At 46.2% G+C, this 71,211-nt stretch overlaps 1 protein-coding gene across 8 annotated transcripts; it reads left to right on the forward strand.

The window, feature by feature from the left end:
- The first annotated feature begins 4,390 nt into the window (after nt 1-4,390).
- DZIP1L (DAZ interacting zinc finger protein 1 like) lies at nt 4,391-50,967 on the forward strand. Of its 8 annotated transcripts, XM_060149778.1 has the most exons (17): nt 4,391-4,678; nt 7,226-7,304; nt 16,820-17,401; nt 20,047-20,131; nt 23,223-23,344; nt 24,023-24,184; nt 27,040-27,168; nt 33,392-33,454; nt 34,700-34,840; nt 37,135-37,165; nt 38,279-38,332; nt 41,513-41,646; nt 43,562-43,757; nt 46,472-46,688; nt 47,114-47,286; nt 48,353-48,492; nt 50,043-50,967. In XM_060149778.1, the coding sequence occupies exons 2-17, from the start codon at nt 7,290-7,292 to the stop codon at nt 50,202-50,204; spliced, it is 2,406 nt and encodes an 801-aa protein (XP_060005761.1). In that variant the 5' UTR covers nt 4,391-4,678; nt 7,226-7,289; the 3' UTR covers nt 50,205-50,967. The 8 variants fall into 8 exon arrangements, with proteins under 8 accessions (XP_060005761.1, XP_060005762.1, XP_060005758.1 ...); XM_060149779.1 differs by lacking the exon at nt 7,226-7,304; XM_060149775.1 differs by lacking the exons at nt 4,391-4,678; nt 7,226-7,304 and adding an exon at nt 14,696-14,812.
- The last annotated feature ends 20,244 nt before the right edge of the window (nt 50,968-71,211 follow it).

Below are 71,211 nucleotides of genomic sequence, written 5' to 3' on the forward strand. Positions count from 1 at the left end.
TGCTAGCTGAATCTAACGTGGTTGTCATTTCACAATATGTGTAAATCATGCTGTATACCTTAAACTTATACAGTGATGTATGACAATCATTTCTCAGTAAAGCTGGAAAGAAAACATGGTGGTGAGGGGGGTATTGGGCAAAGTAAAAAGAGTAGTGAGTGGTAAGAAGCGTGGGATTCCAGATGATCCTGGATTCCTTCTGGCCTTCGGTGAGTCCAAGCCACACGTTTACATCATGATACATTTTGAATATAGGCCATTCTGGGGTTTTCCCCTATGTTAATTTTTTTCCAAATCCGACACTCGTTCTTAGAATTTCAAACAGTAAGATTGTACAGAGGAAAAGGTGAAAGTCTCTCTTGTACCACTGTCAAGTTTGGTATGTCTCTCACTTTTCTCTGCATATATATCCACGCTATTTGTAAAAAGTCTTGGCCACAGGCTTCCAAGTATCCACCACTATGGCCTCATCTGCCCTAGCTCTTTCCCGCCAGGACCCCCATAATACAGCAACTAAAGGGTGAAGATGGGGACTTCCCTGGCAGTCCAGTGGTTACAACTCCACACTCCCAATGCAGGGGGCACGGGTTCAATCCCTGGCTGGGGAAGATCCTGCATGCCGCACAGCCAAAAAAAAAAGAGTATGTTAACGCGTGAAGGCCAGCCCCAGCGTGCTAGTCCCTGTGTCAGCCTAGTGGTTAAATATTTTGAATATCACCCCTGAATTTCTCATATGTATAGTTTAAGAAAACATAAATGGATTCATGTAATACATATTATTATGTCAGTTGTTTTTAATTTAACAATACATTTGTCTTGGACACCTTTTTTTCATTAACATACCAAGATATATTCTTCGTAAGGGCTGCAGAGTGTTTCATTGTAGGATATATCATAATCTATTTACTTAAACCCCAACTGGTGAACATTTAAATTGATTCTAATTTTAATCGTACAAGAAATACTGTAGTCCTGATTACCACATTTTGGGGACTTTAAATTGTGATATGTGCTGCAAAATTGTTTTCAAAGCGCCTGTTTGAAATTGCTCATTTTCCCATCCTTTACCAGTGCCAAAACGCTACTTAATTTTAGCCAATATTATTGTTTAAAAATGTCTCTAATTGTTATGTTACTTTTGGTGAGGTTGAGTGTTTCACATGTTCAATTGATATATTTTTTTATTCTGTGTCTTGCCTAATCTTTTGTTCACTTTTCTATGGGATTGTTTTTCTATTTCTTAGTGACTTAACTAGTCTTTGTATATCAAGGACACAAACAGTTTACTATTTTGTCGCAATTCGTGCAGTCTGTCTCAGCCCTCCCCACCTAGTGTTTGTTTCAAGACTCAGAGAGTGGGTCCTGGTTAAAATGACCCTGCATTCTCATTTTGCAAAAGAGGAGGAAAGAGGTCTTTTTGTAAGTGCAGAGACATCCTCCAAAGTGATCTTTTTCAGAGAATGGGTTAGAGTGTAAGCTCTGCCTAGGGAAGAGGTTCCCCCTCAGTTCCAGCTGATTCTTGACATGTGAGAGTGCGGGCCTTTTGTTGCTAGATTCTCAGATTTTTCAAGAAGAAACTAGCAAACCAGGTTTTTATGTAAAATGCCCTTCGAACTATACGCCTGTCTGTCTATCTACACATCAATACTGTGAAAACTCAACAATACACCTTTGACCTAAAATCACCTCCAGGACCATTAGTGGCCAGCATCCCAGCACTGAGAGGCCTGTCCTCTATACCTCATATGCCCTTTAGGAAAGTGGGATCTGGAACAGGAGCTGACTTCCAAGGTGTGATGCCAGCAGTTGACAGCAGAGGGCACTACTACTATGGGCTCCCTAGAGTGTAAAGTAGACCCTCATTTAGCAGACATGTCCCACTGTTTCCTGACACATCCCTAAGTGTAAGAAGGAGACCAGTTGTGATGGTGTCTATGCTGGTCAGAGAGCTGGTATCTGGCACTGGCCTGAGGAAGAGGTGAGGAGCTACACGGCAAAATGGAAACCACAGATATCGAGAACCCACTCTTCTGTCCATCCAATAGTTACAGCTCAGCTGCTCAAGGTGAAAGGAATGTCCCCGGGAGTGGCCCACTAGGGCCAGTCTCCTTTGGCTTGTTCCTGTGTCTTGGATCATACACCTGTTCCCACTTGTGCCACCAAATCTTGTGTGTTGTGGCACAGGTGGCACAGCAGAAGGTGACAGTTTCCTAGTGCTAAGTGATCTAGTGCTCTATAAACTCTTGGTTTCCTCGGGTCTTAGAACAGAACCTGGCACGTAGCAGGCACTCAGTAACTCTTGGCTGTACTGAATGTCAAACTGTGGCCCAGTAAAGGGAGAGTGTGCGGGTTCCACGCACACGAGGTCTTGGTCAGCTGAGGAAGGAAACTAAATACCGTTGCTTTTGGCGTTACCGAAAAGGTGGTTCTGGGTGCACGTCAAGTTCCCTTGCTCACAGCAGTCCTGCAAAAGATGGCACCCGTTTCCACAGGGGGAAATTGAAGCTGGTGGGAATGACACATGCGTGCACGCGCGCGCGTGCGTGCACACACACACACACACACACACACACACACGCACGCACAGAGCTACTTTTTGTATACTTCAGGGAAGCGAGTTGAGAAGCAAAAGCTACCAACCCTGACACTTGACTGAACTTGGGAGGACACACCCGTGACTGCCAGGCCCTGGGCTGAGATGTTTTAACTAAGTTGGTTCTCATAATTACCTGCTAGGTAGAGTTTATTTTCCCCATTTTACAGAGAGGGTAAGTGACTTCCCAGGATTACACCGCCTGGGAAGGTGGAATTTAAATGCATCTTTGACTCCACAACCTGGATTCTTCTCTGCCCTCCTGCAGGAAGTCCTGGAGGGAAAGGGGTGCCCCAACCAGGAGAGCAGAGGATGAACAAGACTCCCCATCAAGAACTGGTGGCTGACAGTCATCCCTACTTGGGCCTGGCCCCTGTCCAACCTTTTTGTTTTTTTTTACATTTAAAAAATTGTGGTAAAATATACATTCCGTAAACTTTACAATTTTAACCATTTTCAAGTGTACCATTCAATGGCATTGAGTACATTCACATTGTTGTGCAACCAGCACCACCATCTGCCTCTAGAAGCTTTTCATTATCCCTGACTGAAAATCTGTACCCATTAGACAATAATTTCCATTCCCTCCTCCCCACAGCCCTGTCATCCACCATTCTACTTTCTGTCTCTATGAACCTGACTATATTAGGCACGTTGTGTAAGTGGAATCATATAATATATGTCCTTTTGTGTCTGGCTTATTTCATTTAGCATAACATTTTCAAGGTTGATTCATATTGTAGCATGTGTCAGAATTTCATTCCCTTTTAAGGGCTGAAATATATACGTATGTATATAATATATGCATAACATTTTGTTTATCCATTCATCTGTCAATGGACACTTGGGTTGTTTCCAACTTTTGGCTATCATGAATAATGCTGTTATGAACGTGGGTGTACAAATACCTGTTTGAGTCCCTGCTTTTAATTCTTTTGTGTATATACCCAGAAGTGGAATTGCCGGATCATATGGTAATTCCATGTTTAATCTTTTGAGGAGCCACTATTCTCTTTTCCACAGTGGCTGTACCGTTTTACATTCTCACAGCAGTGCATAAGGGTTCCAATTTCTTCACATTCTTGCCAACACTTGTTCCCATGAAATTTTGTTTTGAATACCCCGTGACACAGCTTGGCAGATTGAGGCTGGGGTGGGAGGAAGGCTTAAGGAAAAAAAGAATTCCCAGAAATCTGAGTCTCAGTAAAGCAACAGATGGTTATAGGAAGGGGTCAGAGACTGTTATCCAGAAAGAAAGAGTTCTTTGGTTCTGGGTTTCCCAGCTGGATCCACAAGGCTGGCCAGAAGGTTGGGAGTTGAGGGGAAAATGGTTGCCATCTGAACAGACCTGGGATTTACTCAAAGGACCAGTATGGGTTCGGATCAGAAACCAAGACGGTCCCTTTAGTTTAGGACGGGTGGGGCAGGGCTGTCTGCCCAGGAGGCTACAGCTGCTCCCAGCTTTCAGCAGGTCGGCAGCTGTACTGGATGGGGGGCGGGTGTGTGTGTGTGTGTGTGTGTGTGTGTGTGTGTGTGTGTGTGTGTGTGTGTGTGTGTGTGTGTGTGTGTGTGTGTGTGTGTGTGTGTGTGTGTGTGTCTATGTGTGTGTGTGTGTCTGTGTAGACGGGAGGACGTCCCCGCCTCTCAGCAAGGCCTGGGAGCCACTCACTAGGATGCCGGATTTTCCTGACGGATTAAACGTGGCATTCCCTCCTTCCCGCTTCCGTAACAGGCCTAAAAATAGCTCGTCCCAGAGGGGCTGGGGAGAGGCTCCGCCCCTCTTTGGGGTCGCGGGAGCGGGAGGCATCAGAGACCCCGGGCCTCCGGCTGCTGGCGCCAAAGGTTCTCTGTGTCCCCGGTCCCGCAGGTTGGCAGCACTGGGTGGGCGGGAGGCTTTGTCACGTGCCCTCGAGAGCCCGCGCTAGTCGGGGCCGAGGAAGCAGCCCAGGCCGGCGCGGCGGCGAGGATTCCGGGAACGGCCTCTGTCCGGGGCGGTGGAGCGAGTCGGGAGGCTGGGCCGGGGCGGAGGAGCGGAGCCGCCGGCTCGCGACCTCTGCCCGCTCCCCAGGCTCCGGGGACCCCCAGGTGAGCCGCGCCGCGTGGGAGAGCTATGCCAGGAATGCAGCCCGGGAGGGGCGCGGGTGGGGAGCGTCGTGCAGTCCGAGACCGGAGCCACGGGCCGCAGGGGGTTCAACAGCAGCGGCTCGGGCGCCCTAAGGGGTCCAGGCGGGGAGCTGCGCCTCGGGACCCGCGGCCTCTCCAGCCTGGCCGGCTCCGGACCAAGGTACCCAGAGGGGAGCAAGAATGACTGAACCCGCCGGACTGGCCTTCGCTGGGAGAATGGCCTCGGATTTTCAGTTTTTCAAAAAAGTAAAATGATTGGGGGCGGGGGTGGGGTTGCTGCTTTGCGTTCTGTAGGAAAAGGGGGATCTTTTAGCGATGAGATGAGTTATTGATAAAAACAAACAGATTAGCATCTCTGGTTCCTCCGCCTTGCACTCCGAGGCAGGAGTGTAGCAGGAGGCAGCCACCGTATTTTCCTTTTGAGGTGGCTGCAGATAAAAGGCCAGGGGAACTTGCTGGGTACGGGACAAGGGCCCGGAAGGCGGGTCAGAGGAGGGGTCTGCGGGGCCTGGGCAGGGGTTACCCAGGCCTGTACCTTAAGGCGCAGGGCCTGCCTGCTCCTGCACGGTCTCTTGAAATGTGGTATCTAACAGGACTTTGAAGAGAGGCCTGATGAGTGTGAGGTGCTCCGACTGTGGCCTCCTACACTTCCGTCCACAGACGGGGTGGGTGGTTTCTCTCCTTTGTCACAGCCCCTCACACCTGCCCCTAGAGCTGGGGACTGGCCAGTGAGAACAGCCCCACCTAGAGAAGGCCGGTTCTCCAATCAAGCAGCTGATAAGTGGTCTTCTGTCTGTCTCTGTCAGCACCAACGCTCTGGAGACCTCTCCCTCACGTGGGAATCTTTTTGGATACCATCCAACTTGATAAAATGGTCGCATGAAGTTACATGCTTCAGGTTGGGAACAGAAACCTGAACTCACTTGTGCAGAATACCTGGGTTCTGCCAGGGAGCTGGAATTTGGTCCAAAGGCTTCTTGCTCAACTGACACAGGAGGAGGGAAGGGGACAACTTGGTGGGCTGTTCTGAACCTCCCTGTGGGCCCCTTGCAGGGAGGGCCAGTCCTGGTCAACAGGGTTTACTGCTTGCAGTGCCATCTGTCACTAGGCCTCCTGCCTCTAGAGAGGATTTTGTGGGGTCTGATGTCCCAGGCTCTGAAGCTGGAGAAACACTACCAAGAAGCAATGGCTTCTCCATGGGAAAGAAAACACCAGTATGTTCTAAACTGCTGTTCTTTTAGATGTGAAAACTAGTGTTGGTTTTTCACAATTTTGCACTTGGGAAGATAGGTCTTGTCAGTATGTAGTCGTCTCTAAAATACTTTGAAGAGACGTCAGTCAAATCCCTACCTCCCATTTTTATTTTAAAGAAAATCCTTTTGTGGCAAAAACTTAAAATGGGCTTTTGACCAAACCAAGGACATCATCTCTTAAAAGTATCTCCAAAGTTTCTAGGGAGGAAATGGGAGACCTGGTGTAAGGGACAGCTGTGAGCCTGGTGGAGTGGATCTCTCTCTTGCTACTTTATGGGTAAGAAAGAGTGGAAAGGGGGACTCCTTTCTTTAGAAAACAGCAGAAACAGAGAGCAAAGCAGAACAAGGTCTGTAACGGTAGTGCTTCAGGAGAGCTCCTGGGTCACTCTTGTCTCCGTTGGGGTCTCTAGCGCTCCCTTGCCTACAGTGTGTGCACGGCCTGTTTGCAAACTGTGCGAGGGTTTCCTTGGCAGCCAGAACAATTAGCACTAATGACACACCTGAGCTCCTGGGACGGCACCACTGAAGTTAGCTGGGAGTCAGGGCAGGCTTGTAAATGATCGCCTGGCAGCTGCCTTGGAAGCTTGGCTCCTCCAAGTGCTCCTTGTAGCTTGGCAGCATTCTTGAGGAAGCAGAACAGACAGCAAGGTGGCAGCGGTGGTGGTGTAGTCTATCTGTTAATTTATGTTAAAAAAATCAGCCAGAATTTTGTTTAAAAAAATCAGCTCTTTGGTCATTTTTGTGGATGTTGTCTTTGACAGATTATAGGTGGACAGGTTTCAGAAGAATTGTAAAGTTTCCAGGAGTTGTTTCACTGTGGAATGGCTGCCTTGTGAGGTAGTGAGCATCCCGTCACTGGGAGTGTGCAAAGCTAGGTGGTAGACAGGCTTGTTTTCTTGGCCGTGGGATTGCCCCAGGTAGAAACTGTCTCTTCAATAATGAAGTGAGTTTGGAATGCTAGTGTAAATATTCTTTTGGGTCCCACTAATTCATGACAGTGGTCTAAGATTGGGAAGTTCCTGGAACCCATCAAAACATCTAGAGATGCTTAATAGTTCCAGATTTCCTAATGACGGTGAGTCATTTTATTTATTTATTTATTTATTTATTTATTTATTTAACTGCCTGTGGGATCTTAGTTCCCCAATCAGGGATTGAACCCGCGCCCCCTGCAGTGGAAGCACAGAGTCTTAACCACTGGTCTGCCAGGGAAGTCCCACAGTGAGTCATTTTTGCCTTGTGTTTCTATTCCCAGATGTGGGAAAAGAAGTCTGTTGATAATTCAGTCTGCAGAAAGTACGGCGTGCCTGCCCTCTGGGATGTGTAGTTTCCAGGTAACCAGCAGCATTCTCGTTTGGCTTTGTCTTCTGCCCATCCCAACCAGGACCCAAGCTGTGGAGCTGAGTTGTATTTGGCTAAGTTCTGCCAGGATACAGGGAGACTTTAGGGTCTCCAGCATAGACCCTGTTGTGATTTGCTGTAAACTCTTTCAGTCCTTACAGTTTGGTCAAGAAATCTCAGGTATTGTAAGTTACAAAATGGGAAGGGATTTATGTATCATCCTCATCATTGGGAGGTAGTTTGGCATAATTAGAAGTTTTGGAGTCAGAACTTGATTTGGATCTTGGCTTCCTTACTTAGTAACTGAAGGACTTGGGGCAGGGCCCTTAGCTTCTCTGAGCCTCAGTTTCTACATCTATCAGATGAGGCAAATCATAGCTACATACAAGGTTGTATGATGGCTAGAAATAGGAATATTAAAGGCTGGCAGAGTGCCTGGTGCACGGATACTTAATAAATTATAGCTGCTATCATCCTCATCAACTTCAATTCCCACAGTTCAGGGTATGTGCCCAGCAGTGGGATTGCTGGGTCATATGGTAGCTCTATTTTTAGTTTTTTAAGGAACCTCATACTGTTCTCCATAGTGGCTGTATCAATTTACATTCCCACGAACAGTGCAAAAGTGTTCCAAAAGGGAACCCTACACACCCTCTCCAGCATTTATTGTTTGTAGATTTTTTGATGATGGCCATTCTGACCGGTGTGAGGTGATACCTCATTGTAGTTTTGATTTGCATTTCTCTAATAATTAGTGATGTTGAGCATCTTTTCATGTGCCTCTTGGCCATCTGTATGTCTTCTTTGGTGAAATGCCTATTTGGGTCTTACACTTATTTTTTAATTGGGTTGTTTGTTTTTTTGATATTGAGCCCCATGAGCTGTGTTTGTATATTTTGGAGATTAATCCTTTGTCCGTTGCTTCATTTGCAAATATTTTCTACTATTCTGAGGGTTGTCTTTTCATCTTGTTTATGATTTCCTTTGCTATTTTAAGTTTAATTAGGTCCCATTATTTTTTAAGTTTTAAGTTTAATTAGTTCCCATTATTTTCATTACTCTAGGAGATGGGTCAAAAAAGATCTTACTGTGGTTTTTGTCAGAGAGTGTATCCCATTGTTCATTGCAGCACTATGACAATAGCCAGGACATAGAAACAACCTAAATGTCCAACGATAGATGAATGGATAAAGAAGATGTGGTACATATGTACGATTACAATGGAATATTACTCAGCCATAAAAAGGAATGAAATGGGGTCATATGTAGAGATGTGGATGGACCTAGAGTCTGTCATACAGAGTGAAGTGAGCCAGAAAGAGAAAAACAAATATCGTATATTAACGCATATATATGGAATCTAGAAAGATGGTACAGATGAACCTATTTGTAGGGTGGGAATAGAGATGTAGACGTAGAGAATGGACACGTGGACACGGTGGGGAAAGGGGAGGGTGAGACGAATTGGGAGATTAGGTTTGACATAAATGCACTACCATGTGTAAAATAGATAGCTAGTGGGAACCTGCTGTATAGCACAGGGAACTCAATTCGGTGCTCTGTGATGACCTAGATGGGTGGGATGGGGGGTGGGTGGGAGGGAGGTCCAAGAGGGAGGGGATATAGGTATACAGATAGCTGATTCACTTCATTGTACAGCAGAAACTAACACAACATTGTAAAGCAATTTTACTCCAATTAAAAAAAAATTCCCACAGTTCTGCTCACCATTTGATGTCAGAACCCTAGGACTTCTGAGAATTGGACTCTTGGGGTTCTAGTGACAAAAATGGGTGGTACTTTTGGGATTTAGTAAAAACTCAGGAACTCGGATCCCTGATTCAGAATTCTGTATAAGTGGGAGTGGGGCTGCCACCTTGCGTATTTACAGACTGTGCTCAGAGTGTAAACATGAGGGTTTATGGGCTGCTCAGGAAGCCAGCTAGAGCACTGCTGCCACCTCTTGACAGTCAGTGTGGGACACTTACTCACTGATGAGCCTGTGCCCACCCACGAGGGCTCCTGCCCTCTAAGCTTTCATGAGCGGCCTGGAGGATTAGGCTGTGGACACAGATGGTCAGCACATCAAGCATTTCACTAAGTCTAAATGGCGTTTCTCTCCAAGGAGTACAACTTAAGTGCCCCTAAGTCCATTCTTACTCTTTATCCTAATTCTTGTTGGTCCATAGCCTCAGTTCCCCAAGACCCCGAGAATATAGAATCTTGAAGCAGATATTCTAAGATTTTGACAGTTCCATTCAGGTCAATAGCAATCTGGGCTGCGGGTAATATGCTAAGGGCTGGAATCCAACAGATGTGAATAAGCCATGGTCTCAGCCCCTGTGGAGCTCACAGCTGGGGATGTGGTGGGACAGGGGTGGGGGGCAGAAAGGACACAGAAATGTCCTGTATGGCCCCTCCTTGGGGCTCCCTGTCCTAGCTCCTTCCCTGGCACTTAATGCTCTGGGGGGTAATTCGGTGTATTTTTCTGACTTTCTGGAGAACAAAATCTGGAGCCAGACCCCAACACTTAACTAGTCATGTGATTGTGGGAAAGTCATCTGCCCTCTGTATTCTCCTTGAAATTTCTTCATCTGTCCACTGGGTTGTTGTGGGAATCAAATGGGATAATTCATGCAAAGTCTTATAACTGTGTGTGAAGCACACAGTTCCAGAAGTGTTCACGATTTTTATTAACAATGGCAGGGGGGACGTCCCTGGTGGCGCAGTGCATAAGCATCTGCCTGCCAATGCAGGGGACATGGGTTCGAGCCCTGGTCCCCATGCCGCGGAGCAGCTAAGCCCGTACGCCACAACTACTGAGCCTGTGCTCTAGAGCCCGCAAGCCACAACTACTGAGCCCGTGCGCCACAACTAATGAAGCCCATGCACCTAGAGCCTGTGCTCCGCAACAAGAGAAGCCACCGCAACGAGAAGCCTGTGCGCCGCAACGAAGGGTAGACCCCGCTTGCCGCAGCTAGAGAAAGCCTGCATGCAGCAACGAAGACCCAATGCAGCCAAAAACAAGCAAACAAACAAACAAAAACAATGGCAGGGACCGTTGCCTGCGTCACCATCCGTCCCAAGGGCCAGTCACGGTGCCTGGCACTTAGTAGGGGCTCAGGAGCCATTTGTTGGTGGGATGGGTGAATGAATGTTGCACAGCCACCCAGCACAGACCACAGTGTGGTGAGGGCGACCAAAGGAGTGTACGCTCTGTGCTCTGGGAGCCCGGGGGAGAGGCCAGGGATTCTGCCTATGGGCCTGGGAGGTATTTATGGTGGCATTCATGTCTGAGCAAGGCCTTGAGCATGAGTTCACCTGCACGAGAAGCAGAAGGAACTGGCGGAGGGCCGTCTGTCCCAAGAGGCAGCATGGCATAGTGGCTCAGAGTGCAACTCTGTAACCAGGCTGCGTGGGATGGATCCTGCTTCCTGCACCTGGGGCAAGCTTCTTCACTTCTTTGTGGCTTAGATAATAATAGTACCTCCTTGAAGGGTTGTTGTGAAGATTACATGAGTTATTCTTTATAAAGCATTTAAAAACAGTGCCTATGAATAAATAGCCCATAGATATGAAAGTATGGACAGCAAGTAAATGGTAGGTGGGAGATGCAGCTAGAAAGGTAGTTTGGAAGCAGTTCATAGAGGTCTTTGACTATCTTATTTTTTATTGAATTATATTTGACTTACAATATTATATTAGTTTCAGGTATATAAAATAATGATTCAATATTTTTATACATTACAGAATGATCTCCACAATAAGTCTAGTAACCGTCTGTCACCATACAAAGTTATTACAATATTATTGACTACATTCCTTATGCTGTACATGACATCCCAGTGACTTATTTAATAACTAAAAGTTTGTACCTCTTAATCTCTCTCACCTATTGCACTCATCCCTCTGCCCCCTCCCCTTTGGCACTCACCAGTTTGTTCTCTGTATCTATGAGTCTGTTTCTGTTTTGTTATGTTTGTTCATTTGTTTTGTCTCTTAGATTCCACATGTAAATGAAATCATACAGTATTTGTCTTTCTCTGATTTATTTCACCTAGCATAATACCCTCCATGTCCATCGATGTTGTCACAAATGGCAAGATTTCATTCCTTTTTATGGCTGAGTAATTATCTATCTATCTATCTATATCTTCTTTATCCATTCATCTGTTGATGGACACTTAGGTTGCTTCCATATGTTGGCTATTGTAAGTAATGCTGCAATGAACATAGGGCTGCATTTATGTTTTTGAATTAGTGCTTTTGTTTTCTTCAGAAAAATACCCAGAAGTGGGATTTCTGGATTGTATGGTAGTTCTGTGTGTAATTTTTTGAGGACCCTCCATACCGTTTTCCATAAAGCTGTACTAATTTACAGTCCCACCAACAGTGCATGAGGGCTCACTTTTCTCCACATCCTCCAACACTTGTTACTTCTTGTCTTTTTGATAATAGCCATTCTGACAGGTGTGAGGTGATATCTCCCTGTGGTTTTGATTTGCATTTCCCTGATGATGAGTGATGTTGAGCAGCTTTTCATGTTGTGCCACTCCCTTCTGGCCTGCAAAGTTCTGCTGAAAAGTCAGGTCATCGTTTTAGGGGAGTTCCCTGTACACAACTAGTTGCTTTTCTCTTGCTGCATTTAAGATTCTCTCGTTAGCTTGAGTTTTTGCCATTTTTAATTATAATGTGTCTTGGTATGGAACTCTTTGGGTTCATCTTGTCTGGGACTCTCTGTGCTTCCTGGACCTGGATGTCTGTTTTCTTTTCCACATTAGGGAACTTTTCAGCTCTTATTTCTCCAGTTAAGTTCTCTTCCCCTTTGTCTCTCTTCTCCTTCTGGGACTCCTATGTTGTGAATGTTAGTACACTTGATCTTGTCCAAGAGGTCTCTTAAACGGTCCTCATTTTTTAAAATTATTTTTTAGTTTTCACCTTCGGTGATTTCCACTACTCTGTCTTCCAGTTCATTGATCCATTCCTCTGTATTATCTAATCTACTGTTGATTCCCTTCTAGTGTGTTTTTCTTTCAGTTATTGTATTCTTCAGGTCTGTTTGGTTCTCCTTTATATTTTCTGACTCTTTGTTGAACTTCTTACTGTGTTCATCCATTCTTCTCCTGAGTTTGTGGAGCATCTTTATGATCATGACCTTGAACTCTTTATTGGGTAGATTGCTTATCTCCACTCGTTTCTTTTGGAGTTTTGTCTTGTTCCTTCATTTGAAACATATTTCTCCGTCTCCTCATTTTGTCTAATTCTCTGTGTTTATTTCTATGTATTAGGTAGGTCAGTTTTGTTTCTAGATCTTGGAGAAGTGGCCTCATGTAGGGAACATCCTATGGAGCCTAGTACCACACTCCCTTCTGGTCCCCAGAGCTATATGCTCCATGGGTGCCAGCCATGTGGGCTGAGTGGGCCCTTCTGTGTGGCTGGGCTGGCTGCTGTGAGTGTGCTGGTAGGTGTGGCTGGCCCTGCCTCATGTAGTGGCTGCCAGCCCCCTGGTGATCGGGGTTGAGTCCTGGGGCAGCTGGCTGTGGGGGCCAGAGGGGCCCAGGGCTGGTGCCAGCTCTCGCATATGCAAGCCTTGCTGGCCTTCAAAGCCAGGTGTTCTGGGAACTCATCTTCACAGTGCAGGACCTCTGGGCTGGGGAGCCCTGAGGCGGGGCTCAGACCCCTCCCTCCTTGGGAAAAACCTCTGCAGTTGTAATTATCCTCTTGTTTGTGGGTTGCTCGCCGAGGGGTGTGGGTCTTGACTAATTTGCGTCCCCACTCCTTTTACCCATCTTGTGGTTCCTTCTTTATATCTTTAGTTGGGGAAAACCATTTCTGCTAGTCTCCAGGTCATTCTTATAGATAGCCAGTCTGTAAATAGTTGTAATTTTAGTGTGTCTGTGGGAGGAGGTGAGCTAGGGTCTTCCTACTTCACCATGTTGGCCATACTTGCTTGAATATCTACTTAGTGAATTTGGAATTAGCCCACGAGGAGCACAGAACATCACTTCCCATATGGCTGAAGCTCAGTGGTGGCTGCCCCTTGTAAACAGGGCACGCACTTCCCATTTTGCCACAGTCCTTAACGCTCCCTATGCCAACACTCCCTACTGCAATGGTTCTGAAGCAGTTCGTCTGGAGATCTGCATTTCTAACGAGTGTCCAGTTGATGCTGATGCTGCTGGTCAGTGACTACACTTTGAGAACCACTGCCCACGTGTATCTCGGACACTAAGATAGGGAATCAGTCGCCACTTAGCATCAAGCTTGTATTTGGTTTCTCTTACACCTGGCATGTTTCCTACCTTTAATAGTACCTTCGTGGTCCTGGTGGAATTTAGATTTGCGATTTCTGGTATAATCAGTATTGGAAGGCTAAGTCTAAAGGTCCCAAGAGACAGGCCTGTGAGAAGGAGATTTGGGAGTGGCTAAGGCTCAGCCTATAGCAGGCCTATGGTCGCTGAAGCTATGGTTACGTGTGAGCATCCCCAGGGAGAGTGTGCAGGGAGAGATGGGTGATGGGTGACCAGCAGGCTGTCACAGGGGCACTGGCACACCCTGCCTTAAAGGAAGGGTGCAAGGATAGTAGGCTCTTCCTTGTTCAAGGAAGAGGCTGGAAGGGGCGTTCGAAGAGGTGGGAGGAGAGCTGAGAGAGTGGCTGGTGGAACATTCTTGGCCTTATTATGAGAGAGGGGACTGTGGGCAGACATCTGAGGCCAGAGCTTAAATATTAAATAGTTAAACAGCGAGTTCTCAGGTGAGCTCCTGGTCTGTGGGAGGACAGGAAGCAGGTGTCCTGTTACCCTGGCCCACAGCCCACCTGGTAACGTGCTGCTGCTCCAAAGCACAGCTTGTTGTGGCAATTGTCTCTGAGGCTCCGGTGACACAGTTAGAGCCTGCAGCTGAGCATGGTGAGTGTCATGTCACCTGTCTCCTTTTTAAAAAATAATGTGACATATTAAGAGGAATGTGCTGGTCTTCTCCTCATGGCCGTGATGAGGATGCTCATGGCTGGATGGTTTTGTTTCTGGAGTATGTGTTGGGGAGGAGGATCTGAGAAAGGGAAACATTGGAGCTGAAATGGAAAAGGTGGGTCCGTGGCATCCTGTGGCAGCTTGAAGACCAGGCTAAGGGGTTTGTTTGCACTTGGTCCTGGGGCAGCAAGGAGCCATGCTAAGCTGGCGAGGAGGGGGCTGGGGGCAGGTGTGTGCTTAATGCATCTCGGTGGCCCCAGTGCCTGGCACCGGGCCTGGCCAAGCTAGGCATGTTCTAAAGGAGCGGGGGAGGGGGTGAGTGAATGAATGAATGAATGAGTTCGATGGGTAAGGTTTGATGATCTGATCCAAGCCAAGTTTTAGGACAAATAGCCTCAAGAATCGATGTTGGATGGTTCAAAGTCCACAAGCTTTGGAGCCAGATGCACCTCCAGCTGTACTTCAACTCTGGCCTCTCTACCTGGGGAAGACACTTAACCTTTCCAGACATCCGTTTCCTTGTTTGTAAAGTGAGGATAGTTCTACCTGTTGGTAGGTTTGCATTTAGAGTGTGTGTCTGGCTTGGAGGCTGGCACTCCCTGCACTGTGGCCGGTTTTCTTACCGAGCACCCTCCCCTTGCCTCTCCTCCAGTCCCCAGAGTACCCCAGGGCAGGTGGGGGCAGGCTTGTCACCTCCCACTGCCGCCTTTCCCAGATGAAGACAGGCTCAGGGCGCTCAGGGGCCTTTCCTGGAGGCCTTCCCCTCTTTGCAAACCGAGCCTGCCTGTTTCTTCAAGGCCTTTCAGCTTCCTGAGGTCAATGACCTTTTTCTTCTCTGACTTTCTGCTGTACTTGAAAGTGTAAATCACATGATCTAAAGAGAACTTGATTGAATAGGGTCACATGTATTTCCTGTTCAGTCAGATTCTAAGTTCTTTAAGGGCAGAAATGGTATATTTTTCTTTAAGAAATTATAAAAGTAATAGATGATGACGCAAAGAACTGAATAGTATAGAGAGGTGGTGAGTGGAAAATAAAAGTCCTCTAACCTCCGTTCCCACTTCCCAGGTATAACCATTGCTAACAGCTTATTTTCCTAGAAATAGTCTATGCGTATTAAAAAATATAGATAATGAACCATATTTAGGAAGAATAAATCAGTCTACTTAATTCTGATTATATATGAATAACAGATATGAATCATTCATATATGTGTATGTGTTATATTTATCATTATCATCATTGGTCTGTGTAAGACCTATCTGTCTATCTTTCTGTCCATCTCCTACCCATGCACCATCTATTTAATTTACTTATTTTATTCATTTATTTATCCCCATTTCACATTCCCATTTCCCTCCTGCCTCATAGGAAACATTCTAATGTGAGATATATATATTTATGCATATATGTATATATAATACATATACATATGTGAGATATACATATCTCCTTTATTTTTGCTAATGATTATTAAATGTCATATTAATATATTATTTAAACAGAAATGGATATATATGTATATATATAGTCATTATTCCATATCAATCAGTACATAAAAACTGCCTTATTCTTATCAATAGCTGCATAGTATTGCATCGTATAGAGATACCATTCATATCCCCACTGTACTTTGTACTTTGCTTTCTTGTAATTTTCTTGTAATTTGCTATTACAAATAATACTACAAAGACAATTTTCGTACAAGCACCTTTGCACACTTGTATGAGTTTATCTGTAGAACAGATTGTAATTCTTAGTACTGGAATGTTCATTTTAAATTCCGGTTGCTATTGTCAAGCTACTCCCCAAAGAGAGCAATTTCTTTGTCTAACAAGAGGGTGGTGAGTAGAATCTGAGTCATTTAACAACAAACTGGAGCTGTTTTCTAAACCATGAGGTTTGAAACAGACCATCGTGGACTGAGCACAATCTCTGTGCAGAGACACGGCTGCTCTCTTGAGCGCCACCCCGTGGCAGGGGCGGACATCATTTCGCTCACATCCCACTAGAGAGAACATAGTCATACTGATCACACCTGACAGCTGGGGAAACTGGGAACTGTAGCGCACCCCTCCATTAAATGTTGCACTTACAGAAGGAGAGCCACTTAATGTCCACCATTAAGTGACTCTGCCTCCCGTGGCAAGTTATTAGACTTCATCCTGAGGTCAATGTAGGGTTGCAGAAAGACCTGCTTATACATTGGACAGCTCGCTCCTGCCCAAGCCCTCTGGCAGGCACTCTTACAGTGGACTTGGGCACGGCGGGGGGTTCACTGAGGACCTGCTGTGTGCCAGGCATTGGCCTGGGTGTTTCGCCTGCCTCATTGCTAACCGCAAGCCTGAAGAGGAGGCCCTGTGATCCCCAATACACACGGGCTGAGGATCTAAATCCACATCTGTGTGTCATAAAGCCCACACCCTTGCTCTGGCTATGTCAGTGCACAGCACGCACACTACAGGCTCCTGCTGGCCAGCGCGGTACATGGAGCCACACGCACCAGGCCTAACTTCAACCCTCCTCTCATTTTCCAGGCCCTCTCTCAGCTCCTGTGCCTGCTGCCGTGGTCTTGGCGGCACCCTTCCCCAGTGGTCAGCCCAGGGCTCCCCCCGTCCATGCAGTCCCACGCTACCACCGCCCAGGGCCTCAGCGACCCCCTCTTTGTGGCCTACACTCTCCCCACCTTCAAGTTCCAACCTCGCCGTGAGAGAATGGACTGGAGGCGCATTAGCGCCCTGGACGTGGACCGCGTGGCACGGGAGCTGGATGTGGCCACCCTGCAGGAGAACATCGTCAGCGTCACCTTCTGCAACCTGGACCGGGAGGTGTGCGGCCGCTGCGGGCAGCCCGTGGACCCGGCGCTGCTCAAGGTGCTGCGGCTGGCGCAGCTCAGCATTGAGTACCTGCTGCACTGCCAGGACTGCCTGAGCACCAGCGTGGCCCAGCTGGAGGCGCGGCTGCAGGCCAGCCTGGGCCAGCAGGAGCGCGGCCAGCAGGAGCTGGGCCGCCAGGCCGACGAGCTCAGGGGCGTGCGGGAGGAGAGCCGCCGGCGGCGCAAGATGATCAGCGCCCTGCAGCAGCTGCTCCTGCAGACGGGCGCCCACAGCTACCATGCGGTGAGCATCTCTGCGGGCGGGGCCGCCGGGAGGGCTGTGGGCCCGGCCCCCGGCCACCCCGGCGGCACCACTGCCTGGCCCCTGAGGCTGCTGTGGCTATTCTCACTGGGACTAGGAGCAGATTTCAGAGATGCCGCTGGTGGCCAGAGAGCCCCAGGGTGTCTCATCAAGTCTATGGCGTGTGTGTGTGTGTGTGTGTGTGTGTGTGTGTGTGTGTGGAGATTGTACATGTGCGGCAGGTGTGTGTATGAGTTCATGTCTCATGTGTGCATGTGTGAATGTATGCAAGATGTGTATGTGTGTTTATGGATGGTGTCTGTGATTGGAAGGTACATCTGTGACTGGTATGTGTAGGTATGTATGTAGAGTGTGTGGTGTGTAACATGCTTGCATGTGAAGATAGATTTATGGTGTGTGTGTGTGAATGAATGAAGGGTTGTATGTGTGTAAGGGTGTGTGTATTCATGGAGGGCGTGAGTGTGTATATACGAAGGCTGTGTGTGTGTGTAGAGAGTGTGATGTGTAAAGGTGTGTGTAAGAGGTGTGTGACAGGGGACTGGTAGAGCCAGGCCTGTTCTGGAAAAGTGACTCTATTAGTCAGCCAAGTGACAGTTCATTCCCCAGAGTGGCATTTGAGCATTTGCGTTTCTTTCTATGGAAAGAGTGGATCGGGGACAGTTGCCCTTTAGTAGCTTGTCAGGGGGCCCGGCCCTCTGCCAGGCTCTGAGGATGAAGACACAAATCATGCTGGTTCAGGTTTAACAGAAATTCATAGTTTGGGGGTGGGTGGACAGAAGGAATCATTAGGGCATGATGTTAGTGGATTGAATGGTAATTGACATAATTAATATAATGTTAATTACGAGAAAAGGGTCAGAACCTTTCCAGCAGTAAAGGGCAAAACAGCAGTCTAACCTGGCTTAGGCCAATAAGGAATTTATTGGTTAATTTAACTGAAAGATCCAGGGTTATGGTGGGACTTAGGTGATGGCCCCAGAATCTAGTTTCTCTCTCTGCAGCTCTTGGCAGTTCTTTGTCAGTGTGGATTCCGTTCTCAGAAACCCTCTGTCCGTGTGGCAGCAAGTTGGGCCACTGCAATGCCAGCATCTCATTTTCCCAGGTTCAAAGCTGGCATGGTGGAGGGACTAGTCTGGTGCCTGGTTTGTGAGTGTGCTGCTTGGGGTGGAAAAGGGGAAGCAGGGAAGGGTGGGTTGAGGGGACGGGCTTATAATTTGGAATAAGATGCCTTGTAACATATTCCCTGCCCCCCAGCTGATATTCCTTCAAACAACTAGAAATTCATGTGTCACTTTAGAACTCAGGAGTGGGCAGAGTCCGTCAACCCAGACTGTATCCATCTGGATTAGGTTTGGCTGTGGGTGACAGGAAACCTCAAATTATAATTGTTTAAACCAGATAGAAGTTTATTTCTCTCTCTCATGAACAAAGTTTAGAGGTAACAATCCAGGGGTGGCATGTAATCGCGGACCCAGTTCTGGATTTGTTTCTCTCCAGCCTCATTGTGTGACTTCTGCCTCCTGGTCCAAGATGGCTGCCTGAGTGCCACCTCTCAGGTGCACATTCCATTCAGCAGGAGGAGGGAGGGTGAGGAATATCATGGCTCTTTCTTTAATGACACCTCCCAAAAGTGGTTGCATATACCGCTTCTGTTTACATGCCATTGGCCAGAATTTAGTCACATGGCCACACCTGGTTGTAAGGGAGGAGGTGACATATATTCTCATTAGCCTCACGGTCAGCTAAAAATCAAGGTTTCTATTGCTAAGGTAAAAGGGAAAACTGGTACTGGGGGACGATTGGCAATTTCTGTCACATTTGCCTTTGTGTAAAGACAGCAAATAATCTGCCCTCTTACTCTGATTGACTAGCAATGGCAGCCTGCAAAGCTGTGTTGGAAGAATTTTGAAGTTTTACAGTGAAAAAATGATATGCTGGATTGGCATTGTCTGAAATGCTTGAGGAGAGTGAAGTGGAATTTCAGGTGCTATATTTACTACCCTTTGCTCCAGTGGTTCTCAACTCTGGGTGAGACTTGGACATTGGTGTTTTTTGAAAAAAACCTTTTTATTGTGGAAAATTTCAAACATATACAAAAGTAGAGAGAATAATATAATGAACCTTCATCTTCACACTCTCCAGCCCAATAGTTATTAACTCACGGCCAATGTTGTCGCATTTGTTCCTCTACCCAATTTCCCCCATATATATTTTGAAGTGTATCAGTCATATGAGTTTATCTGTAAATATTTCACTATGTAGCTCTAAAAGGCAGGGACTCCCATCCCACTTTTAAACATAAACGTAATACCATCATCATGCCCTGAAAAACCAACAAAAATTCCTTAGTATCAGCAAAGGATGATACTAATCATTGTTCCTAGCTCCCCACGGCACTGGTAGTGTTTTAAAATTCAGAAAAAGAAAAAAATATATATATATTGGGGGGGGGATAAAATATATAGTATATATATTTTGGGTTCAGTCACTGCCTTACTCAGTAAATCAAACTCTTTATATATGAAGCAGCCCAAGGGGCCCAAGGAATGAGAGTTTTGATAGAGGGAGAATCCCTGGCTGACTCAGGTGAGCTAATCCTGCACTTCCCACTACCTCCCTCTGTGTAGTGCCACCTGTGTGACAAGACCTTCATGAACGCCACCTTTCTCCGGGGCCACATCCAGCGCAGACATACGGGCGTGGTGGAAGGTGGTGAGTCCAGGTGGCCCTCCTGGGACCGTGCAAGGGCCTGGGCTTGTGTTCAGTGGGTGAGGGGCATGTACACCACCAAAGCTGCCCTCAGAACCTCGTCATCCAGTTGAGGATGGGGGGATCCCACATGGGGCGGGGAGGGTTTCTGACCACGTGTTTAGAGAAAAAGGGCTGGGAGTCAGACAGGTAGGTTCCAGTCTTAGCTTTGTCCCCTTCAGTTATGTGACCATGGTCAGTGTTTCCTCCTCTGTCCTTCACTGTGAATGGGGCAGTCAGACAGAGTGACTTTGAAGGGCCCTTACCTCCCAGCCTTCTGGAATTTGCTGTTCTCTGGTGCTGACAATGAATAAGCTTAACTGGGCTTAATGAGCAGTCAGACCAATTCTTTGACTTTTTTAATGTCATGAGCTTATTATGACTTAATCACTGTAATTTTACTGTTTCAAATTCTAAAACGAGTAGCAAGGCTGTATGTTTTTCCCATTAAGAGGTTTGCGTACTTTATATCTGTTTTTTGAGGTTCAATAAGAAATAGCTGTTAAAACGTAAAATAAATATAGATATGAAAATATAATGTGATAAAATGTAATATAAATTAAAGATAAAAATCCCATTGAATAAAATATTTTCCCCTTTATTTTAATTTCTTTTTCAAAGAACAGAGTTTTAAAACAGCACAATTCACCTAGTTACTATGCATTTATTATATATCTAATTCTTCTTGGTTCTGCATTAGAGGCTGCTAAAGAAAAATAGATTTTCTACTTATTAAATATTTTTTTCTGATAAAGATATATATCTTTGGAGAGGTATTTATACACATATTCATAGTAGCTCAGATGTAGAAGAACCCAAATGTCCATTGACAGATGAATGGATAAGCAATGTGTGGTATATAGATACAAAGAAATACTATTCAGCCTTAAAAAGAAAGGTAATTCTGCAATATGCTACAACAGGGTATTATGCTAAGTGAGCTAAGCCAGTCACAGAAGGACAAATACTATATGATTTTACTTAAATGAGGTACCTAGAATAGTCAAATTCATAGAAACAGAAAGTAGAATGATGGTTGCCAGGGGCTAGAGGAAGGGGGAATGGGGAGTTAGTGTTTAGTGAGACTAGAGTTTCTGTTTTACGAGATGAAAAGCATTCTGAAGATGGATGGTGGTGATGGTTGCACAACATTATGAAAGTATGTAATACCACCGAACTATACATTTAAGAATGGCTAAGGCGGGGGCTTCCCTGGTAGCGCAGTGGTTGAGAGTCAGCCTGCCGATGTAGGGGACACGGGTTCGTGCCCCGGTCCGGGAAGATCCCACATGCTGTGGAACGGCTGGGCCCATGAGCCATGGCTGCTGAGCCTGCGCATCTGGAGCCTGTGCTCCGCAACGGGAGAGGCCACAACAGTGAGAGGCCCGCGTACCGGGAAAAAAAAAAAAAAAAAAAAAAAGAATGGCTAAGGCGGTAAATTTTCTGTTATGTATATTTCATCACAATAAAGAAATTGGAAAAAATATGCCTTTGATCTAGAAAATTTAAATACAGAAAGGTAGAAAAGAGAAAATAAAAACTGTGGACAATATCACCTGCAGTTAATATGTTGGTATATTCTCAGTCATTATTTTTCTTTATACAAATATAGTCATATAGGATGCAGTTTTGACACTGCTTATTTTCAGTTAAGAATATATCACATTTTCCAAAGTCAGTAAATCATCTTTGAAAACATGATTTTTAATGGCTGAATAGTATTTCATCATGTGGCGATCATAATATATTTCACAGTTGAATTATTTCTCAATTTATATGGGCTACTAAAAAATTTTCCTGTTATAAGTGACATGATGATAACATTCTTATACATAAATCATTGTGCATATTCCTTGTTATTTCCTTAATGTAAAGTGCTGTAAGGAGAGGAAAAATATGTTCTTAAGGCAACTTTTGCTATATTAATGTTCATTAATTTATAGTCAGGCAGCTGCCTTCTCAGATAACCCAGCCCTCCCATTCCAGACTCACCTCAGATCACTTAATTAACCCAAATTAATTTACACTGCATCTAAAAGTTGCTTATCCCATCTGAGAAAAGCCATATATTTCTTTTCAAAGTAAAGCTTAAAGTTTCAGTAACAGTACCATCTAATAGTCTCTAAATGTACTTTAAAAAGTAACAAATGTTGGGCTTCCCTGGTGGCGCAGTGGTTGAGAATCTGCCTGCTAATGCAGGGGACATGGGTTCGAGCCCTGGTCTGGGAGGATCCCCTATGCTGCGGAGCAACTAGGCCCGTGAGCCACAACTACTGAGCCCGCGCGTCTGGAGCCTATGCTCCGCAACGAGAGAGGCCACGATAGTGAGAGGCCCGCGCACCGTGATGAAGAGTGGCCCCTGCTTGCCACAACTAGAGAAAGCCCTGACACACAGCCAAAAATAAATAAATAAATTTAAAAAAGTAACAAATGTTCAAGAACAATTGGTGTCTTTTTCATTAACTCTTAGTTTATCATTATGTGATTTAGTTAGAATATTCTTCTGTAATTCAAGTTTTCTTCATAATGCATGCTGCCTTTTTTTCACTGGAAATTTAAAACTACACATTTAAACACTATATTCCTGAAAAGAGTGAACTTAAAACTACAATTATTATCACTATTTTAAATTCCCCTCTGATTGCTGTCAGGATACATAGACATGTTCTTTGTATTGATAATCAGTGTACACACTATTTGGTATTCTGCTTCTGTTACTCTGCTGATTTTGCATTCACATTACCATGTGTTAGTACTGTCAAAATAGTTATTTTAAATGACAACAATAGTTCACATGGTTTGAGCTGTTCTGCCAGGCACTACGCTAAGCCCTTTGCATTATCACATTTCATCCTCACAATAACTCTCTGGGTTAGGTGCTATTACTATGTCCATTTTCCAGTTTGGAGAAACAGAGGGTCAGGGAGGTTCTGTCATTTGCCCAGAGTCAGTGTACAATGTAAGTGGCAAAGCTGAACTCAGACTGAGGTGTGACGGTATACGTTCCACTGACTTTGACTTACGCCGTCACCCTCTCTTCGAGTGGACCCCACAGGAAAGCAGAAGAAGCAGGAGCAGCCAGTGGAGGAGGTGTTGGAAGAGCTGTGGGCCAAGCTGAAGTGGACCCAAGGGGAGCTGGAAGCGCAGAGGGCAGCGGAGAGGCAGCGGCAGCTTCAGGTGGGTGTGGAGAGGAAACGGCAGGGGGCTTGGTCACGGACTAGCTGAGAGACCCATGATGCACTCGCATCCCACAGGGCCAAAATTCTGCCTGTTTCATAGAGCAGGAGACAGAGCTAGGATGGCATCTTCCTGGATGTGCTTAAATGATTTTGGGTAGTTTGGCAAGGAAAATTCAATTACTTGGTCAGACCTGTATGGCCAAAAGAGAGCTGCAGCTTCTTGCATTAGCACCTTCGGAGAGCATTTGAACCTGAATTTTAACTTCTTACAATATAATGTTAGCTTTTTGAGGACAAAGACTGGATAAGCTCCCAAAGGCAGCCCAGAGGAGGTACTCAGTAAGTATTTGTAGAACGAAAATGCATAAACTTGCCTCACTCCTTCCGGCATTTATTCATTCATCACTCCTTCCCTCAGCGTGCATTTACTGAGCACCAACTATGCCAGGCATTGTGAGGAATATAAAGAGAGAAAAGACATGATCCCCATCCTCAAGGGCCTTTACGGTTCAGATAAGACTAATCCCACTCCCTGTCCCAGCAGTGGGGACCAGGGGATGAATGTTCTTTGGGTCTCCATAGTGGCTTGCACGGACAAGGAGCCCTAGCAGTTTCTCGGTAAATATTTGTCATAATGTGGAATTAATGATTCTCTTGTTCTTGCTTTTCTTTGTAGGAAGCAGAGATCATTCGCCAGAGGGAAGCAGAAGCTAAGAAAGAATTTGATGAATGGAAAGAAAAAGAGCGGGCCAAGCTATACGGGGAAATAGACAAGCTCAAAAAATTATTTTGGGATGAATTTAAAAGTGTTGCTAACCAGAACTCTACGCTAGAAGAGGTACCCAACCTAAAAGGCTTCTCAGAGTTCTTTGGTTGAAAACCTGCTTATTTGTTCTCAAAATTCATTTCTTTGTTTGTGCTAGTTCTCTGTCATCTGCCATTGGGGGTGGATAATACACTGTGAGGCCAGATACTAGAGGCCAGTGCCCAGGATTGAATCCCTGCTCCATCACATACTGGCTGTGTGATCTTAGGCTAGTTACCTAACCTTCCTCTGCCTCAGTTTATTTTCTGTAGGATAGGTTTCTGAAAGGGTTAAATTAACACATAGACAGCACTTAACATTATCTGGCATATAGTAAGAGCTCCTGAGACATTATCCTTATTTTCTCAAAGGGCTTTCATCACTGGACAAGAAATGAGGCAAAATGTAAATGAATGCATTTTTCTTCTAACAAGTACTTGCTGAGCCCTGGCTACAGGCCAGTCTCTCTGTTGGGGTCTGTGGGGGTCACACATAATAGCTAACATTTACTGAAACTTTTCTAGCCCCTGTGCAGAGTACTTTACATACACTAACTTTTAATCCTCATAACAACCAAACAACTATAACATTCTAAAGGTAAGTGTGTCATTAGTTTATTAATTTCTTTTTGAAAGTTCTTTTTTTAGGGAATTCCCTGGCAGTCCAGTGGTTAGGGCTCTGCGCTTTCACTGCAGGGATCCCTGGTCAGGGAACGAAGATCCCACGTGCTGCACAGTATGGCCAAAAAGTAAAAAAAAAAAAAAAAAAAAAAGTTCTTTTTTTTTTTTTTAAAAAAGCTATTATCATTCCTCCTTTACAGGCCAAGACACTGAGGTCACATAACTTGCCTAAGGTCACACAGCTGTTAAGAGGTAGCGCTGGGATTTGAACCCAGCTCCTTAAACTTCAAAGCCCCTGCTCTTCTACTGGATATATTATTAAGTTTATTCAAGAAAACCTTATTAAAGTTATCCGTGGACTGTATCTTCCCATATAAACCTGTATAACTAAAACCGTATCAGGGACAATGTTTGAGGAGAAGTATTTTCAGGATGTATTTAGCTCTTATTGGTCCACTGAACATCAAGGAGAATCTTTTCTTGATTTGAAAATGAATTGTGTAATAGTGTTTCTCATGATCATTGCATGCTTTGCCTAAAGAAATACCTAGACAACTTTTCTAGAAGGGGATTGTCGTAGGATATGCGTGGAGCCTTGGTGGTCTCAATCTGAGACGGAAAGCCAAGGATGGAGGGCGGTGGGAGTGCAATGAGAGCTCTGCGTGTGTGTGTGTGTGTGTGTGTGTGTGTGTGTGTATCGATAGTGACCCAAGTCCTCCCATTCCTAAATGTTCCCCCAGGGTGGACAGGGATAATCTGTGGAGGACAAGATGCTGCCCCACCATGTGGATGTCACACTCCTAACCCCCAGCTCCACACCCATCATCTCTGAGCTCATCTGAAACTCCCTGACTCTCATGCTTCCCCTGACGTGGTACTCTTTGACTAGACACGTTAGATACCTAGGTATTGATTTGAATTTGGAGTTGTTGTTCATAAACCGTGTCCTCAAAAATCAAAAGGTTACTTTCAGTTAGGAAATTCTGGGTTGTGGTAAATGAGGACATAATTCTTACTACCATCCATGGTTTCCTTTTAACTTGGATCACACTGTCCTAAACTGGAACATCCTTTTTTTTTTTTTTTTTTGCCTTTCCCCTATAGGATGGCTTCTGTTGTATTTTTGTGTTTGTGTGTCTCCCCCGCCCATCTCCTCTCACCTGACATTTTATTATTTCACTTTTATTAAAGTATAGGAACCAAACTGGATACAAGATTCTCAGTGTAGTTGGATAAGTATCTTGTTGATTTATTTTTTAAAAATTCTGGGGGATGGGGAAACAGCTAAGATTCCATTTAGAGTGATTGTGAAAAACACTGTAAGTCCACTTTACCCCAGTTGAAAGGAAAACACCATGAAGGTTTGTGATGCCAAGAAAGCCAGCTCTCTGGTGTGTCATAAGCAGCAGTGTGAAGACAGAAGTGACACATCAGGGGCCGAAAGTTGTGCATACATCTGATCAAGCGTTTGACTCTACAAAAATATTCAAGGGGTTTAGAAATGGTTAACACTTGGACCCAATATTGCTTTAGCAGGAACTGAGAAGAGTTAAAGATTAGCAAGAGTGAGAAGTTAAACTCAGGGACTTAACTGTTCTCTAAAGCTTGAATAGGGCTTATGAGTTTGTTATAGTAATAGAGATGGAGATAATTGCTTTTGTCACTGCAGTAGTGATATATTTAAAAATATAACCATAGGGGGGTGGAAAGGCACCTTGTCTTTGATCCACTTTTCCATGCCTTTTCCTTCACACCATACACTATTAGCTTGGGGAGCACTAGGCGTTGGTGACATGACTCCAAGTTGTGAAAAGCCAGGCCTTCTTGGTGACAGCCAGGATTTTTCTTTGTGGGAAGAGGGCCAGGAGTCCTCAGGGAGTGGTCTGGAGTGCCTGAGACCCTCCTCAAAGCTCCGATAGTCTGATTCTCTTCAGCCTATTCGAGACTGAGGAAGAAATGGGAAAGCCGTCAGGCAAGTTCCGGGTTTGAAGTACAGCAGAATTTCAGCGCGATGGAAATGACACTCTTGAATCCTGTTCTTCCATGGGAATTTGCTTCTCCTGTGCAAGGGCTGAGCTCTCAGGAGAACACGAGTGAAGGGGAGTGTGAACTTGTGTGAATGTTTGCAGGCATGCAGATACCTAGTGAGTTCAGGTTGGGGCTTTGTGGTTGGGTTTAGGTGTGCCCTTCTGACACCGCTCCGGGTATAAAAGACAACATCAATGATTAGATGTTCATCTGAATGAAACTGCACCCTGGTCTTTTCAGAAACTGCAGGCACTGCAGTCCCACAAGGTGATGAAGTCCAACCTCGGGTCTCTGCAGGATGAGGAGCCCGAGGAACGACTCAGCCAGGCTCAGGAGCTCCGGGGCCTGAAGGAGAAGATGGAGATTCAGGTGAGCCGATGCCCCGTGCCTTTCTTCCCAGAGCCAGGCGAGAGCCATGCTGTCTTCCAACAGAGTTTGTCGGGTTTTGCTCTGTGGTTTAAGGGAAGTTGAAAGATATCAAAGTTCTGTATTTTCAGACCTTCTGCCAATTCATGAAAGCATAGAGTAGGGTTCTTAGGATTCTCAGATGAGGCTGGTGACATAAATGTGTGCAATGTCAGATTTGCCTGGGAGTTTTTTCAAAGTACATTCAGCCGTGTATCTTACTGGACACCCTTGCCCTCATTTTGATTCCAACCCAGTTGAAAACAATTCTTAGAAAGTGTGACAGTCTTCTGGCTTTAAAGATATTTGGCATGGGTCTAATGGTGTGATGTTAAATACTTAACAACCGGTTGTCTGGAACTAAAAAAGCTTTGATTTGTAGCATTTGCCATTTTCTGTGGTGTAAATATTCCCACCATGGCTGATTTCATGCTGCTAATGTGAGGTCACTGGATATGGAACTGGGAAGACTTATGCACAATCTGCTGTCATGGGCTGGGAGGGGGTGGCCTGGCCTCCACTGGATGAACCTTACATCAGTCCAGTTACATATGGTCTGTATCACTGATAGTTCCATGGCCAGGAAGGGCAGTTGGCACAGTCATTCAATCATGTCCTGCTTCTGCTCTCCAAGACTGTTAAGAAAGAGCTTAACATTTAACTAGCAGAGGTGAAGCGTTTCCACTGCTTGATGTCTCAAGTTTCACATTTAAAAAAGCCGTTCTTTTTCTATGAACTCTTTCACATCCTTTGCCTATTTTTTCTGTTGATATCCTTACCAATTTGTGAGTTTGTGTAATGTATGGAAATTAACCAACCCTTTGTTGCTCTTGTTGTGGCTATTTTCCCCTATTTCCTAGTCATCCTTAAACTTTGTTTATCATGGTCTTGACCATACAAAATTAATAATGTTTATGTGGTCAAAATGATCAGATCCCACTCTGAGATTTAAAAAGAAAATAATCATGGGAATTCCCTGGCTGTACAGTGATTAGGACCCCATGCTTCCACTGGCAGGGTCCTGGGTTCGATCCCTAGTCAGGCAACTAAGATCCCACAAGCTGCGCAGTGTGGCCAAAAAGAGAAAAAGAAAATATTCCTGTGTTTTCTTTTTGTTAGTGTGTTTGCTCATTCATTCATCCATTCATTCATTCATACATGTCACTTTATTGAGGTACGATTCACATGTAAAAAGCTGTGCATATTTAATGTATATAACTCATTGAATCTGGGGGTAAGTGTAGCTGTATTTTGGCTATTGTGAATACTGCTGCAATGAACATGGGAGTGTGAGTATTTCTTTGAAATCCTTATTTCAATTCCTTTGAATCAATCAAGAAGTGGGATTGCTGGATTATATGGTAGTTCTGTTTTTAATTTTTTTAATAAGAGGAAAACAAACAAGTTTATTAACATGTATACCTCATGGATACATGGGAGATTCCCCTGGGAAAATGAGTAACTCTCTTGGTTTTTAATTTTTTTGAGGAGCCCCCATACTGTTTTTCCATAATGACTGTACTGAGTTACATTCCCACCAACAGTGTAAAATGTTTCCTTCTTTCCACATCCTTGCCAACACTTGTTATCTTTAGTTACTTTTAAAAATAGTAGCCATTCTGACAGGTATGAGATGATAATCTCATTGTAGTTTGATTTGCATTTTTCTGCTGAATAATGATGTTGAGCACATTTTCATATACCTGTTGACTATTTGTAGGTCTTCTTTGGAGAAATGTCTATTCAAGTCCTTTGTCCATTTTTAATTGGATTGGTTTTTGCTGTTGAGTTTTATGAGTTCCTTGTATTTTGGATATTAACTCCTTATGAGATACATGGTTTGCAAATATTTTCTCCCATTTCATAGGTCATCTTTTCATCAGTTGATGGTTTCCTTTGCTGTAAAGAAACTTTAGTTTGATGTAGTCCCATTTGTTTATTTTTGCTTTTGTTGCCTGTGCTTTTGGTATCACATCCAAAAATCATTGACAAGATCAATGTCCCTGTTTTCTTCTAGGATTTTTAGGGTTTCAGGTCTTATATTTAAGTCTTTAATCCATTTTGAGTTGGCTTTTGTGTATGGTGTAAGATATTGGTCCAATTTCATGCTTTTGCATGTGGATATCCATTTTCCCCACACCATTTACTGAAGAGACTATTCTTTTCCTATTTTGTATTCTGGGTGCCCTTGTTGAAGATTTGTTGACCATACATATGTGGGTTTAATTTTGGATTTCGTATTCTGTTCCATTGGTCTGTGTGTCTGTTTTTATGCCAGTACCATACTGTTTTAATTACTGTAGCTTTGTAATATAATTTGAAATCAGGAAGTGATGCCTCTAGTTTGTCTTCTTGCTCAAGATTGGTTTGGCTATTTGTGGTCTTTTGTGATTCCACATGAATTTTAGGATTTTTTTTTCTATTTCTGTGAAAAATGACATTAAAATATTGTTACGGATTGCTTTGAATATGTAAATTGTTTTGGGTAGTATGGGTATTTTAACAATATTCTTCCAATCCATGAGCATGGGATATCTTTTTGTTTATTTGTCTTCTACAATTTATTTCATTGACGTTTTATAGTTTTCACTGTATAGCTCTTTCACCTCCTTGGATAAATTTATTCCTATATTTAATTGATTTTGATGCTATTGTAAATGGGATAGTTTTCTTAATTTCTTTTTTGGATAGTTTGTTTTTAGTGTAGAGAAATACAACTGATTTTTGCATGCTGATTTTGTATCCTGCAACTTTACCAAATTTGTTTATATTAACAGTTTTTTTTTTTTTTTTGGTGGAGTCTTTAGGATTTTCCATTTGTAAGGTCATCGGTCATCTCATCTGCAAACAGATAATTTTACTTCTTCCTTCCCAATTTGGATGCCTTTTATTTTTTTTCTTGTCTCAGTGCTCTGGCTAGGACTTCCAGTACCAAGTTGAATAAGAATGGTGAGAGTGAACATTCTTGTCTTGTTTCTGATCTTGGAGGAAAAGTGTTCAGCTTTCACTGTTGAGTATGATGTTACCTCTGGGTTTGTCATATATATGGCCTTTATTATGTTGAGGTATATTCCTTCTATACACACTTTGATGAGAGTTTTTTTTTATCATAAAAGGATATTGAATTTTGTCAAATGCTTTTTCTACATCTATTGAAATGATCATATAATTTTATCCTTTATTTTGTTAATGTAGTGTATCACATGTATTGATTTGTGTATGTTGAAACATTCTTGTATCCTGGGGATGAATCCTACTTGATCATGTTGTATGATCCTTTTAATATGCTTGTATTTTGTTGAATATTTTTGCATCTATGTTCTTTAAGGATATTGGCCTATAATTTTTTTTCTTGTAGTGTCCTCTGGCATTTGACAAGGGTAATATTGGTCTCATAAAATGTGTTTGGAAGTTTCTTCCTCTTCAGTTTTTGGGAAGAATTTGTATTAATTCTTTAAACATTTAGTAGAATTCACCAGTGAAGCCATCCAGTTCTGGGATTTTCTTTGTTGGGAGATTTTTGACCACTGATTCAATCTCCCTGCTCATTATTGGTCTGTTCAGATTTTCTGTTTTTTTATGATTCAGTCTTGGTTGGTTGTATGTTTCTAGGAACTTGTCTGTTTTTTCTAGGTTATCCAATTTATTGGTGTGTAACTGTGTATAGACATCTCTTGTAATCCTTTGCATTTCTGTGATAACAGTTGTAGTGTCTCCTCTTTTATTTCTGATTTTATATGTTTGAGACATCTCTTTTTTTCTTAATCTAGCCAAGGATTTGTCAATTTTGTTTATCTTTTCAAAAACTAACTCTTACTTTTGTTGATCTTGTCTATTGTTTTTCTATTCTCTATTTCATTTATGTCTGATCTACTCTTTATTACTTCCTGCCTTTTGCTAACTTTGGGTTTAGTTTATTATTCTTTTTCTAGGTCCTTGGGGTATAAAGTTAGGTTATTTATTTGAGATCTTTCCTTCTTCTTAATGTAAAATTTTATGACTGTAAACTTCCCTCATAGAACTGCTTTTGCTGCATCGCAGAAGTTTTGGTATGTTGTGTTTCCATTTTTGTTTGTCACAAGTTATTTTTTTTGTTTCTCTTTTGATTTCTTCTTTGTTCAGGAATGTGTTGTTTAATATCTACACATTTGTAAATTATCCTGTTTCTCTCCTATTATTGATTTCTAGTTTCATAGCATTGTGGTTGGAAAAGATTAACTTGTTATGATTTCAAGCTTAAATTGGCAAGACTTGTTTTGTGGGCTAACGTGTGATCTGTCCTGGGGAATGTTCTTTGGGCATTTGAGGAGAATGTGTACTCTGCTACTTGGATGGGATGTTCTATGTATGCCTGTTCAGTACACTTGGTCTATAGTGCTGTTCAAGTCCATTGTTTACTTACTGATTTTCTGTCTGGATGATATATCCATTGTTGAAAGTGGAGTATTGAAATCCCCTACTATTATTGTATTACTGTCTATTTCTCCCTTCAGTTCTGTTAATATTTGCTTTATATATTTAGGTGCTCCTATGTTGGGTGAGTATATAGTCGTCCCTCAGTATCCATTCATAGGAGATTGGTTCCAGACCCGCTATGGATACCAAAGTTCTCAGATACTCAAGTCCCTTATGTTTTGCACATCCTCCCATATACTCTACATCATCTATAGATTACTTCTAATTACTTGTAATAACCTAATACAATGTAAATTCTATGTAACTAGTTGTAAATATTGTAATACAATGTAAATGCTATGTAAATAGTTGCCAGCATGAGGCAAATTCAAGCTTTGCTTTTTGGAACTTTCTGGAACTTTTTTCCAAATATTTTCAATCCATGGTTAGTTAAATCCATGGATGTGGGATACACAGATGTGGAACCTATGGATATGGAGGGCTGACTGTATATTTACAGTCGTTATATCCTCCTGATGAATTGATCCCTATATGTAGTGACCTTCTTTGTCTCTAGTAACAGTTTTTGACTTATTTTGTCTGATATAAGTATAGGTATCCTGTTCTCTTTTGTTTACCATTTGCATGAAATGTCTTCTCTCATCCCTTCAGTTTCAGCCTATGTGTGTCCTTAAAGCTAACCTGAGTCTCTTGTACGCAGGATATAGTTGGATCTTTTTTTAAAAATCCATTTAGCCACTTTTGATCTTTTGGTTGGAGAATTTAATCCATTTAAATTTAAAGTAATTACTGTTAGGTAAGGATTTTCTATTGCCGTTTTGTTAATGGTTTTCAGACTGTTCTGTAGTTACTTTGTCCCTTTCTTTTTCTCCTGCTGTCTTCATTTGTGAGTTGATGATTTTTTTGTCACGGTATGCTTTGATTCCTTTCTCTTTCTCTTTTGTATATCTGCCACAGGTTTTTTCTTTGTGATTAGTATTAGATTATATAAAACATCTTATAATTACAGCACTCTGTTTTAAGCCCAAAACAACTTAACTTTGATTGCATACAAATAGTCTACACTTTTACTTTTCCTCCTCCACACCTTCCACTGTCCACAAGCTAGCCAGTAGGATCTCAAGCTGGTGTTGAGATCCGTGTGCCAGGACCAAAAACCGAGTCAGCTGTGCTGATTCCCTCCGTTCTGGGTGGGGTGAGGCGGAAGTGGGCCTCCTGGGCAGCATCCTTCAAGGCTGGGGCAGTTGGGTGCTCACTTGCTCTCACTTTCCCCATGGGAGAGATTGTGGGCTGAGTGGGTCTCTCTTGGCACTGAGCTGTGCCACCTTGGGTGAGGGGTGACACAGGTGAGGTGAAAGCTGTTCTTCTTCCCCTCTTCAGTGTGTCTGTTCTTGGGTTTTTTTGCTTCACCGAGGTGCTGGGACCTCTCAGCTGATTCCCAGGCTCCCATAAAGGTCTCATCTGTGGGTGTTTTGAGAGCTGGAACCTCCTGGTCCATCATCTTGCTGACGTCACTCACATGTTTTAAGTTGAAATCTTTGACCACCTAGAATTTATTTTCGTTTAAGATATGAAATAAGCATCCAAGTTCATATTTTTTTTCAGGCAGGTAACTACTTGTTTGAACACCATTTGTCAATAATTCATCTTCCCCCAGACTGAGATTCCATTTTTTCCCCATCTTTGTCTGGGTTTTCTACTACTCGTGTAGCTTTATAGTATATTTTAATATCTAGAGGGTCCCACTTGATAAGCATTTAATCTTTTCCAGAAAACAGAATGGAAGAGAAAAATGAAGGTATTGCAGGAAGAGCATGCAGCTCAGAAGAGAGAGGTAGGTCTCACTGGACCATTTTGGGGAGCCTGGTTTCCCACGACCTCCTCTCATCCTTCAGCTCCCCATCCTTCAGCCCCCACCCCTTGAACTGGTTGGCAGAAAATCATTTTTTGCTGATACTGTTCCTGGCTGCTGACCCCCGTCAATACACAGAGGGGTCGGCCGCCCAGAGAGCAGCTTCCCTGGCAGGGAGCAGGGGCCTCTGGGCCTTCTCTTCTGAATCCAATCCTTTCTCTGTGGTTTCCTCTGCAGTGACCCCGTAAGGTGCTCCAAGGAGGGTGGTGCTGTAAAACTCAGAGAGCTGCCTGGTCATTCTGTGTTTGGGCCCTCCTTTGAAACTCCAACCAGGAGAGACCCCGGTGGCTGTGGACCTCAGTGGTAGTTCACGGGCAGCTCAAGTGGAAGGGTTCAGACACTGAGACCAGTGGGCAGAGAGCAGCAGGCCTCAGGGCAGAGAAAACAGCTTCTCTAAAAATGTCCCTGACAAGGAGGCAAGTTGAGGAGGAAGCCGGTTAACAGGAGCCCCAGGTGCTGCTGCGGAAAGCTCAGAAGGTGAAGGTGCTTAGGTCTGAGTCTGGCGCAGGATGGACTCCCCCCGTTCTAGTAATTCCCATCTGATGGGTTTATCTTATTTGAAACATTTAAAAATGGGAAATGCATTCAAGTTCGTTCCAAAAGCAGAAGAACTATATTAAGGTACATGGAGTAAAGTCTTACTTCTGCTCCGTTTCCATCTCCCTGTCCCTGACACCCACCCCACAGGTGACCACTTTTATTGCTTTCTTGTATTCTTCTAGAGGTTCTTTATGCAAAAATAAACAGTGTCATTTTCTCTCTGCTCTTACATCAGAGGTTTTATTTAAAAATAAATAGTGTCATTTTCTCTCTGCTCTTAGACCGCATTTCCTTCACCTTTTGTCTTCACCTAAAAACATCCATTTGATGATTTTCGAATGACCTCAACTTGACTGTCCTTCAGTGGGTGGCACACCGGACAGGGAGCCTTTTGCCCTGACCTTAGGGGCCTGCATTCAATTCTCACTTCTCAGACACCACTTGAAATGTTCTCAAATGGGAAGGAAGTCAGTCTTGTTAGAAAGCCACCTGCCCAGGTCTGGAGACACTCCACCTGCTTCAGGTGAAACCCCGACCAGCGTTTGCCTGCAGGTGCAGGCCCTGCAGGCACTGGGCACTCACAGGTCCCTGCAGACATGTGACTGACCGACCATCCTGTGCCACCAGCTACAGGAGCAGAACGAGAGGCTCCAGGCCTCCCTGTCTCAGGATCAGAGGAAAGCAGCTATCCAGGCCCAGCGCCAGATCACTGCCCTTCGCGCCCAGCTCCAGGAACAAACCAGGCTCATCGCCTCCCAGGAGGAGATGGTAGGTGTGTCCCTCCTCCCAGCCAGGACCTGGAGCCCTAGGCCTCTTCCCTGCGAGGATTTCCTTAGATTCTTCTGGACTTACCGGCACTAGCCTCATTAGTCAGACTCTGAGGAGAGAGGAGAGTCCTCAGATTTGAGGGGCAGGAAGTGATGAAGATGCTGAAGACGTGCCTGCTGTCCAGTGTTAGTGGGTTCACGGTACCACCAGAGACCGTGTGAGGGCCAGCACCTGGTTGGTACTTTGCTTATCCCTCTGTGGAAGCCTCACTGCTGCCCTTCAAGGTAGATATTACCTTCTCCCCATCTTCATTTGACAGATGATGAAAGAGGCAGGAGAAGTCAAGTGCCTCACTCGAGTCCACACGGGGCACGTTATAAATGACAGGGGTGAGATTCAACCCTCGCCAGGCAGGTGGAATGCAAAGCGTGTGCCCCTTTCACTGTGTCCTCAGACATCATTTCTTAACTAATTTCTTTTTCATAAATTGACTGCCTCTGATGAAGTTGTCAGATAAACTAGTGTGATGAAAAGGCGTCCCTCACTAAGCACCCTCTCCTAGAACTGGCCCCTGTGACTCTTCATCTAATGCAGATCACTCTCCGCCTAGCCTGGGCTCAGCTCCTCCTTCTGAGCCCCAGGTCAGTGGAGATGAGTATCTGTCCCCAGCTGGGCCCTCCTGTGGCCTCAGGTCCTTTGCCATGGGTCTGATACCACCCTCCACACAGCTTCCCTGGGCTGAGCACCCACTGTCACTGTCTAATCCACTGTTCCTGTACCTCTTTCTATTTGTGCCTTTCTGTTCTCCCAGCTATACTTCACCATCAACATATCTTATTAACCCGTGGCCCTGATGCTTTTCTTTTTACTGTTTCTCCCCCAACACACTTAACTCTTCACAGCTGTGGCCGCCTCAGGTCCAGTCTGGAGGTTTCCTCCTTATGTTACCCAGAACTCTTGTTTGCACATGTTTCAGTTAGGAACCCACTGGCTAAACATAGCAGAATAGGTTAACAGGGGTTTATTTTCATTGTAGCACCAAAAGAGGTGACAGTTGGTGGCCTTGGTTTAGCTGCAAGATTATGCCATTGGAAACCCAGACTCTGTTTCGTTTTTCTTTTTTTCTTTGTTTTAATTACCATCTTCAGCATATTGACTTTTGTTCTCATGCTTGACTCTCATAGTTGCAAGATGGCTGCCATAGCCCCAACCATCACAGTCATATCCAGTGGAAGCAGTTGATGAAAAGGCTCTTTCCCAAGACTTCTACTTATATTTTACTGTTCAAAACTGTGTTATATGGGCAACTATAGTTGCAAGGAAGGTTAGAAAGGGAATAATTAGTTTTATACTTTCTAGGGTAGAGGTAAGCAAAGGAGGAATAGTTAGAAATGGACGTTGGATGAGTCATTCATCAGTAGGTAATGAAAAACAACTCAAGCCTAAGCAGAAGAGGGGATTTGTCATAAGGGTAGACTGCGTGTCTCAGAGAGCTCGAGGCAGGGGTGCAGCCGAGTCTAGGAATGAGCTGGGACCAGAGACATGAGTGTAGTCAGGAGTTTTCCTCTGCTGTGTGTCTCTGTTCCTCTCTCTGTAGCCGCTTCGATTTTTTCTTTTACTCTGAAGGTCACCTTCCACTCCATGTCTGCCCTACATGGCAAAACAAACAAGCAAACAAATAAACAGTGACAACCAAAACTCAAACCAGTTGGCTGTCAAGAGCTCTTGAGTTCACATGTTACCAGTCCAGAATTCTCTGCCCAAACCTGGCTGTGGTGTGGGGGACTCGTTGCCACAAGGGGCTGTCCTGTCTGCAACTGTGTGGAAGGAGGAAGAGGAAGCACTTCCTGGAAAAGAGGGGTTGAGCAGAGAGTCGGTGACTGTCCACATCATGCCTCCTCCCTCCCACGGGGCACTCAGCTCAGATGCCCACATCGCAGGAGGGGAGCCTCCCTTGCCCTGGCTGATTTCCACCAATTATACCGACAGTACTGCCTGTGTGCCTGCCCCCCTCTGCTTGCATGGGGCTCCTGCCCTTCAAACCACAGTGCCTCTCTGAAGAGGGGCGTTCTTGTCTCCTCGCCAAGGGAAAGTGGAGCATGGTGCCATCTCGGTTGCTGCTGTTCACCCTTGGTGCCATTGAGGGGCTGGGGCAGAGTACTCTGAGCTCCCTCCAGTTCCCAGTGGTTGGCATGGAAACACTGGCCGTCCCTTCTTCACAGAGCTAGGCAGAGCCACCGCTCACAGCAGAGTCCCCTGCTGGCTGTAACCTGCTCTGTTCCACATCTTTGCAGATCCAGACCGTGTCTCTCAGGAAGGTGGAGGGTAAGTCTGTACGGGGAGGTTTGTAACAATCGTAGCTATCGTCTTGGCCTCTCCTGTCTCCTGTCCCCCACCAGTCAATGTATAGGGCGAGGCTGGTGGCAGTAGCGTCAGGCTCTCTGGCTGGGTGGGGGAGGGTGAGAAGCCGTCGGTTTCCGGGACAGACAGGGCTCCAGCCCAGGTTTGTGCTGAAGGCGTTCCATGCGGCTGGCAGGGTTTCTTGCCTGGCCTGCTCTTCTCTGTAGGACGGTGGAGACATGAGGTGGGAGCGGGCAGTGAGGATCTTGGGGGCAGTGATGGATGGGGCAGGCAGGGCTCCTGAACGGGCTCTTTCTAATTCACCGTGCCTGTGATTCAGTTCCATCCAACTTTACCTTGTTTCCAGCGTGTAGCGAGTTGACCCCAAATCCCTGCGAATCTGTGTGAATGTGGCCTGTCTGGAGGGTACGCCCTCCTCCTCTTGGGTACTCCGGCGTGCTGGTGTGCGTGCTTGTGTGTGTCTGACGGACACAGGCGCTGGCGTCTAAAGGGCGCCAGCAACCTACAGGGGGCCCCTCCTGCTTATGAAACCTGGCCCTTCTCCTCCACGCCGCCTCCCCTGCCCTATGCCTGTAGCTTCCCTTCTGCCTCTCCTTGCAGACCCACACGTCTCCCCCACATGTCTTGCCTCGAGGCTAGACATTTCTTTCCCAGCCTCGCAACCAGTTCAGAGAGGCACTATTCCTATGGCCTTGATCTCCTGGGTGCTGGGGCTGGGGTGTGAGCCATTCATAGGAGCTGTGTGCCATGGACTTCAAGTCCATTGTCCCCAGGATTTAACGTGGGGCGGGTATTATTGTTCTCACTTTCTGGATGAGGAGCCTGAGGCTTAGGGAAGTTCAAGGACTTACCGTGTCGTGTGCAGCTAGTTGGGGGGCAGAGCTGGAATGTGGACTCTGATCTTTCTGCCTCCGGGGTCCATGGTTGTGACCGCTGCTCCATCCTGCCTCTCTGCTAGAGAACCGACTCGAGGGCTTGCTGTGTCTGGCCAGCACTCACTTGCTGTCCCGTGCTTTCCTCTAAGGCGGGGATGGGGTCCAAGGCATTGGAGACCCTAACTACTCCTGCTCTCCTCAGGGATCCGCAAGGGCCCGAAGGCTGTGGACACAGAGAAGGACTCTTCCGAGGAAGGTGAGGCTCCCTTTTCTACCCTGGGGGCGGCCCTCTTCATTGTTTAGCTTGTCCCTACTTAACTGTATCTGGCTACCTGAGGCTGGGGCACGGGAACTGGGGACGTGAAATAAATATTTCTTAAGCACTTTGTGCTTGCCAGGCACATTACACACAGGTACTAACGTGCAGCCTGCTGGTTCCCCCAGGCTCAGAGAGGGTCAGTGACTTTCCCAGAGTCACAGAGCCGGCAGGTGGTGGAGTCAGGATTTGGCGCGGTGTCTGCTGCATAGCCTGTCCCTGGTGCCTGCCCCACCACTTGCCTGGTACTACCCAGAGCGGTGGATGCAGCCTCCCTGCGTTGGCTTCAAATGACCTTTGCATGGCGAGCATTCTGCAGACAGGTCACACGGGACCTAACTGATGTGCAGGAATCCTCCTCGGCGCCCTCTGCAGAGCCCTGGGTACCTGCTGCTTTTATTCACTCCCTCTGCCGAGCTCTCAACCAGATGTTTCCAGGGAATGCAAAGGAGGAGAAGTGAAAAAAATAGACTCTCCTGAGAGGGTCAGGAAGAAGGAGCTCCCAGGAAAGGTCAGAGAGCTCACAGCCAACCTGCTGACCAGGCCTGCCTGCCCAGCCAGGCTGTGATGTGACAGTCCCAGAGCGACCCAACAGGTGCACCCAGGAAAGGGTTTTATTGGTGTCACCAAAGAGTTCATCGTGGGGTGTTTTATTTTGTTTTTTAATGTAATAGTTTACTTTTGAGACAGTAATTTATGCTATTGACCCAAAAAAAAAAAAAAAGGGAGAAGGAAAGAAAAGCAAAAGGGTGCACAGTGAGAAGTAGGTCTTCCTCCTGCCGGGCCATCCAGTCTCCGCCCAGAGATTCCATTGTTAATGGTTTGTCACGCATCTTTCCAGAGATACTTGGTGCAAACACAGGCACATAGATGTATGCATTCTTTTCCTTTTTCCTAAACGGGAGCACAGTGTACATATTTTTCTGTGGTTATGGCTTAACAGCGTATCTGGGAAGTCATTTCCAATCCCTTTATATAGAGCTGCTGCATTAATTTTTCAGGACTTCGCAGTATTCCATTGGATGGTTGAACCTAAATTTACCTAATCAGTCCTCTGCTACCTCTCTCCCCACCCAGCGCGTTTAACCTTGGGATATAGTAGCAAAAATTAGTTACATGTAACCTTGAGTAACACAAGGTCCACATTGGGGATGAACCAAATCCTCCAATGGGGGCCTAGAGTTCGAGGCGAAGGAGGCTGAGAAGTGCGAGTTAGGGAGACGTCTCCCCACCCCCTCCATGCCCCATCCTGTTGCAGGCGGGACCCAGACCTTTGTCAGGCTGTGCTGTGCCTCTTCACTTGCTCGTCCCAGACCAGCATCCCTTGGGAACTTACTAGAAACGTAAAATTTTCAAATTCTCGGCCCCGTGCCACACAGACTGAATGAGAACTTCTGGGGCAGGGCCCAGCCATCTCTGTCTGCACCCGCCCTCCAGGGCACTCTGGGGCTTGCTCTAGTTGGAGGACCGCTGCGGGGCCCGCGGCTCTCTGCAACTGGCTGCACACTAAGAAGCTCCCAGGCTGCTTGCAGCTCTCTGGAGGACCATGCCAGTCCCCTACTACCTAAATCACAACACGCGGTGAGGGGCGTCCCAGGCATCAGTAGTACTTAAACCTCCACAGGTGATTTCAACATGCAGCCGAAACTGGGGCTCATGCCCTGTGCAAACTTTATGGAAGAGCGTCAACCCTGAGGGGCAGTGGGGGGCTTGTTAAAACACAGATTGCTGGGATCTACCTCCAAAATTTTTTTTTTTGGCGGTACGCGGGCCTCTCACTGTTGTGGCCTCTCCTGTTGCGGAGCACAGGCTCCGGACGCGCAGGCTCAGCGGCCATGGCTCACGGGCCCAGCCGCTCCGCGGCATGTGGGATCTTCCCAGACCGGGGCATGAACCTGCGTCCCCTGCATCGGCAGGCGGACTCAACCACTGCACCACCAGGGAAGCCCCTAGCTCCAGAATTTTTGATTCAGTAGGTTGGACTGGGATCTGAGAATCTGCGTTTCTAATAAGTGACAGGTGGTGCCGATGCCGTGGCTCACGCTTTGAGAACTGCTGCTCTAGAACAGCTGGTTCTCAGGCATGGTTGTTGTTAGGTCTGGGGAGTTTCACAAATAGATCTTAAGGCCTGGGGCCCACCCTCCGAGATTCTGATATAATTAGCTTGGGATGGAGCCCAGGTGATTCCGATAGGCAGCCAGGGTTAAGGCCGTCGCCTTGACTGTGAGCTCCTTGAGGGTTTTCTTTAGTGTCCTCAGCACTGGCCTGTTCAAGCTCCATATTACTTGTCAGTAAACATCTACTGAGTGAATCAAAAGGCTGGTCCATCTGTAACCACAGTGGCCCCTGGCATTGGACCTGAAGAGCACTTCTGGGAGGCCTTCCCTGGCTCACCCAGGATGGCCCCTTTGTAGCAGTTATCACATTTTATTGTAATTGCTTATCTTGTTACCCGCTGGGTCGGTATTTCTCAAGGTGCAGGCTGTGGCTCACCTCCATCAGAATCATCTGGGCAAGTTAAAATGCAGATTGCAGGGCCCTTCCCCAGACCTATGGCATCAGACTCTCTGGAGGATGGGTCAGAGAATGTACACTTTAAACCCAGGCAATTCTGATGTATATAATTGGAGGGAGAACGCCTGATTTAGACAGTAAACAAGGGGAGCAGGGAGCTGTCTGTCCACCATATGTATATGTATACATACATCGTGCATGTAAGCCAGATCATTATGTTGTACATCTTAAACTTATACAGTGCTGTATGTCAATCATATCTCAATAAGGCGGGGGTGGGGGGCGTGAAGACCAGAACCCAGGGAACAGACTGCTGTCAGGACTCAGCTGTGAGTCAAAAGCCTGAAATCTCTCAGTTAACCTGGGACAGGGCTGAGCCAGATCTTGGAGGTGCAGACCGGCAGGGGATGAGGATCCTGAAGGTGGGTAGGGGGTCTGCAGCAGTGGTTCCCAGGAGGAGAAGGAGCCGGGGATGGACGCTCAGAGGGGATCGGTGGCCCTGGGTGCACAGGCTGGAGACCAGGATCCCTGGCTGTGTGCGGTGTGGCTTTGGGAGTAGAGGTTTCGGGCACCCAGGCTGACCTTGGTGGTTGTCTTGTGCTGCAGAGCTGGAGGACTCCCGCAGTGGACAGCAGAGGGTGCTGGCAGCTCTCAGTCGAAACCCCACCTTGCTGAAGCAGTTCAGGCCAGTCCTGGAGGACACCCTGGAGGAGAAGCTGGAGAGCATGGGGATAAAGCGAGTGAGTTCCAGGGCCGCTGTGGCAGGGCCGGTACCTGCCGTTTAGACACAGGGCATTCTTGAACCGACAGAGGGTCGATTGTTCTGTATGTTGTAAGCTTATTCATCTTATTTGTTCCAGTGGGGCACCTTTGGTGTCCAGGAATATAAACCTGCACAGCTGACACTGTGGTCTCTTCTCTGTTTCCTCCAATGGCTTCCTGAGAGGTCACCCTGTGTCCTGACTTCTCCTTGCTCTCCACTCATTGGCTACTTTCTTCTGCGTCTCTATTTTGTTGTTGTTGTTCACGTATTCAACAAATATTTATTGAGCACCTTTGTGCTAAGTAGCGTACTAGATGCTGAGAATACAGTGATGAATTAGACAGAACTGATAATTTTTTTCATCGAGTTTACAAATGGTAGGGAACTCAGGTATTAAACAATGATTGTCCAGAAATTTAATAACTTACCATTGTGAGAAATACTCTGCAAGAGAGGTATTGGATGCTATAGGAATGAATAATAAGGGGATGTGCCTTAGCTTGAAGGTCCAGGTGTGACGGTGGACGATATGTGGATGTTACTTTGACAGATTACTCCTCTCCAACTGGATAGAGTCTCAGTGGAACTATCAAACAAGATGCTCCATCTTCTCCTGCACAAAGGGACTTTATGTGCCCCAAAGGGCTGTGTCTCTGTTTCTGACAGAGGGAATTTAATTGGCTCAGTGTGGCCTTTGGAGGGGCCCCTTGGGTGAAGTGTCCATCATCGGTGGCACACGTGGCCATGCCCACTCAGCAGGTGGCTGTGGGTGGAGCAGGCTCTGAACACTCTGGTACAAATTAGCATTTGAACACCATTGTCCCTACATGCCTGTGTTCAACCAGAGAATGCATATTATCATGAAAGGCATTATTTTTGGCTGCGTTGAGTCTTCATTGCTGTATGCGGGCTTTCTCTAGCTGCGGTGCACGGGCTTCTCATTGTGGTGGCTTCTTTTGTTGCGGAGCATGGGTTCTAGGCGCACAGGATTCAGTAGTTGTGGCACATGGGCAAAGTAGTTGTGGCTCGCGGGCTCAGCAGTTGTGGCTCACGGGCTCTAGAGCGCAGGCTCAGTAGCTGCTGTGCATGAGCTTATTAGTTGCTCCGCGGCATGTGGGACCTTCCCAGACCAGGGCTCAAACCCGTGTCCCCTTCATTGGCAGGTGGATTCTCAACCACTGCGCCACCGGGGAAGCCCAGTGACATCTTTTATTGAAAAAACACACCTTGTTATCAAAGAAGCTGAGCATCGCATCGTTGAGAATTCCAAAAAAAAACCAAAACAAAACAAAACAGACACCTAGGTTTAATGTAGCAAGGATGCCCCCTAATCACTGACTGTTTTCAACTACTGCTCAATCTAACTCTGGCCTTACGTTCAGACTTGATTAAACCATTTCTTTCTAATCTTAAATGATTTCTCATGGGCTCTAGGTGGATGTCAAAAGCCCAAGCAAGTTCCAGTAGGTTTTGGAAGGGTGCCTGGCTTTGTTTTTTTGCAGTTGATGTTTTCAAATCTTGTTAGCCACGGAGGACAATGTGTCCAGCATAACGATAGTGCCTGGGGGTACAAAAAGGAGCAAGCCATGGTCTCCCCACTGTAGGATTCGGTCGGGTGGTGGAGAGGCATGTCCCACCTAAGCCTGTATGCTTGATGTCGATGGGCTGGTGCGTAGCCCCTTTGTACCATCCTGCTGTGTGTGCTTTGCTGGGGCCCCCAGGTCCTAGCCCACCTTGCTTTCAGCAGCCTGCTCGCCCTGCTCTAATGCTCAGCTCCTCTCCCAGAAGCACCGGCACTGATCCTAGTGACTCCCAGGCCAGCAGCAGCTTTGAGAGGCTTAGGGAAGGAGAAGGGGAGCCCATCTCCAGAGGGAACCTCTGTGGTCTTCCAGGATGCAAAGGGAATCCCTGCTCACACCCTCCGACACTTGGAGTCCCTCCTGCGAGCCCAGCGGGAGCAGAAGGCGGGGAGGTTTTCTGAATTTCTGAGTCTGAGGGAGAAGCTCATCAAGGAAGCCAGCAGCAGAGTGAAGGAGGAGAGACAGTGGAACAGGGCTCCGGTGTCCCAACCAGACGGCGAGGCTCCAGGTGAGCTGGCGAGTGGCCTTGCTCGGGGCTGTGACCTGCGAGGGTGCAGGCTTGTTTGCATATAAGGGGGTGCGTAATCCCCCCCCCCGTCCACATCCAGGGCTTTGCTCTGAAGGGCCAGACGACAGGGTCCTCCCAGGTGTCTGAGTCCAAAAGTCTTCTGCTGGAAAAACAGAGTCTGTGGATGGGGTGGGGTGGGCACCAGAGTCCCTCGGGGAAGCAGAGGAGAGCCAGGACCAGAGCTGTGCTCAGCCCTGAGCTGGCCCTGCTCCGATGCACTGCCCACTTCAACAGCTTAGCTCTGCACTGTTTTACTTGCTTGGATCACAAGTTGAGCTTTGCCGCAACAGAGAGCAGCCCATTCTGTTTGTGGCTCTATAAACCAGGCCTGTCAGCACAGAGGCTGCAGGTGGAGGCAAGGATCCGTCAAATGAATACTCGGCTCTGGGGCAGCGGTTGGGCCAGTTTGGCAGGCGGACAAGTCCTCAGAACTCAGATGTCTCCTGGGCCGGGTCCAGCCGCTGCTTTGTCCCTGGAATTTGTGATATTGAAAGGCCCTGTGGGTCCTGTGGAGGACTGAAGTATGTGGGCGAGGACCCTCCGCGCTCTGTCCTCAGGGCACGCAGGGAGCAAGGGAACTGTGTTCTTTGGCTCAGGAGCCCCCATCTCTAGATTCAGATCCACAGGCCGGGTGATGCCCTAGCTCCTTTCGGTCATGGACGTGTGCAGCCAGAGGAACGTCGCTTCTGCTGTCTCCTTGTGTCCAGGCAGGCCCCAACCTGAGCTCTGTATGCAAAGGAAGTTTCCAGAGTGTGGTCCACCCATCGCTGGGGGCTATGAGGGTTGATTTTAGTTGGTACGTGAATCAATAATTTCAAGATTTAATCTTTATTTTTCTTCATGTACATTGGAAAAATATTACTAACGTAGCAATCCTGAGAGCTCATGGAAATTATTACTTGCATAGGTATGAAGTGGGTACTTTATGTTTAAAAGTGGTGTCATTTTATATAAAAATGTTAAATAGAGAACAGGACAGTTGCTTTGAGAACATGGTGAAAATTGTGTCGATGACCTGGGTAACTCTGTTGTATTTGGTTTAAACTTCTGGCCTTAAAAGCTCTAAGGAAAGGATAGTTTTTAGTCTTGTACAGAAATCTCAGAGTGAAGGGTGTTTGTCCTGGCTGCTAACCTGCCTTTCACATAACCCTCTGCCCCAAATGCTCATGCATTCCTAATTTGTTTAATTGAGTGCAGTATTTACTGAGGTTGACCTGGGCTGGGGCCTGCTCCCTTAGCTGGAAACCAGCCAGGACCAGGTGATGTGACAGGGCCAAGCACAGGCTGGGGCAGCTCGGAGAGGGGACGGGCCCCGAAGGAGGGTGAATGGAAGCCCCCTCTGAGTCCTGGTTTCCAAAAGAAGAGAAAGTGTTCTTGCTCTTCAAGGTGCTACCCTCCCCTCCAGTGCTTGGTCCCAGAGCCTGCAGTGGGAACCTCCCCTGGCCCCCACCTTCTGTCTCCGCTTCCCTGGCCTTGGGTCCTGCCTTCTCCAGGGCCCATCACTGACCTGTGAGATGAACACTGTTCTCTCGGCATTTCGTAGGCCTCCTTCCAGCTCTGCACCCCTGTGTTCTCTTTCTAGGCCCCGTGAGTGCTGTACGGAAGCTCACCTCCTGTCTCTGCTCAGAGGATGCCTCTTTTGTTTGGGGGCAGAGCTGTGGGGTGCAGGCAAGGCAGTGGCAAGAGCCCTAGATTTGGGATGACTGACGACCTGGGTTTGCATCTGCCTCTGACTTCCGTGGAATCGTGGGCCTTGAGTGTTCCCGAATCCCTGGAAGCCTGCCTGGGGCTAAATGGATGTTGGATGTGAAGTGCTTAGCTTGGTCTGTGCATAGTAACTGTAGCTGTTGCTACAGTTACTTCCCTCAGCAAGTTCACCCTCCTTTCAGTTTACTCTTTCCTAGAAACCCCACTTCTGTGTAAATGCATTCTCCGAGAGCTGTGCATTTTGAACCGTCTTTTCGAACTTCGAACTACAGTAAGAAATGCATTTTATGCTGTGGCTCAGTCCACACGTGTACGAGTTTGATGAAACAGTACTTACTCGGACTCCCTGTGATGCGCTTTCTCTCCTCTTCTCTTCCGATAAAAAAACTGCCAATCCTGCCTTACTGCCCGCCCCTTGTGATTCGCGAACTGGAGGGGCTGTATCTAATTGCCTGCCTTAAGCACTCCTGCACAAGCTGAGTTCTGGGAGGCGGGTGTGTGGATCTCGATGGCCCAGGTGGTCCACCGGCGCCCTCTCGTGGCAGCAGAGCCTTCCTGCAGGGCTGCCTGCGCTCCAGCAGCAGCCACTTGGGTTGGGTAGAAGGGGAGTAGGTGGCCTTGGCGAGGCCAGCTTCTACGATTGTGTTGGGGGAGCTGCAGACATGTTGGACCCTCTTCAGACCTGCTGCCTCCCGCGGGTCTCCCGAAACGATGCCATGACCCTGGAACACCAGCTGCTCTCTTGGTCTCTGATGAAACCTGGCCCCAGGTCTGGCCAGCAGCAGGACACCTGGGGTGGGGGAAGTTATTCAATCCGCTGTGATTATGATGGTGCTCTGCACAGAGTGACTTGCCCAGTCCCCATGTGTGGAACCTCTTTCTGCTTCTCTCGGGCTCGAGGGCCCAGATGGGTATGCTCTGAAACTCACTCTTACCTGTGTTTCTAGTCAAAAGCCAGCAGAGCACACTGGTCACCAAAGAGGCCCAGACAAAGGCCAGGACCCTGCACGTGGCACAGTCATCCAAGCTGGCAGAGTCCCCCGTGTCACGTCTTCAGAGCCGCGGCAGCCATGGCCCGGGCCTGGCTCAGGGGCCCAGCCCTACTCCTGGCTCCAGAGCGCCTGGACCCTCCAGCACCCCGCCTTCCCTGGGGCCCGGGCTGAGGTGAGCCAGGCTCTGCGCTCTCCCTGGGTCTGTGGTGTGGCTCCCGCCCTGTCCTGGGCCCCCCACAGCCTTCTGCAGACAGGGGAGGGGCAGAGGCAGAAGTGAACAGGAAGGGCCTCAGGTGCGGTCCAGCCCTAGCTCCCATGAAGAGACCGGGCTCCTTTGCTCCCAGCCAGGACACACCTACCCTCCCCTTACTCCCCTGTCCCCAAGCCTCGGTTGCCACGCTGGAGGGGCTGGGTCTTCATCTGTTCACAGAGGAGCTGGTGTGGCTGCCACCCTCCAGATGACTCCTGGCTGGCGTCTGGGCCCAGGGAGGGAGCAGGGCTGGCTCTGGGCAAACCAAACAAGCTTGCAAGTGGTGAAGTGTGGCGTTGAACGTCCTCCTTCCGGCCCACACGTCGCCCGTTTCTTCTTTTCCTCAGCAGTACGCCCCCGTTCAGTTCTGAAGAGGCCTCGGAGGCAGATGCCAGCTCTCACGTGTCCCTCCAGCCCCCGAGACTTCCTTCGAGGAGGGGGCCCCGGCCGCAGGATGACTCGGACTGGTCTGACACCGAGACCTCGGAGGGGAGCGCCCAGATGCCTGGCAAGAGCTCAGGTGCGCTGGCTTCCTCAGGAGAGGAAGGTTTTCTTATAAAAATGTTAAGAGGCTTGTAGCTTCTGGCTTCAGTTGCATTTTCTAGCCAAAGATGAAAGAATATGGAACTTTTGTCTTTCCAAAGTCAGTAAGTGGAAGCGCTGGGGTGTAAGCCCAGCTCTATCTGCCAAGTCCAGTGTCCATGGATCCTGCAGTACTTCATCTTGTCCACAGTGTGTTCCAAGCCTGCCAATCCGTCGACCACCAGAACCAGGTCTCTGGAGAAGTACTGACGACCTGCCAGGCGAGATGATAGGGTGTAAACATCTAGGAACTGGGAATCCGGAGTCCTCGGACACGCGTCAGCCTCTGTCACTTGCTCCCTGCGTGTGCTTGTGTGAAGGGTTTCGGTTCCTTTGTTGTAAAATGAGGTTTCCGGACAAGATGGGTAATGAGGGGCGAGGTACACATTAGGCCCTTAACAAACAGTTTTTGAATGAATCAATGAGCCGAGGGCTGTCGTAGCTCTGGACCTCTGTTCAGGCCCCAGATGTTTGAGTCCTGGAAGTCCGTGGCTAGCTCCCTGCTTCTTGGCCGGTCCTGAGGTCTGGACACCCACCTTGCTCTCCCACGTCACCAGAGTCCGTTGATAACGTAGTCCCTGCTTAGCCCCCTTCTTGCGTGGAGTTCACAGAAAGTGTGTCTGGCCCACAGCCCTCCTTTGCGAATTTATATTGATGATATTTCTTCGTTTCTCTGTGAAGGTGTTGGAGGAGGAACTGCACGTTAGTCTTGCAGTTCATGTACCAACTGAGCAGGGATTCCTCCCGGCCTCCCGTTGAGAGGGAAGGGCAGCTTCCTAAGCCTGTGTACCCAGCCGTGTCCTTAAGTGCACTGTACACTTACAGGATGTTCCAAGCACACGCTGGCCTGGGCCTCTCTCTCTTTGCCCCTCTTTTACTGTTTTTGCCCTTCCTTCTTCCTCTTGACCCTTTTCCATGCTCCCTTTATCCACACCAGAGCCTGGATGTGACCCATAAGGATGATGCATTCGGACTCTGGGCTTTTCCCCCTGGTTGCCTTCCAGGAACACTGGTGCGGTCGATGGTCAGAAATCATGAGAAGCAGCTGGAGGTTTCGACCAAGAAGCCTGCTGGAGAGGTCGGTCTGTTCTGCAAGCCCAATGCCGGGCCACAGAGGGCTGCTGTGCCAGGAGGGAAGCCCCAGGTAGGCCGTAGGACCTTGGAGGCTGCCCTGCAATTCCCTACAGAGCCAGTTCTGAGTTTGGGGGACTGAGGGAGGGTCCAGCGAGCATCAGCCTGGGCCCTGGTGTGACACTGCGGGTGACGTCACTGTCCCCTCTGCCCTTGCACAGGTAGAGGGATGGCCACTTTCCAGTGCTTGTTGTTTCATTATACGAACAAACCGCTCAGTGGGTTGTGTCTCTGGGCCGCAGACGCTCCCACTTCCTGCCTCTGATAGAGCCTGGACCCAGCTCTGTGTCTGGCTTCCTGCAGTAGCTGCTCTCTTCCGGCTCCGCCTCACCCCACAGCCGACCCCTCCCCCTTCCTTCGTGCCCCGAGGACCCCAGCGCAAGGCTGTGTGCAGAGCAGATTGCTTCACAGGGTGGGGTGTTGGAGTAGCATCACACAGCACGTCAGAGTAGGCCACAAGCCACAATGGGGATATTTAGACTAAATACTCAAGGCCATTTCTCATCACTAAGAATGTCTCGATGGCCTCTCTCAGGCTCCAGCTGCCATCAGATTTAGAACTCAGATGCTCAGCCTTCCAGACCATTCCCGTCAGGACGTCCTCTTCGCTGCCAGCCCCCCATCAGGGAACAACTTCCATATTCCTGTTGCTGTCTTAGGCAGAAACATTTCGAGCTCTTATGACTTTACACTCCTTTCTTATTCAAGAAGACGCGTCCTGGGATGCCATTGCCCTAAAATTCAGAAAGAGTGGGCCATCACTTTTTGGTTCTCCCTAGCATACTCCCCCAACCCCAAATACCTACCTTGTACTGCATAACATGTTTGGTTTATTATGCAGCCCATGTGTGTTGGCGAGTAATGAGTCTAAAGGATTTAAAAAGTATTCATCCCTTTTCCCATGTTGTGAAAGAACACCGACAGCCCTAAGCAGGTTGAGGCACCGCTCAGAGCCTGCTTGCCGCCCCGGGCCCTGCTGGTTTCTGATTGGTTGGCCTTACATTCCAGGCAAATGACCTGGGCACTGACCGTGGCTCTGGTTCCAGGACAGCCTGGGACCGTGGCTCATTCTGGGCTCTTCAGTTGGCCCCAGCCCAGACCCTTTCCAGGACGAAAGATTCCTGGCACTTCGAGTTCCCCTCACGCTCCTATGGTCAGAATGTTTCCCAGCCCCTAGACAAGAAGTCTGTGGCGGGTGGGGTGGGCGTGTTAGCCCCTGGTGCGTTAGCTCAGGAATTTGGAGAAGTTGAGGCTCTAGGCTTCCAGATCCATCACTGTGGGCAGTTAAAAAATCTGGACAAAGTTTAAATTACAACAAGAGCAACCTGCTCTGCTACAGGCCTCTCCAAGGAACTTGCCTTGGTGTGGCCAGTGGAATTTCAGGGGTGTTTGCGTTGCTGTGACCCCAGGTCTCTGAAGCAGGTTCTCAGGGAAATGAGAAGGCAGGAGGAGAAGCATCCCCCTCCTGCTTTCTTCCAAATCCGCATTTTGTCCCCATGTCCGTCCTGCACATCCATCCTCCCTTGTCAGATGCATTTTCTTCTCCCCCTCCCCTCCCTGCAGCTTTCTGAAGATGAGAGTGACTTGGAGATCTCTTCCTTGGAAGATCTCCCCCAGGACGTGATCCAGAGAGAGAAACCAAAGCCCTTGTCTCGCTCGAAGCTCCCAGAGAAGATTGGTGCCAGCTCCTGGAGCCCTGGTCAGCCCAGGGCCCCTGGCTGGTGATCCTGTCCCAGAGCCTGGCGGCCAGAAGACCAGCCTCGTCGCCCAGCTGGGTGGGGCTGGCTCACGGTCCCCCCAACAGATGGGGCTGCTGGGCCTCTTGTCGTCACCAGTAACCGAGAGGTCTCCCCTGGAGAGAAGCAGAGCAGAAGATGGGTATGATCTCTCCTGCCCCCTGTGAGGGGCCCTGGCAGTGCCCCTGGGTTCCAGGGCTTGAGAAAGGGTTGTAACAGGACCTCAGAGCAGCATCCTTCCTCCACCTCCACGTTCACTCCAGACTGAAAGGAAACACCTGGTCTCTAGTCCGGAGTGTTTTGTAAACCTGCAGAAACGCTGTAGAGATGGGTCTTTTATGGGGTCCTTTTGGGGACTTATGCCTGAGCCAGTCATTCACTGATTGACCCAAAGCCATTTACTGAGGTCCTCCAGCCTCTCACTGCTGAGGTGGGGTAGAGGCAGAGATGGGGGCTGAAAAGTACAGGGTCATAATCTGTTGACAGAGATTAGGATGCTATGGGAGTGCAGACAGAGCCTCCCAGTGCAGCCTGGGGTGACCTTGGAGAGCTTCCCAGAGCTGATGTGTGGCAGGGCCTGCTCGTGGGTGGGAGGGAAGGAGGGCCTCATATCCCCAAAGAACCACAAATTAAATTTTTGATATTATTTCTAAAATTAGGTTATGTATGTAACTACTGTATTGTTTTTAACTTGAAAAGCATTAATTTATTATATGTAACCCTTTAAATACAGTACAATGTTTCTCACTCTCTGGTATGTCTTCCTGTTTTTGGCGCTTTAGCAGGGGCTGGGTGGGGGCTGGAGCCATCTGTACCCCAGCGGTGTCAGTTTAGGGCCTTTGGGGTGCAGTTGCCAAGGTGGAGATAAGATTGCAGTCGGTTTGCTGGGGAGTCACACCGGTGGAGGAAGCCGGATCGGGCAGGGAAAGCGCTCACGTGCAATGCAGGTCTGACCCCTGTGGGAGAAGGGAGAGCGGGAAGCAGGAGTGGGGAGGGGGGAGCCCCAGACCACCTTGCGGCTGACGTCTCCACCAACGCTGTGGGAGTTCCAGAGCAGGCACTGCCCACCAGGGAGTCCCCACTGGGCAGGAGTGGCCAGGACCTCATGCCCCCAGCCAGCTTGGCCATTGGCTGGGGTGCCCAGGCGAGTGAGACCTAGTTGAACAGCCACTGTTTTCCCTAAAGGGAAACCCAGCCGTGCACCTCCAGGCCTCACGAGTAGAGGGAAGAGCGTGATGAACCCACGTCCCCAACACCCAACTTCAACCGTTGTCCACTCAGCTCGTGGCCAGTCTTGCCTCACCTATCTCTCCCCACTACCTTGGGCCTGTCCCTCTCCCTAGCCCTCCATCCAGGCTTCTTTTGACCTCTGCGTGGTCCTGATACCTGGGCTAAGCCCTGAAGTTCTAGCAGGAGGAACCAGGGGAAGTGAGGAGGAAAGGCACTGCAGAGGGCAAAGGGGATCTGGGGCAAAGGAGGCTTGGGGGTATCATGGTGCCAGGCTGTTCAGTGAGGCCAGAGGCTAGCTTATGAAGGGCCTTACGTGGGACTCGGGTCAGCCCACCCCTTAGCTCCTGGGGAGTAAGTTCCCTTTGTGGATCTCATACCTTTTTTTTTTAATTATTTTTTTGCGGTGCGCAGGCCTCTCACTGTTGTGGCCTCTCCCGTTGCGGAGCACAGGCTCCAGATGCACAGGCTCAGCGGCCATGGCTCACGGGCCCAGCTGCTCCACGGCATGTGGGATCTTCCCGGACTGGGGCACGAACCCGTGTCCCCTGCATCGGCAGGCGGACTCTCAACCACTGCGCCACCAGGGAAGCCCTGGATCTCATACCTTTGAACAGCTGAGAAGGTGTACAACCAGGATCTCAGTGGCAAGTGAGGAGGGGAAGGGACAGTGAGTGGGGAGTGGTGGGGGCAGTTCATCCCTCTCTCAGAGTTCTGCCGACCAAGTTATGCTTTCTTATTCACAGGCTTTGGGCAAGGAAGGTGTAAAAAGGTGCTTGTGGGGCCCCTCGCCACATGCGGGTTTCCCGTAGCACTGAATGCACTACCGTTGCCGGTCCCCCACATCACAGTGCGCTCTGGGACCTCTGCTTTTCGGCCTCAGGGTTGTCTCTGGTGGGAGGTTGCACAGGCTGCTTGCAGGTACAGCCTGCAAATGCTGGAGAGCTGTCTCTACCAGGGCAGCCCACACCCAAGGTGGAGTGGGAGTTGGTGAGTAATCGCTCCAGCCTTCCCATGCTTTGGTGGGACAGTTCTGAGGTTAATTCTGCAGTTTCTCAAAGTCCCCAGGGGGAGTGAATCCCAGTCTCCTGCAACAGTTACGATTTATTAACACACCCTTTATTGGCCTTTCTCCCTCTGGTTTCATTTTTCTCACCCTCTCGCTTCCGCTTCTTGGGAGCACCTCTGAAATAAATAAAACCTGTACCCAAGTCCTTGCCTCAGGTTCCGCTTTCAGGGGGACCCAAGTGAAATAGATGTGAATACCCATGTGCTTTGCATGTGCTTACACATGCTAGTGATAATCACTGTACAGAATGACTCTGTTTCTGAATGTACATTATTAAGTTCTATGTCCCCAAATGTGTTTCTCTATCTACTCCGGAGACTCACATATTAGTTTCGCATTTCTATGCTGTTTACCCCTCCCTACTTTCAAATACATTAAAATTTTGGGGGGGCAAGATTTATAAGAACTTTGGAACTATGTGTATTAGTCAGGGTTCTCCAGAGAAACAGAAGCAATAGGATATAGATATAGGTTCAGATATAGATACAGATATATGAAGAGGAAATTTATGACAGGAATTGGTTCATGCAGTTATAAAGGCCGAGAAGTCCCATGATCTGGTGTCTGCAGGCTGGAGAACCAGGAAAGCTTCTCAGTCCTGGAGTGTGAAGGTCTGAGAACCAGGAATTACAAGTCTCAAGGGCAGGAGAAGATGGACGTCCCAGCTCAAGAAGAGAGAGCTAAATCGACCTTTATCCTTCCTCTGCCTTTTCATTCTATTTGGGCTCTCAGTGGACTGGATGAAGCCCAGCCAGGCTGGTGAGGGTGGATTTTCTTTGCTCAGTCTACTGATTCAAATGCTAATCTCTTCCGGAAGCACTCTGAGAGACACACCCCAAAATAAAGTTTTCCCAGCTATCTGGGCATCCCTTAGCCTAGTCAAGTTGACCCTGACATAAAATTAACCATCACAATATGTAACATAGTAAATTATTTAAAAATTATCCAAGCAGTAAGATTGATGTAGAAAAATTAGAAAACACAGATAATCAAAAAGAAAAATAAATTTGAATAACCCCCAAATCCAGAGTCAACTACTAGGTATGCATGCACTGATTAAAAACATACATATGTCTCCTTCCTAGAGTTCAACTATATTTATTCTTCTCTAACTTGATTTTCCTTCTTGAAAATAGATTATAAATGTCCTTACATCAATACGCATGTATCAACATAATTATATTTAATGGCCACATAGTATCACAAGGTAAAGATTACAAAAATTTATTTAGCCAAGCATTCCTACTTTGGGCCTTTGATAAATCATGGAATGATAAACAAATGTGTATATACATCTTTGTGAGCTTAATAAAGATTTCCTTAGGATAAGGACTTAGAAGTGAGGTTGCTGAACCAACATCGTAATGAAAGCCAGCACTATATGCCAGGCACTGGTCCAAGTTTCTTACGAATATTCACTGACTGAGGGCTTGCCTGGCGGTCCAGTGGTTAAGACTCTGAGCTTCCACTGTAGGGGTCACGGTTTCCATCCCTGGTCGGGGAACTAAGATCCTGCATGCCGTGTGGTGCGGCCACACACACACACGCAAAATTCACTGATTGAACCTGACAGTAACTCTTTGAGGAGGTGGTGCTATTACCGTCATTTTAGGACTAGGACGTGAGACACAGAGCAGTTAAACTTGCTTTGAGTCCTGTCTCCAGTAAATGGTATGACTGGGATCTGACCTGGCCAGCTGGCTCTGGAGCCCCGGCTCCTCACCATGTATTTTTTTTTCATATATATTTTTTCTTTTCTATTTCTCTTCTCTTCTTTTTGTTTTTAATTAATTAATTTATTTATTTATTTTTGGCTGCATTGGGTCTTCGTTGCTGAGCGTGGGCTTTCTCTAGCTGCGGCGAGTGGGGGCTACTCTTTGTTGCGGAGCACGGGCTCTAGGCACGAGGGCTTCAGTAGTTGTGGCCCATGGGCTCAGTAGTTGTGGCTCGTGGGCTCTAGAGCGCAGGCTCAGTAGTTGTGGCACATGGCCTTAGTTGCTCCACGGCATGTGGGATCTTCCCGGACCAGGGCTCGAACCCGTGTCCCCTGCATTGGCAGGCGGATTCTTAACCACTGCGCCACCGGGGAAGTCCCTCACCATGTATTTAGTGGGATTTTCATTACATAAACACTCTGCAGAGAACCTGAGCCACTGAGTCTAGTGTTTGGGGTGCTCCTTTTCTCATTCCCTTGCCACCAGGGGGTATCATTCATCTCTAAATGTTTGGACAGTGTGCTAGATGAAAAACGAAATCTCACCTTTTAAAAAATTTACATTTTTTAGTTTTCTTCTAAGACAGGATTTCTTTTTTCATTTTCATATCAATTATTTCTATTTCTTCTTTTATAAATTGCCCGATTATATTCTTAGTGCTTTTTTTTGGTCAGTTGATGTCATTAACTTTTCCTTGTTGTTTTTTTCTTTATGTTTAAAAAAAATTTATCTATTTGTTTATTTTGGCTGTGCTGGGTCTTTGTTGTGGCACATGGGACCTTTTTAGTTGCGGCATGGAGGCTTCTTAGTTGTGGCATACGAACTCTTAGTTGTGGCATGCATGTGGGATCTAGTTCCCCAATCAGGGATCAAACCCAGGGCCCCTACATTGGGAGCGTGGAGTCTTACCCACTGGACTACCAGGGAATTCCCTCTTTATCTTTTTATTATGGAAAATTTCAAGCATATATAAAAATAGAGAGAATGTATAATGGCCTTGATGTCCTCATGGCTCAGCTTTAACAATTATCAACACGTGAAGACTCTTATTTCCTGCAAACCTCTTGCCAACCTCCCCTTGAATAATCATATTATTATATCTACAGATATTTCCATATGTATCTCTAAAGTATATTTCCTTTTCAAAATAACCACTTTACCACCACCACTAAAACAAAACTCAGTAATATCTTCTAAACGTCATCCAGTCTGTTGTGTTCACATGTCCTCTCTTATCCTATACATGTTTATGTCTCTTTTAATCCATAGATTTCATTTCTACTTTCCCCTTCCTCCCTTCTCTCCCTCCCTCCTTTTCTCCCTCACAATCCTTATTATTTTTTTTGTTGCTAAAGAAATTTGGTTATTTGCCTTGGAGAATTCCCCTGGTCTCGATTTTGCTGACTGCATTACTGTGATGGTGTTTCATGCATTCCTCTTTCCCCTGAACTATCTGTAAATTGTAGTTAGATCTAAATACTTGAGCGGGTTCCACTTTTTTGAGTTTTAGATTCCTTTTTGACAAAACACTTCGTAGGTGGCACTGTGCACTTCCAGCAACAGGAACATAACATCTGGTTCCCTCTTTTTACGTTGTTGATGATGGCATTGATGATATATTGAGGATCGTTACCTAAATCCATCTATGGATGAGGGATTTCCAAAATTATGATAGTCTATCATTCCTTTGGCATTTACTAGCTGGGACGCTTCTGTAAGGAGAAATTCCCCAAATAGAACTGTCTGGTTGCCTTAAGATACAGTTTATATAGGTAAGGAAGCTAAGGGTTTGATTCTTACCCCTTTCAAAATAATGAGATGGTTTCCTTCTGTACTCCATGGGAACCATATGCACTCATACATTTAAATATATTTGATCTGTTGAAATTGATGGTGATTGTTGTCCTTATTGATGTTGAACTCATCGTCTTTGGCCAATGGGTGCTTCTTGCTGTTGGTTCCTGGGTCCTTTTGAATGACCTTAGCAGTCTGATAGCTTCCTTGCTATCTGTTATGAAAGAAGATCATAGCATACATTTCCTGCCTCAGACCTGAAATTAGTAATTTCTCTGGGGAAATCCTGGTTTCTTTTAGAGGAAGATGATATTTACAGACACAACCTGGGTGCCGTGGGGTCCTGGTTACCACTGGTATTGTCATTACTTCTAAGTGCTTTCAGTGGACTGAGACAGGAAATACAAGTAAGAAAATGTATTATAAGTTCCTGCTGATATTTCCCATTCAAATTCAGGACTACAGGATTTTTACTTTATTTCATTGATTTAATATCTATTTGTATCTCTTTTCTTCCACTCCAAGAGTCTTGGCTCTGAACAGCACAATCTCAGTCTTAGAATAGCAGTACCAACTTTATTGTCCACAATATGAATATTAAAAGCAGTTTAAAATTTATTACTGTTATATTTTGGAGTTTTGGGGTCCTGAGGGTGTATCCCACTAGGGATGCCCAGTCAAATTACTATGTTTTAAAATCACTTCCAATAGTTTCTCTCTGTGGTTATGCTACTGAATGGCTGTATAATTTGGTTTGCTTCTTCGTTTTACTTTTGATTTTTAGAGTTAGCATTTTTATTACTTAATTTGCTTCATATTGCTTTTATATATACATATTGCTAATATATAAAATGTAAATATATTAAAATTATATATATTATTATATAAATAAGCCTTTATATATATTGAAAATATTAATCCATTGTCATACTGCTATTTTTTGTCTTTTAATTCTGTTTATAGGTTCCTTCCCACAGAGAGATTTTTAAGTTTTTATATGTCTAACTGACGTTTTCCTTTATAATGTCTGCCTTTAGTGGTTGTCAGCATCAGAAAGGCTTTTTTCATGCCAATATTCATACAATTTCATCTATATTTTCTTTTACTTCTATTAAAAAATTTAAAATGTGAATACTTAATCTGTCTGGACTTTGTGGGGGGAGGGTGTTAGCTGTGAGTTAGGGATGGTACTTATTTTTTTCCAAACAGTTAGCCAGTGGTCTCACCATCATTATTTGACAATTTATCCTTTCTTCACTTTTGAAAATATCCCCTTTATCAGATGTAAATTATTGTATGTGCTTGGATCTGTTTCTGGACTTTTTATTTATTCCATTAATCTGACGGTTCTGGCACTGGAATCGCACTGCTCTTAATCATTAAAATTTATCATCCAGCAGGATGCAAATACCCTAATTATTTTTATCTCTCAGAATTTTATTATTGGTTATATTTCAAAGTTGAAACTATATCAGATTCTTATGAAGGCATCCAGATCTCCACCTATGAATAAACAAATAAATCTGGATGGCTCTCACGTGCACCTTCATGAGCACTAATTACAACTCTTATTTGAAGTTGGGTCTAGTCAAAGCTCTAACTTGCGGGCTTCCCTGGTGGCGCAGTTGTTGAGAGTCTGCCTGCCGATGCAGGGGACACGGGTTCGTGCCCCGGTCCGGGAAGCTCCCACATGCTGCGGAGCGGCTAGGACTGTGAGCCATGGCCGCTGAGCCTGCACGTCCGGAAAAAAGGCAGCTCTAACTTGGTCCTTAATTGGGTGTCTTTTGAATACTTCTAAGTAGAGTGTCCCGTTTCTCACAAATCCTCCTGCATCTCACAATTCTTCCTGGATTCCCATCAGGCTGGTTCTTTGTAGGGTGGGAACATAATCCCTGGTAGTGTGGGGTGGCAGTGTGCTGTAGGCTCAGTGAACAAAATGTTCGTCAGGTGATTCGAGGTTAACAGCTTTTATTTTGCCGATAAGAACATAACAGAAAGTATGCAACAGTTAACACACTAGCACCTTTATTTTATAAAAGATTTTTAACACCAGATGAATAAGATTGAGTTAATCTTAGACTAGAAGACCTAACTTCCCAAGAATTGGCCCCTCACAATGACACGCACCCCTCGTTTTCTTCATTCACTTCAAAACGAGGTGGACGAATGAAGACCTGATTATGGACCAGCTCTGGTCCCTAGCCTGGCACTCGGGAACTGCAGTTTGTATCTGTGGACCATATATTACATGATTGCATGATTCAGTAGGAAAAAAGAAAAGGTAATGAGTTGTATCTTCTGAGATAACTTCAGTAATGAGCTTAACTTATGCATGTAAGGATGATAATGATTGGAAGTTTATAATAGGTTGGTGGCTACAACCTGAAAAAGGTTTTTACCACCTAAAAATCCAAACCCACAATTTAGGAAGTAGAAGATACTTTGATCTCATGGCTGGAATCTGATAGTGTTGTGAAACTGAGATACACATGAGACCATTTTCAATTTTGGAAAATCTAAAGTGAAATGACATTATAATAAGTTGATTTACACACTGTTATCAATTCTGAGTTTATAGGGAATTGAAGTAAAGCAAACTCTAAAGTCAACAAAACCTCAGCTGTGGTTCTACACTTTTTCCTCTTCCTTGTGTGTGTTCCCTGCCAGTTTCTGAGGGGAGCTACTGAGATCCTCCAAGTCTTCTCTAAGAGGAAGGGATGTGGAAAGAATCGTTCATACCTTCATGGCCTATTCTCTGTCTGTTCTCATGCCTGTCTCATTTACATACCCATCTCCCTGGAGGTAATGGTGCAGGTTCCATGTTAGAATAATAGAAGAAGAGAGAGCTGCCAGGAACTAGCATTTGCTAAGTTCTTTAGGGAGGAGGACATGTCACTGATCCTTGTATCACCTGTTTCTACAGAGAGCAGACACTCCCCATCTGATAAGCCTAACTGGGCCAATTCTAAGTCAGTTATTGTGCCAGGAGTGTCTTCATAGCGTATGAAGACACACCTGATGACAAGACAAGAGAGAAGAACCAACATAAGCAAGGAAAGAGACATATTTCCAAGGGATAGAGAGGACTCAGGATAAAGGTCTGAGGGGGGTGAACGGAGGACCTGAACCAGGATGAGGTAATGAGCTGAATTGTTGCTGCAATAGCTGGTCAGTGTTAGGCTCTTGTAGAAATGGAGACGTGTTCCATGCTCAACAGAGCCCATCAGCATCATAGATCAAATAAATGGATGGTCTGAAGGAGTAGAGAGCTGCCCTCTGCTCACTGATTCCATGATTTGACCACAGTCAGAGATCTTACAGAGGAGAACTTGGGCCCAATAGCTGATCACTAAGGGTCCATTGAGCCCCAAGATTCTAGAGCCTTTTCTTTGCCTTGGTTCAGCACAATAGTTATTCAGAGAAAGTGCTTTGAATTCCTGACCAGGAGTGGTATGTTGACTTAGAAGCTGCTACTGCTTGTTTTGTTTTGTGCAGGATCAGCCCGCGGGTGCCTACCGCACAGTGGCACTGTGGGCCAGAGTGGATGGCTCGTGAGGACTTTTCAATGACATGTGGACCTTTCCGCAAGAGTTAACCAGGGCTCTTCCAGCCTGCACCACCACTCAGGACAGGTGGGCAGGGCTTGGCAAATTGTCTTATTCAGCCAGGCAACTCTCCTATCATTAAAAGAACAAAAATCAAGAACCTTTGAAGGTAGGTATAGAACAGGGACTTGTCCTGCTTTCCTGCTTACCCTTGTGTTGCCAAGGCCTAGCAGAGAGTCTTGCACCAAAAAGACAATCAACGAATACCGATGGGTTTCCACAACCTGTGTTCTCAAGGAGACTCACTGTCAGGAAGTTTCCCTGTCCTGGAAGTATCCAACACACAGGGCAATCCCACACGGAAAGGTCCTTATGACCTTTTTGCTTCCTCAGTTGCTGTACTGTCTCTCGTTTTGTGTATAGATACATCTAATTGATTCGCTTATACCTGCTGCATCCCAGGCCTCATTCCTTCAATTTGTTAGATATACCCAGTCATAACTGAATCTCAGCCTCGGCTGACATGCCTTTGAGTTGCCCTTGAACTGTCTGTCCCCTACTCTTCAATGTTCCAGCACATATGCATACCACTATCACCACCACCATCTCCACCATTACCACCACCTCCGCCATCACAGCCACCACCACCGCCACCACCATCGCCATTGCCATCGCCATCGCCACCGCCACCACCACCACTGCCACTGCCACTGCCATCACCACCACCACCATCACCACCACCATCTCCACCATCACCATCACCACCACCTCCTCCATCATCACGACCACCACCACCACCACCACCACCATCTCCACCATCACCATCACCACCACCTCCTCCATCATCACGACCACCACCACCACCACCACCACCACCACCACCACTGCCACCTCTTCAACCATCACCACCGCCGCCGCTATCATCACCACTATCATCACCACCTCCACAACCACCACCATTGTATATTTATCCATGTAACTCTGGGGATTGTCACTCATTTGTGAACACATCTTCTATTGTAGACAGAGTGGAAAGAGCCTGAAGAAGGGAGCTAGGAGCACTGATTCAAATCCTGACAGCCACAGACCTGTTTTGTGACCTTGGGAAAGTCACGTAACATTTTGTTTTCTCACCTGTGAAGTGAGAAGTTTGTCAGAGCCGATCTTCTAGACTTAGTTTTGTATAATCCCATGAATGCCTTAGGCTTTAGAAATTCACTTTTACCTTTAAAAAGGTTAGTCAGTTTACTAACTATAACCTGAAAGTCCTTTGGATATTTAAAAAATCCTCTTGCTTTCTCTTAGTTCTTTGAAAATTTAGAGCTGCCTCATTTCATAATGCCTGAAGCCTATATTTATAATCAGCATCTATTTCATGGTTCTGAGCCGTTTTTCACGTAATTGTCTTTTTTTTCTTTTTTTTTTTGGCTTTGGAATTAGTTCTTTTGTGGTTAATGTATAGCAGAAACAAAATGACTTTTAAAAAAGCCCTTTGGGAAATATGGGATTCACAGCTGTATTACTAGGGGCACACAGCACTGAGAGAGAACTAGGTCTCAGAAGGGAAAGCAGCCCCATTCTGGGGAGAGAGAGAAAGGAGCAGCCGAGGCCAGAGGCTGGTGGTGTGCCTGAAATTTGCAGTGGTGTAGACAGTAGTTTGAGGGTGGCCTGGAATAAGCCAGAAAATGGTAGTCTGGACTCCAGAGGGGAAGGGAAGGCTATGTCCAGTGAGACCGGCAGGGGGCGACAGATCACAGAGCACCGGTAGGGTGAGAGCTGAGGGTGGGTCAGGCGGAGGCTCTGCGTTTATGTGGGGCATTCCAGACACTCCAGGAAAGAACGGCCCTTACCTGGGACCCACAGATGGGTAGATTTAGGTACATTTGGGTTTCACATGTAAGTTCTGAGAGAGCTGAGAAGTTTAGGGAGGGTACTGCAGCAAAGAATGGGACTTCCTGTTAGTCAAGGGCATAGGGGTTTGGAGCATCAATATTTGGAGTGTGGCTGTGTATAAATGATCACATGATTTCTACTCAACGGCTGCTGCAGCCTAGGGGCAAATATACTTTTTTTTTTTTTTACAAATTTATTTTATTTATTTATTTTTGGCTGTGTTGGGTCTTCGTTGACTCTTGCAGGCTTTCTTTAGTTGCGGCGAGCGGGGGCTACTCCTCGTTGCGGTGCGCGGGCTTCTCATTGCGGTGGCTTCTCTTGTTGTGGAGCACGGGCTCTAGGCGTGCGGGCTTCAGTAGTTGTGGCACGTGGGCTCAGTAGTTGAGGCTCGCGGGCTCTAGAGCGCAGGCTCAGTAGTTGTGGTGCACGGGCTTAGTTGCTCCGCGGCATGTGGGATCTTCCTGGACCAGGACTTGACCACGTGTCCCCGGCATAGGCGGCGGATTCTTAAACACTGCACCACCAGGGAAGCCCTATACTTGGTTTCAATACTCCCTGAACGTGTATATATTTCTCATTCTAGATGTGGATTCAGGCATTCTCAATACATTCTTTAGTCACATAGGTGGTTGAAAGTTTCCCTGTAGAAGGAGTTTAAGGGTGACGATCTGATTTGGGGGGCCCAAGGCACTAGAGTCGGTGAAAATGGAAAATAAAAAGATTTCATTCTCATTCTTAAATGATAGAATACTTAGGTGTAGAGAAGTAGGGTAATTGTTTTCCATCATTACATTAAAAGATGTGATTCCACTGTGTTCTAGAAAATCTATTATCACTCCAAATGCCATTGCTTTGTAGTCAATCTGTCTTTTTTCTTCACTTAAGTTTAAGATGTTCTCTTCATTGCTGCAATTCTACATTTTCATCACTGTGTTTGTAAGTTTGGATTCATTTGTTTTTTTCTATCTTTATTAAGATACAGTATGAATTTATGTTGGAGGATTTATATCTTTAAAAAACTTTAAAAATTGCAGTGTTCTAAACATAAAGATAATTAACTGGACTTTACAGAAACTGATCTAGGATTTTTTTTTCTGCATATGGTTGGCTAGTTCCTTCCACAAACAAATAATAGCAGCTGACACTGATGGAGCACTTATTGTACAACAAGTACCTTGATGAGAGTTACTGTTATTCCCCCATTTTACAGAATGGAGTACTGAGGCTCAGATAGGTTCAAGGTCACATGACTACACATGGTAGAGGGAGAGTTTGAACGTAGGGCAATTTGCTTTAGCAACTACTGTTCTTGCTATACTTCCTCTTGATATTAGCCTCAAGTTTTTAAACCTTTAGTGTGCTTACTTTTCTTTTTTTAAATTTATTTTTATTCCATTTGGGGAGGCTCTTAGGGGACTAATAAATACTAGTTGAAGGGGACAAAAGTCTCCACTCATGACCAGGTTCTTCTGTCCTCAGGTTTGCATGCACTTTCCCAAGCATGTTTCTGCCCAGCTCTTTCCCACAAACCTTCCTCCTCTACCTTAGAAAGATGCACTCCTGCCCAGGGAACCTCTAGGGTGTACAGGGCCCTGAGCAAATATTTTTCATAAAGCTGTCTATGAAAACTATTTGATTGAGACAAAGAAATTGCAGTTAATTTAAATTTTAAATTAATTTTAAAGAATTTAAAATCCATGGGCATGGGCTCATGTGACATAGTGATTTATTGTTGGCAATATAGAAAAATAGGGGGAGCAGAGGTACTTATGGATTTGTTTATTGTCCAGTTGGTGCATGTGAAGACTCTCTGTAGTGTTCTGGCACCATCTCATCCTGTTCAGGCCCAGGAAACATTCTTCATGTTCTTTATTGTCAAATGCACCATTCCTGGCTAATTTCATACTCCTCATTATGAGGAAAAGGTAGCAATGCTGTTACTGCTCCCATTGCTGTGGCTGTTTGTATTGAAACAATATAGATCTGCTCATTCCCGCAGTTCCCTGATATCAGCTATTTAGTGACGGTGATATCACCGCTTATGATGCTGCCTCTGCATCAGGCCACCTGTGAATACTGGCTTCCAATGACTCTCTCAAATGTTGCCTGCTTCGTGGTTGAGAAGCACAACAACAAATCTTACCCGGAGTATACAGGAAAATGAGAATGATAGATCTCTGGTCTTGTTACCTTTACCATTTGGAATTTTTTAACCTGAAAGTAGACCACATCTTCTTTTTTAAAAAAATTAATGAATTTATTTTTGGCTGCGTTGGGTCTTCGTTGCTGTGCGTGGGCTTTCTCTAGTTGCGGCGAGCGGGGGCTACTCTTCGTTGCGGTGTGCGGGCTTCTCATTGCGGTGGCTTTTCTTGTTGCAGAGCATGGGCTCTAGGCACATGGACTTCAGTAGTTGTGGCACACGGGTTCAGTAGTTGTGGCTTGTGGGCTCTAGAATGCAGGCTCAGTAGTTGTGGAGCATGGGCTTCGTTGCTCTGTGGCACGTGGGATCTTCCTGGACCAGGGCTCGAACCCGTGTCCCCTGCATTGGCAAGCGAGTTCTTAACCACTGGGTCACCAAGGAAGTCCCTAGACCACATCTTCTGACCACGTCTTCTCTTGAAATTTTTAGGCTTTAATCACTGCCTTCATAGGATGTGATCTCGTTCAACGTAGACACACCTTTGCCTGCAGGGAGGATGGACGAGGGGCCTGTGAGGGGAGTGAGAAAAGCGAGGCACATACCTTGTATGAGGCATGTCCATCTGTCCTCTACCGTGGGGGAAGACTGAGCAGGAGAGCACAATGTCGCCGCATGGATTAGGAGCAAGCGAGGACATCAATTAAAGCGCCCCCTGGTGTTGCAGAGCGGCAATCTCAAGAGGCCTCAGGGGATGTAGGTGAGACCATCCCCAGAGGACCGCTGGGCGTGTGGCATGGAGCCGGTGAGGACTTGGGAAACCTTCCTGGGCGCCAGCAGCCGGGGACACATAGGATAAGTGACACCTACTGCTGTCCGATGTTGAAGGTCTGAGGCGGCACTGAGCATAGAACATGGGGGAGGGGGTAGGGTTGACACACGGGCCCTGAACTTATTCTGTGGGATATGTGAGTGTCACCCCAACTCAGCATGTTAACACCATTTTAGGGGCCCAATCTTGCATGACCTCACAAAGAAATACTGTACTAAGTAGGAAGGGTAAGTTGCTGGCCTGGCTGCTGGCCTGAAACGGGACACATAGGCATGTTCCAGAGCTCCTCTGGGCATCCGACATCCCCACATCCAGGGTAGAGAGTCAGCACTGAGAAGGGGAGAAACAGGGATGGAGTTCTCTGTGTCCTGATCTGGGCTTGAGGCATCTTCTCAGAAGAGACTGCTGGCCCCAGCCAGTTCCAGGCCCTGAGGGGTGCTTAGAAAATGTCAAGGAAGGAGCAGGGCCCCGTGAGGCCTGGGCCGCTTGCCTGCTCAGGCCTAAGCCATGTATCGCTGCTGCTAATCTCCTCACGACGGTGACCACATCCACATTTGCGGTTGTAGCGTCAGCCCTAGGCCTCTGCACACTGGACACGGGAAGGAAGCTAGGTTGTGCTGCGTTCTGGTTTGGTGGATGAGGATGGACCTCTAATTTAAATCTTCTATTTGGTATGATCACTTCTTTTACCAGTTGATCTGTACTGCTGTGAAAACAAGCAACTATTTTGTTCTTGACTTACAGCCTGAACCCATATAAGGAAAGGATGTTTCTTCCAGCTGCAGAGGTCTGCCCTGACCTTGGCCTCACAGGGCTCCATTACCGGATGGAGGAGCTTTTCTTTCTTGCTTCAACTGGCAGTCTTCCATTCAATGTTTGTTCTTTGCTCACCTGAGGGAGGTCTCTTGCCTTGGATAAGCTCTTTCAAATCTGGAGGTACCCTCTACTGAGTGTGAATGTCTGTGTAATGGTGTTTTGGGGGCTGTTGTGGTCATTATTGTTTTGTCTTTTGCCAATTATTCCTGTGACAAAGCATATATATATATGCTTTATATATATATGTAGGTTTGGGTGTGTTTCATAGTACAGTAGGTGCTGGATTCCTAATTTAACAGAAGAGGAAATGAATGTTCCGAGTGACCTGACCAGACCAGAGTCCACAGCAAGGATCTATACCCTGGAATCACATATTGAGACTGTCGACTGAAGAAAAATGCAAACCTAAAAGTTGTGAGTTATGTTTTATTCAGGGACCTTACTGAGGACTGAAGCCTGGGAAGGCGGCCTCTCAGATAGCTCTGAGGAACAGAGCTATCAGAGGAACAAAGAGGTAAGGGAGGAGCCAGGTTACACAGGAGTTTTTGCTGAAAAAATCAAAAAGCAAAGACAAACCAAACATGGGGTAGAACATCAAAAGATTACTGCTAATCACAAAAGACAGATGACTCAAGTTAATGATTTTAGTGCTTTTTTTGGCGGGGGGGGGGGGACGCAGGCCTCTCACTGTTGTGTCCTCTCCCGTTGCGGAGCACAGTCTCCAGATGCGCAGGCTCAGCGGCCATGGCTCACGGGCCTAGCCGCTCCGTGGCATGTGGGATCTTCCCGGACCGGGGCACGAACCCGTGTCCCCTGCATCGGCAGGTGGACTCTCAACCACTGCGCCACCAGGGAAGCCCAGTGCTTTTTTATGTATGGGAAGATGCAAGAATCTGGGCTCATTGAAATTATTCCCTAGATTTGCATCTTAACTACCTAGGGCCAGTATCCTGTTTTCCTTCATCCAGAATTCCCTTCATAGGGTGCTAACGGGGGTGGCTGCAGTGGCCGATGACTTGATGGTGGGCAGCATTTGTTGTTTAATGGAATGACAGACAACATTTTTTTATAGGCACTGTGATAGCGTCCTGAGATCCACACCCGGGGTTAATACTTTAGTAAGCCTGGCTGGTTTCTCATGCTTTTTTTTTTTTTTTTTTTTTTTGCGGTACGCGGGCCTCTCACTGTTGTGGCCTCTTCCGTTGTGGAGCACAGGCTCTGGATGCACAGGCTCAGCGGCCATGGCTCACGGGCCCAGCCGCTCCGCGGCCTGTGGGATCTTCCTGGACCAGGGCACGAACCCGTGTCCCCTGCATCGGCAGGCAGACTCTCAACCACTGCGCCACCAGGGAAGCCCTCTCATGCTTCTTAAGCCCACAAGCAATTGGAGTTGCCACAAGGTTCTCCAAACCCCTGGAAAACTAAGGCACATCTTCCTGGATTATCAATTTTATTTAAATATCTGAGGGGATAAAGGTTAAGCATTTTAACTGGCAAATAATTTTAACCCTTAAAACATTACAACAAATACAGATATATTACAGAGCAGAACGTGATATGCACAAGAGTCCCTATCTGGAGCTCTTATTGGGTCTGGGCCCTCCAGGCCTCCTGGACAAGTTTCCCAAAGCTGAAGTTCTCTCTCTCTCTCTTTTTTTTAATGTTTAAAAAAATATTTTTGAGATATAATTCATATAACATAAACATCACAACTTTAAAGTGTACAAGTCAATAGTTTTTAGTATATTCACCATGTTGCACAGCCATCTCCACTATTACCCTCTTTTTGAGGGGTTCTTTCGTGAAACAGTTTGGGATGCTACCTCCCTGCCGCTCTTCCTCCAGGGAAGAATTCACAGCATCAGTGACAGGAGGTAGGGAAAATTTCTTATTTGTGAGGGTGGCTTTTGGGGAAAAATTTTCAGTTCCTATCAAGTCCTTCCACCTAGGCAATCCTCTCTATTTGGGAGACAGCCTGTTCCTCGAGTATTCATGCTGTGCTATGGATGGACTATCACTAAAAGAATCAAGGATGAAGTCTTCCTGCCATAAAAATGACCAAATCACAAAGGATTAAACAGCTTAGAAACTGTGAAAACTTCTGAGAGAATATAGTAGGGGCTGGACTTGCTTTAATCAGGTTTCAATGCAGAGACAGGTGTCCTGTCAATTCCCTCATTCAGGGACACATTTGTGGTGACATTAACAAAGTCAGCATTCCCTGGAGACCCACAAAAGCCTGATCCAATGTGAGTTTGTGCCCTTCTGTAAAGATTTGCGGTGTGACTCCAAGCAGTTTAGATAATGGCCTTCTTCTCACTGAAGATGCCCGTGGCTATTCCATGGGGCCAGATCCGTGGTCATGTTGTTTTTCACTTTTCATGCAAATTCACAAGCAGGCTTGGACTGTGGTGGCTTCTCTTGGCATTCCTGCCCAGTATCTGCCCTGAATGAGGACTTGATTTTGCCTCTGATTTGGGATTTTCTCTTCTTACAGACTTCCTGGAGATTCTTGAGACAAACATATGCCTTCTCAAAGCCATATAGCAAAATCCTGTTAACTTAGGTCCTAGATTTCATACCCACTGCAAATTCTGAGAACTTGGGGTGGAGGAAAATGGCTCCTGCCTCTTTGAGAAATGGTAATTTGCATAGCTGTGAATAACAATAATTATGCTTTATAGGCTAGTACCATGTGCTAGATGCTTTACACGTATTATTTTTAATCCTCACAACAACCTTGCAAGGTAGGTGTTAGCCCATGTTGACTGAGCTGCTGAGGCTGAGAGAGGTTAGTAACTGGCCTACTTTCATACAGCTTGCTAGGAAATGCTCTGACTCCAAATTTCCCAGCACCCCTCTTCCCCCTTTCCTTTAAGCCTTACTTCTCATTTGGTCCCTTGTCTTGGTGCATTGAAACACAATGGGCTTTGAGTCTGTTGACTGAAAAAAAGTGCACAACCTACAAGTTGAGAATTATGTTTTATTCGGTAGCTTTACTGAGGACTTAAGCCCTGGAGACAGGCTCTCAGATAGCTCTGAGGGAGAGATCTGAAGAGGTAAGGGAGGAGCCGGGATATACAGAAATTCAAACAAAAAACCCAGGTAGATGAGCATCAAAAGATTACCACTCATTAAAGAAAACCAGACATCTCAGGTTAATGAATTTAGCACTTTTCTATGTATGGGAAGATGCAAGAATCTGGGCTCATTTAAATCATTCCTTTGATAGACACCTCAGCTATCTAGGGCCAGTATCCTGTTTTTCTCCATCCTGAATCCCTGTAGGGTGCACATTCGGGGACTGCAGTGGCTGATGGATTGGTCGTCCCAGCATCCTTTGTTTACTGATATGGCAGGCGACATTTTTTGTCCACAAGTCAGACAGACATGATTCAAATGCCAGCTCCACTAATCACTAGAAGAATGACTGTTACCTCTCTGAGTCTCAGTTTCCTCAGCTCTAATTGTGATAATAATGCTCTGGGAAATTGCTGGTTGCTATGGAAATGAAATGAGCTGAAGCACTTCCAAGTCCCTGGCATGGTATTGGCACATTACATAGCACAGCAGAATCTCAACAAGTGGCACTTCCTTCTCCTTCTTTATTCATCTTTGTATCTGCCATGGCACCTGGTACAGAGTAGGTACTCAAGAAATATTTGAGGAAGTAAATTCAAAGGATTCTCCGTGGCCTTGTTTCACAGGGACATTGTGAAGTTGGACCCTCTCCAAAAGCTCCCTGAAAGAACAAAAACAGTTTTGAAGCATGTCAAAGCTACTCATGGTTAAAATCTCTAGGATGAAGCAGGAAGACAAGAAAAATCATAAAAATAACAATAATACTAAAATTCTGAAGTAAAATTCGCTAGGTTGGAGGGCTGTTGATCTTCAAGAAATAGCAAGTTGAGGCATGTCAAGTTGTGGATGGGCAAGGGACAATAAAAGTGATGAGAATGGCTCTTGGTCTTGGAGGGTTGTTCAACAATGCCTGAATTGGCTGGAGACAGTGCACTTTTGTAAGTGTATCCTTGTTTAAGAGAATAAAGGATAAAATACAAGATTTTTGAATGCGTGATGTGGAGTGTTGGAGGGAGTGCGCCTTCCCTGTTATGCAGGGAGTGGTTGGCTGAGGTCTCGGAAGGGATTCGGGAGGGTGAGAGTGTGACGTGGGTGCTGCTTGTCCCCAGCCACTTGCATGACAGACACTGCTCACTGACCATGGCAGTCTCTCATGCCTGAGTCCTTCTCAGCACAGTCAGTTGGAATCAGTCTAGGCTTTTAAGATCCAATGATTGTTGTCCCCGGCTCCAAACAGGGAGATGTTTGTGCCCATTTGGTACAAAGATTCAAAGACCCCTCTTCCCTCCAAGGAAGCTTCATTCTAGTCTCCTGACCCAGCTAGGTCATGGCACCAAAGCTACTAGAACCTCTCAGGATGGCATTAAGATTTTAGTGAAGTGCAGTAGTTCCCCGTTATCCATGGGGGATACATTCCAAGACCCCCAGTGGATGCCTGAACCCGCAGAGAGTACCTAACCCTATACATACTATATTTTTTCCTATACATACATACCTATGATAAAGTTTAATTTATAAATTAGATGCAGTAAGAGATTGTTGTTAAATAATAACTAATAACCAAATAGAACAATTATAACAGTATACTAATAAAAGTGGATTTATCATGCACTGTGGCAGTAACGTCTGCAGTTTAAGGTATGATAGCAAAACTAGCACAAATTTCTTTTTCCTTCTTCACAATTTCACAGATAGGAAGGTCATTCTAACCATAAGTCTCACCATAAATATGCAACCTCAGCATATTTTTTCTTTCCTTATGTCAAGAACTTTCACCTTTTCACTTAAAGGAAGCGCTTTAAGGCTTCTCCTTGCCATATCTTAGTTGCCTGCAACACTACTCTTCCCACTGGGGCCATTATTAAATAAAACAAGGGTTTCTTGAACACAAACACTGTGATAACATGACAGTGTATCTGATAACCAAGATGGCTACTAAGCGACTAATAGGTGTCATACGCTGGACAAGAGGATGATTCACTTCCTGGATAAGACAGAGTAGGATGGAGTAGGGCGGAGTGGGATGGTATGAGATTTCATCACACTACACAGAATGGTGCACAATTTAAAACTTATGACTTTATTTCTGGAAATTTCCATTTAATAATTTTGGACCACAGTTGACCAGTGGTAACTGAAACCACAGAAAGCAAAACGGCAGATAAGGGGGGACTACTGTAGCCATTAATATGTTTTGCTTCTTTTCGCAATGCATTTGCCCTAGAACTCAGACACAAGTCTATGCACACTAGGTTAGAGGACAATCAAAATTACACACTGCATCCAGAATCATCCCTACTCATGCTTGAAGTAAACCTGTTCTTTGTCATTTTTCTTCTCTTGAGACGGGATTTTCTCGGACATACTTCATTCCTCATGCTCCTCAAGCCTACCAAACCCACTTGGCACAATGGATATTTCTGTGGGAGCTGTACCCACTCAAGGTCTCTGATGAAAGCCTGGCCTGGGTGTCCGTGTTTCTTTTAATTAAGATACATTTGCTTTAAGTAGTAGTAAATCCCAACTGAAATTTGGTTATGCAATAAAGATGCAAACTATCATACATTACAAAGAGTTCAGAGATGGAATGTCTGCAAATGAGGAGCAAAATTAGAATTCTGTTTCCACCTTCTCTAGACTTCTCTTCTGCTCTCCTTCATCTTCAGGCTGGTAGCAACCTAGCTTCAATGTTTCCAGTCATCACATATAATCATGGTTATGCTAGATGGAGGAAGAATGTGTGTGTGTGTGTGTGTGTGTGTGTGTGTGTGTGTGTGCGTGTGTGTGTATTTGGGGGATGGGTCTGTAGGTTTTGCTGTCTTCTCATTAGGAAGTGAAGAAATCTTTTTTTTAGAATCCTCCAACAGACTTTCCTTTATAAATCACT

The sequence above is a fragment of the Lagenorhynchus albirostris genome, chromosome 5 (genome assembly GCF_949774975.1).
Source record: "Lagenorhynchus albirostris chromosome 5, mLagAlb1.1, whole genome shotgun sequence".
NCBI lineage: Eukaryota > Metazoa > Chordata > Mammalia > Artiodactyla > Delphinidae > Lagenorhynchus > Lagenorhynchus albirostris.

What these genes read in the sequence shown, in the direction of transcription:
- DZIP1L (XM_060149775.1), top strand. Translation starts at nt 14,726, where the DNA reads ATGCACCTCCAGCTGTACTTCAACTCTGGCCTCTCTACCTGGGGAAGA. An exon ending in ACCAGACGGCGAGGCTCCAG is followed by an intron (nt 43,758 to 46,471) that starts GTGAGCTGGCGA and finishes CTGTGTTTCTAG; the next exon opens with TCAAAAGCCAGCAGAGCACA. An exon ending in TGCCAGGAGGGAAGCCCCAG is followed by an intron (nt 48,493 to 50,042) that starts GTAGGCCGTAGG and finishes CCCTCCCTGCAG; the next exon opens with CTTTCTGAAGATGAGAGTGA.